The sequence below is a fragment of the Hypanus sabinus genome, chromosome 26, assembly GCF_030144855.1.
Source record: "Hypanus sabinus isolate sHypSab1 chromosome 26, sHypSab1.hap1, whole genome shotgun sequence".
Lineage (NCBI taxonomy): Eukaryota > Metazoa > Chordata > Chondrichthyes > Myliobatiformes > Dasyatidae > Hypanus > Hypanus sabinus.
In genome coordinates this window covers 4,636,598-4,708,686 of record NC_082731.1, presented here as the reverse complement: position 1 = coordinate 4,708,686, position 72,089 = coordinate 4,636,598, and the positions used below count along the sequence as shown (strand labels likewise).

The following is a 72,089-nucleotide window of genomic DNA, read 5'->3' as shown; positions in this document are numbered from 1 at the left end:
CCTGTTACTATTGGGTGCTCTATAAAAAACATCCATAGAGTTATTGACCGCTTCCTATTCCTAACTTCCTCCCACAGAGACTCCGCAGACAACACCTCCATGACTTCCTCCTTTTCCGCCATCCTTTCCCTACCCTTCTGAGCCACAGGGCCAGACTCTGTGCCAGAAGCATGGCTACTGTTCCTTTCCCCAGGTAGCCACGCTCCCCCCTCCCCAACAGTACTCAAGTAGGAATATTTATTGTTATGTGTGTCAGCCACAGGGGTACTCTCTAGTACCTGCTTCTTGTCCTTCCCTCTCCTCACTGTCACCCACCTCTCTGTCTCCTGTGGTCCCAGGGTGACTACATGCCTATAGCTCCTCTCTATCACCTCCTCACTCTCCCTGACCAGACAAAGGTCATCTAGCCGCAGCTCCAGTTCATTAACACGGTCTCTAAGGAGCCGCAGCTCGATGCACCTAGTGCAGATGTGGTCGTCTGGGAGGCTGGGAGTCTCCAGGACCTCCCACATCTGACACCGAGCACAGAAAACCGGCTTCACACACATACTTTCTGTCTTTATTTTAAATAGATAATCTACCTGGCCTCGACCCCTTATCGCCTAAGCCCTGTTGAGCCAAAGCCTTCCTGCTCTGTCTCCCGCTCGTCTGATGCCCACTCTGTAAATCTGACTTCTTTTTAAACTCTTCCCGCTGTTCTCACTGGCCGACTTCTATGCACTTGCGTAGTCGTGCCCCATTCAAACCGCTGAAGTAGAAGTTCGATATGTGCTTGATTAGTCAGACTGTCAAAAGTTATGAGGAGAATGGGGATGAGAGGGTTAATAAATCTGCTATGTTGGAATGGTGGAGCAGACTCAATGGGCTGAATGGCCTCATTCTGCTCCTATGTTTAATGTTCTTCTGGGTTTTAAACCAGAAATATCCAACAATTTTTCTTCCCTGACAGTCATTCTGAATTTCTCCAGGAGGTTGCTTGCTGCTCGAGATTTCAGCATCTGCTGTCTCCTGATAGAGTGGAGGGCAGGAATTCAGCATCTGCTGTCTCCTGATCGAGTGGAGGGCAGGATTTCAGCATCTGCTGTCTCCTGATAGAGTGGAGGGCAGGATTTCAGCATCTGCTGATAGAGTGGAGGGCAGGATTTCAGCATCTGCTGTCTCCTGATAGAATGGAGGGCAGGGTTTCAGGGTGCTGTCTCCTGATAGAGTGGAGCGCAGGATTTCAGCATCTGCTGTCTCCTGATAGAATGGAGGGCAGGGTTTCAGGGTGCTGTCTCCTGATAGAGTGGAGGGCAGGATTTCAGTATCTGCTGTCTCCTGATAGAGTGAAGGGCAGGATTTCTGCATCTGCTGTCTCCTGATAGAGTGGAGGGCAGGATTTCAGCATCTGCTGTCTCCTGATAGAGTGGAGCGCAGGATTTCAGTATCTGGTGTCTCCTGATCGAGTGGAATGCAGGATTTCAGCATCTGCTGTCTCCTGATAGAGTGGAGGGCAGGATTTCAGTATCTGCTGTCTCCTGATAGAGTGAAGGGCAGGATTTCTGCATCTGCTGTCTCCTGATAGAGTGGAGGGCAGGATTTCAGCATCTGCTGTCTCCTGATAGAGTGGAGGGCAGGATTTCAGCATCTGCTGTCTCCTGATAGAGTGGAGGGCAGGATTTCAGCATCTGCTGTCTCCTGTTAGAGTGGAGGGCAGGATTTCAGCATCTGCTGTCTCCTGATAGAGTGGAGGGCAGGGTTTCAGGGTGCTGTCTCCTGATAGAGTGGAGGGCAGAGTTTCAGGGTGCTGTCTCCTGATAGAGTGGAGGGCAGAGTTTCAGGGTGCTGTCTCCTGATAGAGTGGAGGGCAGGGTTTCAGGGTGCTGTCTCCTGATAGAGTGGAGGGCAGGATTTCAGCATCTGCTGTCTCCTGATAGAGTGGAGGGCAGAGTTTCAGGGTGCTGTCTCCTGATAGAGTGGAGGGCAGAGTTTCAGGGTGCTGTCTCCTGATAGAGTGGAGGGCAGAGTTTCAGGGTGCTGTCTCCTGATAGAGTGGAGGGCAGGGTTTCAGGGTGCTGTCTCCTGATAGAGTGGAGGGCAGGGTTTGAGGGTGCTGTCTCCTGATAGAGTGGAGGGCAGAGTTTCAGGGTGCTGTCTCCTGATAGAGTGGAGGGCAGGGTTTCAGGGTGCTGTCTCCTGATAGAGTGGAGGGCAGGGTTTCAGGGTGCTGTCTCCTGATAGAGTGGAGGGCAGGGTTTCAGGGTGCTGCGGCCAGGGAGAGGTCAGAGCAGCTCCAGGGTGGGCGGGTCAGTGTCCCAGTGTTCACCTCACTTCTGCTTGGCTGCTCAGGACAATAGCGTCTATTACTGTTTATTCTGGCTCCCACACCATCCTTTCTCCAGTGGGGAGGTGGACCTGTAGCCACTAGAGTATAAATAGTTCAGGAAATGCCAGTGTTTGTCTCCCCTCCCCTGGAACCGAACGCGACCGGCTTACCTGCTGCAGGCACGAATCCTCGCTTACCTCCTGGCGCTCTGCAGTCAGTGACGCTGGAACATTACCGTTGCTAAAATCAGCACATTGTTCCGAAATTGAATGGACCATAATTATTGGTTTGATGGCACAATAAATACAAAGATAGATACGTGCTGACTGCATTGTATTTCCTGTGTATATTTTTATATAAAGATATTTTTGAAACAGAACTGTGTAACCCATGGAGAGGTACAGCTTGGAATGAGGCCCTACGGCCCATTGCATCGTGCTGACCACTAACAGTCCAATCCCATTTTTATTCTCACAGCTCTGAGATTCCGCCACTCACCCACACACCAGGGGCAACTAAACTGTTGACCCGTGCTCCTTTGGGACGTGGGAACAGGGAGAAGGTGCAAACTCCTCACAGACAGCACCGGAGGTCAGGACTGAACCTCATTCTCCAGCTGTGCCTTGCGATCTCGGCACGGCTGAATCCTGGTGGTTATGCCTCCCTGTTGCTACCTGGTGCTGTGAAGGACGAGACATGGACAGTGGGCTTCCAGGTCTCCGCAGTTCCAAAGCACAAGCTCACGGAAATCTGATCAGTTAGCGCTGGGAAGACTAGGCGTAAGAAATACGGAGGCACACAGTGCTCAAAGACTCCACCCAATGTGTTGGGTACAAAACTGGGAACCCAAGGTCATAACTCAAGCCTCTCTGCCACTCCCTCACACCTAGAAACCTCTCCTCCTGCCCCCTTTATAAACAGGAGGTTCCCTTTCCATTCAGGAGTGTCTCCTTCCCCTCTTCGCACACAAAGGAGCCTCCTCTCTGCTTCTCTCACACACAGGAGGTTCATAGCCAGCTGCTCCACCACAACCCCTCCACTCCCTCTGCATGCAGGGGTCATGTCTCATCACTACCACCCCAAACCCTCACTCAGCACTGCTGCTCCCTGCTGCAGAGGTCAAACCCATCTCAATGTTCAGAGTCTCCTCCAGACTCTGATCTCATCCCATAGAAATGGGATCCCTGTAGCCACCTGGAATGGCGAGATTTCAAACCACAGGTTTCAGGAGAGGGGGAGCCCTCCCCTCCCGCCCACTATCTGTCCCCGGTGTTGTCTCGGTTTGATTAATTGGCACTTCCTTTGCAGTTTAACAATTAATTATCTGCTTGCATTTTAAGTAGCCAGCAGTTTGGTATGCCTCTGATAGATATACATGTATAATTCTGGAAACATATGGAAGCTTTGTTCTTCATTTTATAACTTTTTCCAATCTTGTCACTTAAACTCAGCTGGCTCCATCATTAGCACTAACTTCCCAGCGTCGAGGACTCCATCGAAAGACAATGTGTCAATAAGGCAGCATCCATCATTAAGGACCCCTGTCACCGAGGACAGGCCCATCAAGGAGGATGTGCAGGAACCTGAAGACACACACTCAGCACTTCAGGAACAGCTTCTTCCCCTCCACCATCAGATTTCTGAATGGACATTGAACCCATGAACACTACCTCAGTATTTTCCTCTCTTTCTCCACTATGTATTGAACTTATATAGTACTTATTATGCGTAGTGGGTAATGGCTCCATATGTCACTACTACAGGGCGTGATGACCTTGCCTTACGCGAGTCCCGGGCTCAGCTGGCTCCGGCTCACAGTACCCGGTGCGGGCCCCGTATCCAGGGTTACGGATCCCACTGCCTTGTGGGTATCTTTGGGAGAAGAGAAGGCGAAGGAGTAAACCCTACATAAGTCAGGAGTGGAGCCCCTAAGGCGGTCGGAATACGTATCACGTCATCTCCTGGCTGCTCCTGCAGCCAAGCTGATGCTAAATGTGCTGCTTCGCATTCCTTTGGACCACATCCGCGAGGCTGAGAGGGGGATCTCAATTACCAGAGGTCACTGAGATGGGAGAGGTCATTGCGTCTCACTGATCAGCTAGCACCCGCCTCAATCTGGGCAGGGTGCTGATCCACCACTGTCTGCCTGATCAATGGGTGCTTGGAGTTTAGATATGCATCGAAAAGCAGACAGCCATCACCGCACCAGGCGAGCCACAGAGAACCCATGGAATCCTAAACCATTGTCTACCTAGACAGACGGAGCCACTAATTTAATTAATTAATTGTAACATAGTTTTTTATTATTAGGTATTACAATGTACAGATGCAACAAAATTAACAGATTTTATGACAGATGCCAGTGATGTTAAACTTGATTCTGATTCTGAGAATGGCCAGGCTGGTTTAAACCGACAGGAAGGCAACAGTAACTCAAATAGCCACACATTACAATGGTGGTGTGCAGAAGAGCATCTCTGAGCGGACAACAGGGAGAACCTGGAAGTGGAAAGGCAGCAGCAGAAGGGCATGAACGTACACTCAGTGGCCCCTTTATTGGGTATGGGGGTATATAATAAACTGGCCACTGACTGTACGTTAGAGATAAGGCGAAGCATACAGAAGCAGGAGACAGCAGAGATAAATTAAGAGTCTCTGGGTTGGTTGGTCAGTAAGGAAAGCAGGAAGCTGGGAGACAAACAGAAGTTGAGATGAACTTTTGATATAAATAGTCTCTTCCTGTTACTAAAATCTCCCACAGTCGAATTCTATTGTTTTGGAATGTGGAGATGTGACTGGACTGGGCAGACAGCTCTGAGGCCAGAAGCTGAAGGACAGGAAGTGGCTGTTCGACGCCGTGACCCACTGATCGTCACGGCAGCCACAGGGAACCAGGGGCGCCAGTAGGTCACTCAGCCCTCCACTCGATACAATCAGTGATGGTCCACCCCTAGCTTTCTTTGCCACAGCTCTGTGATCTTTCAAAGATGGAGCTACCTCCTCCTTAAATACCCCTCTAATGGTCGGGCCTCTACTGGAATGGAGGAGTTCACTCTCGGTGAGAAGTAATTTCTCTGCACTTCCATTTTTAATTGCCAGCCTTTTATCTTGTTACTCAAGTCTCTCCCTCTAGTGGAAACATCTGCCCCAGGATTTACGTCTCACTAAACCCCCATGAATACCGATTTAGCTTCTTTAACCTCCATTGGTGGGGTCATCATGAGAATTAGCTTGATGAATCTATTTTGCGGCACCTCCAATATCACTAGACTGTGCTTTTAAGATATGGGAACCATGCAGACATGGTGAATACTGTTGCTGAGGTTTGGGTTGAACAGGGGACAATCTAGGAAAACCCAGAATTCTGCAATAATTACATCTCTGTGGTCAAATCTCTCCACACCTCAACCTTTGCTTTCTCTGTAACCTTCATCAGTCCCACTTGCATAGAACACAGAACACTACAGCACAGTATGGGTCCTTCAGACCACAACATTGTGCCAACTGATACAAAACCTACTCCGTAATCTTCCCTCCTACACTGCCCATAGCCCTCATTTCTCTTATATCCATGTGTCAAGCTAGAGTCTTTTATAAATCTGTCTTGTATCAGCCTCTACCACCACACCTGGCAGAGCACACCATTGCATTTACACTCCTTTTCAGCACTGACACAATTTAACCCTTAAACCACCTGCAGCTGTACATTAAGCTCCAGAATTTCAATCAAGAAGTTCTCAAACTCCCCACCTCATCTTTAAAACATCCAGAAAACTGATAGTCACCTTGTGTCAGGTGACAATCTAGCAAAGGACTTTTACCACATTGAAGAGACTCTAGATCAGAGATTAGTTGTCATGCTTTAATCCCACCAGGAGACTGAAAATTTAAAAACAAGGCAGACATCGACAATCTAAGATATACATGGAAAATGTGAGCAATACCGCAGTGCCTGGGGAGAGAGAAGCAGAGTTAACCTTTCTGGGAAAGGGGGAAAGCGCGAAGATGGGGGAGGGATGGATATTTCTTGTAGGACAACACCAAGCTTACGATGGAGGTAAGTTGTACAGGTCATCCAGTTGATGGGTTGTTGAACATTATTGGAGCTGTTCTCAGCCAGTCAAGTGAAGAGTACTACACCAGACTGGTGACGCGTGCCTTATTGATAGTGAAGCATATTGGGTCGATTATGAGAATATGGCAAGTGTGCATACAGCCATTGATTGGAACCAAGTGGGATAAACGTATCATTAGTTTCCTGGTTTACCTCACTTGTGCCCCTCCTATGACACCACTGTTGTCATTGTGATATGGTCAGTGTGAATAGTGTAGAGGCTACAGAATTCTTAACTAACACCCAGAAGGACGTGACTCTGTAAGGAGCAAGCCCAACAAGACCCTTCGAGAAGTAAGCTGGACAGGGGAAGAGACAGATCTGCCACCAGCAGTTCCAACACAGTGATTAGGTAGATATTGTCACAGGAAAAGATGGATTCCAGAGACATTGAGAGATCCAACACTGAATTCATACAGACCAACCCTGAGGATGTAATACCTATGCTTTATAAGGCGTTGGTCTGACCGCACTTGGAGTATTGTGAGCAGATTTGGACCCCATCTGTAAGAAAAGGTGTGCAAGGTCCCCAGGTTTGCAAGATTAATCAAGAGAGATAAAGCTTTTAACACATGAATGTTTGACGGCTGAGTTTGTGTTCGCTGGAGTTTCGAAAGATGAGTGAGGACCTTGCTGAAACCTATCAAATACTGAAAGGTGTGGATGGAGTGGATGTGGAGAGGATGTTTCCAGTAGCAAGACAGCCTCAGAATACAAGGACATCTCATTAGAACTGAGATGAGGAGGAATTTCTTTAGCCAGAGGGTGCTGGAATTCATTGCTACAGACAGCTGTGGAGGCCAAGTCACTGGGTCTATTTAAAGCGGAGGTTGATAGGTTCTTAATGGTGAAAGGTGTCAAAGTTTATGACGAGAAGGCAGGGGAATGGGTTCAGAGTGAAAAATAAATCGGTCACAATGGAACGATAGAACAGAATTGATGGGCCCAATGGCCTAATTCTTTCCTATGGTCAGTGAAAGGGAGAATGTGTAAACTTCACACGTACAGCTGCAGAGATCTAGGGCCCCTGGAGTTGTAAGGTTGCAGCACCATTGTGTTGCATTGGAGTAGGACCGAACCTTTCAAGGGGTTAGTGTTTCCTTGGCAATGCAGTCCTGAGCCAGGGGTCATAGTCTCAGAGCAGGAGGTTACCTGTTCAGGATGGGGATTAATGTGCAATCTCTAGAACTCTTGGCCCATGAAGACAGTCACTAAGTACATTTAAGGCAGTGATTGATGCATATTTATCCATTTGTGAAATTGTGGATTAAAAGGTCAGCGCGGTAAACCAGCACCAGGATAAAAGGCACCGTGGTGCTATTGAATGAGATAGGAGGAATGATGGGCAGAATGGCTTACTCCTGCTTTCGTTCGTCATGTTTTCTGAAAGTTCTTGCTCCTTCGGGCTTGAACACAGACTTTGGGAGATTAATGCACCCACAAAGAGCAAATTGGGAGGTGCAGCAGTGGCCCAGAATGGTCCTGAGGCTAAGAAGCGGAGAGTGGTCATGTCCCTGACCAGCTAAGGTTGTATTTGGGGTCATAGATCTCAGGGAGGGACAGAGATGCAACTTGACTGTTCCCCATGAAAATAGCATAGAAAACAAAATTAATTAAACTATAAGATAAATTCTTGCCCTCACGATCTACCTCATCATAAACTTGCACCTTATATGTTTGCCTGCACTGCACTTTCTCTCTTGCTGTAATATTCTGCATTCTGTTATTGTTTTCCTTTGTACTGCCTCTAGAGCACAAGACATAGGAGCAGAATTAGCCATTTGGCCCATTGAGTCTGCTCTGTCATTCAATCATAGCCAATCCTTTTTTTTCTCCTTCTCAACCCCAGTTCCCAGCCTTCTCCCTGTAACTTTTGATGCCATGTCCAATCAAGAACCTATCAATCTCTGCCTTAAATACACCCAACAACCTGGCCTCCACAGCTGGATGTGGCAACAAGTTTCACAAATTCACCTCCCTCTGGTTAAAGAAATTTCTCTGCATCAGTTTTGAAAGGGCACCCCTCTATCTTGAGGCTGTGCCCTCTTGTCCTAGACTCTCCCACCATGGGAAACATCCTTTCCAATATCTACTCTGTCTAGGCCTTTCAACATTTGAAAGGTTTCAATGAGATCCCCCAGCCCATCCTTCTAAGTTCTAGTGAGTACAGACCCAGAGCCAGCAAACGTTCCTCATATGATAACCCTTTCATTCCTGGAATCATCCTCGTGAACCTCCTCTGGACTCTCTCCAATGCCAGCACATCTTTTTTAAAATGAGACAGACAGACATACTTTATTGATCCCGAGGGAAATTGGGTTTCATTACAGCCACGCCATCCAAGAATAGTGCAGAAATATAGGAATATAAAACCATAAATAATTAAATAATAATAAGTTAATCATGCCAAGTGGAAATAAGTCCAGGACCAGCCTATTGGCTCAGGGTTTCTGACACTCCAAGGGAGGAGCTGTGAAGTTCGATGGCCACAGGTAGGAATGACTTCCTATGACACTCAGTGTTACATCTCGGTGGAATGAGTCTCTGGCTGAATGTACTCCTGTGCCTAACCAGTACATTATAGAGTGGATGGGAGACATTGTCCAAGATGGCATGCAACTTGGACAGCATCCTCTTTTCAGACACCACCGTCAGAGAGTCCAGTTCCACCCCAACAACATCACTGGCCTTACGAATGAGTTTGTTGATTCTGTTGGTGTCTGCTACCCTGTGAGGATATGAGGATACGTATGAGGAGCCCAAAACCGTTCACAACACTCGAGGTGAGGGCTCACCAGTGCCTTATAAAGCATCACATCCCTACTCTTGTACTCTAGACCTCTTGAAATGAATGCTAACATTGCATTTGCCTTCCTCATCACTGACTCAACCTGCAAGTTAACATTTAGAGTGTTCTGCACAAGGACTCCCAAGTCCCATTGCATCTCAGATTTTTGGATTTTCTCCCAAGTTAGAAAATAGTCCACACATTTATTTCTACTATCAAAGTGTGTGACCATGCATTTTCCAACATTATATTTTATTTGCCACTTTCTTGTCTATTATCCTAATCTGCCTAGGTCATTCTGTATCCTACCTGTTTCCTCAACACTACCTGCCCCTCCACCAATCTTCGTATCATCTGCAAACTCGGCAACAAAGCCATCTGTTCCATCATCTAAATCATTGATAAACAGCATAAAAAGAAGTCGACCCCTTTGGAACACCATTAATCACCGGTAGCCAACCGGCAAAGGATCCTTTTGTTCCCACTCGCTGCCTCCTTCCAATCAGCCAATGCTCTAACCATGTTGGTAATTTTCCTGTAATACCATGAGCTCTTATCTTGGTGAGCAGTCTCATGTGTGGCACCTTGTCAAAAGCCTTCTGAAAGTCCAAATACACATTCCCTTTATCTATCCTACTTGTAATTTCCTCAAAGAATTCCAACAGGTTTGTCAGGCAGGATTTTCCCTGAACCATGTTGACTTTGTCCTATTTTGTCCTGTGTCACCAAGTACTCCATGGCTTCATCCTTAACGATTGACTTCAACATCCTCCCAAACACTGAGGTCAGGCCAACTGGTCTATGGTTTTCTTTCTGCTGCCTTCCTCCTTTCTTGAAGAGTGGAGTGACATTTGCAATTTTCCAGTCCTCTGGCACCAGACCAGAGTCCAATGATTTTTAAAAGATCATTGCTAATGTCACCAGAAACTCTATTGCTAGCTCTTTCAGAACCAGTGCATCTGGTCCAAGTGACTTTTAGCTTTTTGAGCACCTTCTCCCTTGTAACTGCACCCTCTTCTCTTCCTTCATGCACTACAACATTGCACACTGCTAGTGTCGTCCACAGTGAATGATGCAAAATACTCATTTACTTCATCTGCCACCTCCTTGTCCCCTGTTATTACTTCCCCTGCCTCATTTTCTAGCGGCCCCATATCCACTCTCATCTTTCGTTTAGTTCTTAAATATTTGAAAAAGCTCTTACTATCCACTTTGATATTATTTACTAGGTTGCTTTCATATTTCATCTTTTTCCTTCTAATGATTGTATTAGTTGCTCTCTGTAGGTTTTTTAAAAACTTCCCTATTCTCTATCCCTTATCACTAATTTTTACTTTGTTACGTGTCCACTCTTCTGTTTTTACATTAGCTTTGACTTCCCTTGACAGCCACAGTTGTACTATTTTGCCATTTGAGTATTTCTTCATTTTTGGAATACACACGTCCTGCACCTTCCTCATTTTTCCCAGAAACCCATGCCATTGCTGCTCTGCTGACATCTCTGCCAGCAGCTCCTTCCAATTTACTTTGGCCAGCTCCTCTCTCATACCACTGTAATTCCCCTTACTCCACGGAAATACTGCTACGTCAGACATTACTTTCTCCCTATCAGATTTCAAGTTGAACTCAATCATATTGTGATCACTTGTTCCTAAGAGGACTTCAAATGTTTCAAAGGTACATTTAATGTCAGAAAAATGTATACAATATACATCCTGAAATGTTTTTTATTCGCAACCATCCATGAGAAACAGAGGAGTTTTCCCCCAAAGAATGAATGACAGTCAAATGTTAGAATCTCGAAGTCTTCCCCAGCTTCCCTCCCTCTCACACGTAAGCGGCAGCAAGCAACAATCTCCCCCCCACCAACAAAAAAAAGCATCAGCACCCACCACCGAGCACTCAAGCGTGCAGCAAAACAACAGCAAAGACACAGGCTTGCAGTACCCCAAAGACTACTTGTTCTCCCATCATTCGACATACCACAGGCTCTCTCTCTCCCTAATAAGGGAGAAAGGTGTTTCTGTTTCACAGAAAGAGGGGAGACATAACAAACAACTCGCTGATTGACAATGTTAAAAGTCTGTTGCATTGCTTTTTCTGAGCTCTGTGCCAAAAGATCTCGCATCTCTGGGCACACAGCCAGAGATCTTCTGTCTCCCACGACACACCAATTTTCTGCTGTCTCCAGAGCCACAAGGGCTCAGCCCTCCAAAGGAAAGCCCTTGGCGTGTCGAATTTTACCTTAAGCTCCTTAATCGCCTCTGGTTCATTAAATAACACCCAATCCAGTATAGCTGACCTCCTAGTGGGCTCAGTGACAAACTCTCCAAAAAGCCATCTCGTAAGCATTCAACAAACTCACTTTCTTGAGATCCTTTACCAACCTGATTTTCCCAATCTACCTGCATGTTAAAATCTCGCATGACTATCATAACATTACTCTTTTGACACGGCTTTACTATTTCCTGTCGTGACCTATGGTCCGCCTCCCGTGAAGGCCTGTACACAACTGCTATTGGTCCTTTTACCCTTGCAGTTTCTTAACTCAACCCATAAGAACATCTTCTGATCCTATGTCACATCTTTCTAATGATTTGATGCCATTCTTTATCAGCAGAACCATGCCACCTCCTCTGCCTACCTTCCTACCCTCCGATACAACTTGTAACCTTGGACTTTCAGCTCCCAACTGCAACCAACCTTCAGCCATGATTCAGTGATGGCCACAACATCATACCTGGCAATCTGTAATATTGCAACAAGATCATCCACCTTGTTTCTTATGCTCCGCGCATCGAGATACAACACCTTGAGTACCGTATTTGCTACCCCTTTTGATTCTGCGTCCCTAATGTATTGTTGCTCACCCTGTTGGCTGCAACTATGTCCCATCACTTGCTTGCTCTCCCTGACAGTCTGACTGCATGCTATCTTTACTTTTTTTTAACCATCTGTCCTATCCTGAATCCCTTCACTCTGGTTCCCAACCCCCTGCCAAATTAGTTTAAACCCTGCCCAACAGCACCAACAAACCTGCCCGCGAGAATATTGGCCCCTCTCGGGTTCAGGTACAACCTATTACTTTTGAACAAGTCACACCTCCCCCAGAAGAGATCACAATGATCAAGAACCTTTATGCATTGCTGTTGTGATATGTATGTGTGTTATGCAAATGAAGGTTTTCGCTGTACCTCTGTACATGTGACAAGAATAAAAATGCAGCCAAAAGCAGCATTGTGGATCAATGAACGCTTCCTCCACTCTAACGAACCACATATCTCCTCAGTCATCATATTTCTGAGCAGAAAATGTAATACTACCCCAATGTTTTTGCTCTCTATTTGCAGTACTTATTTAATTTAGTTTTAAATATATATTTCTTATTGTAATTTTTAGCTTGTTTTTGTGTAATGCACTGTACTGCTGCCACATAACAACAAATTTCATGTTGTGTCAGTGATATTAAATGTTTATTCATCTGTGAAAATAAATAAACAGTGAACATTTTGGGTTAAGACCCTTCATCAGGACTGGAAAGAGGGTTGGGGGAGGAGGGAGAGATCCCCATTCTACCATATTCCTGCTTTACCTGGTAGCCTTGTAAGTTATTTTCTAACAAGTATCTATCTATTTCCATTTAGAAAGCCTTATCCAATGTTCATCTATTGGGGGATTTGCAAGTCCTGGGTATCTCTCTCATTGCAAGTAACTGGGCAACTTAAGAACAGCAAGCAATGTCAGAAGTTGTTGGTCTTTCAACAAAATCTGTTGGAATAAGTTGATCAAAGCTCTTACCTCAGATAAAGCATTCCCACTATCTTTTTTGGCCTTGCTTGGTAGTGATGCAGCAACCTGGAAGCACAGCAGAGATGTACGATCATGTCTATTCAATATTTAAGAAGGATGCAAGTATTTTAAGCTGAAGTGAGAGCTTATTCTGCTAAAGGAGATTAAATTGCCACATTGGGGCTGCTCCCTATGTAAGTATTCCTCAAGCTCTGAGATTCTTAGACAGCTACCCCAGAGCCTGGTTTGGTAACAATGAACCCCCCATTGTTACACCCTAAAGCTTCTATTTTGGATACCAGTTGGTTAATCTTCCACTCCAGGCAGAGGGTGAAGGCCAGAAGATCCTTGAAGATGTCTGTCATCCATTCTGAAACAGACACCTATGATATTATTCAAATCTTGGGCAAGGGGACTTTTGGTGAGGTGGCAAAGTGCTGGAAGAGGAGCACTGGCCATTTTGTAGCAATTAAGATCCTCAAAAGTGATTCATACCGTGCTCGAATCATCAAAAATGAGTTAAAGATGTTGAAAGTTTTAGGAACAGTGGATCCGGACCAATACCACATCATACGGTTCTTTGAATGTTTCCATGATGATATCAAGTCATACTTGGTGTTTGAGCTTCTAGAGCAGAACATTTTTGAGTTTCAGAAGGAGAACAACTTTGCCCTGCTCCCAGCCAGGCACATTCGGACTGTTACCACTCAAGTCCTGAGGGCTCTCCAAAAGCTGAAGGACCTGTCAATCATTCATGCTGATCTCAAGCCTGAGAACATCATGATCATTGATCAGAAGCGGTTCCCCTTCCGTGTGAAAGTGATTGATTTTGGATCTGCAAGCATATTTCACGAGGTGCGGTATGTCAAAGGTAGGAAGGTGTGTTTTGTCTGTATTATTGACCTCAATTTAAATAGAAAAATGGCCAGACTACCAACCTGAGCAATGCCAACTGTTCACAGAACCAAGAAAGGATTTCTGCATGCTTTCTCTCAAAACCAACTTGCCCTCAGATAGTGCCATTAACAGAGTGAAAGGTCAAAAGATATTTCACAGGAACCTCATCAGATATAACAATAAGCAAGCAATGTAAAAAAATATTCGCACATTGAGAAAACCTAGTCACTGATGTAGGTTTGAAGGAAAATATTACTAGATCATAGAAAAGGGAGTTGGCAAGGCTAAGAGAGGTGATTCCAGAGCTCAGGGCCATGGTTATTACAGCCATGGCCATAAGCGATGGAATAATCTAATTTGAGGACAGAATAGGAGGAAAACAGAGGTCTCTGTGAATTGCAGGGCCCCTAGAGATGGGAAGGATGCAGGCACTAGGTGATGAGAAAACTCCAATGAGAGCAGTAAATATTAGACGAGCACCTTCATCCATCCTCAGAGTCAAAATCAGCCTACTTCATTTCCCTATCTCCCTCAGCAGATCCCTCTATCCCAGTCTCTCCTTCCTCGATCAATAAAACTAATAGAGATAACGTGATTCAGCACAGAAATGGGTCATTTGGACCACCATGTTGACACTGGCCATCAAGTACCCATCTATACTAAACCCAAGTACATGTACTTGGTTGGTAGCTTGGTGATTCAAGTTCTTGTTTAGATGTTTTTCAAATGTAGAATTACACTTTGAGTTACAACTCTACCTATTGAAAGTCAAGGTAACTTGTAAGTTAGACCTTGCCCAGGAAGTGGTCCAATGGGATTATGCAGGATTTTTACCCAAGTGAAATTGAGAAGTGTGTTGGCTCGGGATGGGTCTGAGCTGTCGGTCATATGCTCAGAGTGAGCAGAGGAGATGTTTCTTTACCAGTGGGAAAAGTTTGTAACTGAGTCAGAAGAATGGGAAGAGAGAAAAATGGGATGTTTTACAAAAGAGCTTTGCTGGCGAATTGATAACTATGGAAAGATGAGGGAGTGGGAAGAGTTTCATAGTGATTTCATAACATGAGAAGGTCAAGGGAGGAATAGTTTGGGATTGAGGCAAGACTGTGGAGGTGGTGTACGAGTATTTTTTAGATTGTTGTAACAGAGGAAAGTGGATGCAGTGGCCCTTCTTCCTCCACCAAGGGAGGGAAGGAGGCTACTATACCCACCACTGGTTTAAAATTCAGCTTGTCAGGGAATTTAGACGAAGGGTATGTTCACAGACCTTTCCTAGTGGACACTGCCCTGAGTGTTTGCATCATGGTCTGCTATGGAAATGCTCAGGAACAGAAAAGTATGTGGAGAGTGGTTGTCCAACACAGACGAAGCCTTCCCCACTATTGAGGACACTTACGGGAGATGGGGGGATGGGACCCGGAGTGACAGAGCAGTGAAAGAAGTGCCAGATCTAGCATATAGAGAGGCTTTGATGAAAGAGCAGCAGAATAAAGGGTGTAAAGGTAGTAAGGTAGAAGGGCTAAAGTGTGTGTACTTCAATGCAAGAAGCATCAGGAACAAAGGTGATGAACTGAGAGCTTGGATACATACATGGAATTATGATGTAGTGGCCATTACAGAGACTTGGCTGGCACCAGGGCAGGAATGGATTCTCAATATTCCTCAATTTCAGTGCTTTAAAAGGGATAGAGAGGGGGGAAAAGGGGAGGAGGGGTGGCATTACTGGTCAGGGATACCAATACAGCTGCAGAAATGGTGGGTAATGTAGCAGGATCCTCTTTTGAGTCAGTATGGGTGGAAGTCAGGAACAGGAAGGGAGCAGTTACTCTACTGGGGGGTAGTCTATAGGCCCCCTGGTAGCAGCAGAGATACCGAGGAACAGATTGGGAGGCAGATTTTGAAAAGGTGCAAAAATAACAGGGCTGTTATCATGGGTGACTTTAACTTCCCTAATGTTGATTGGCACTTGATTAGTTCCAAGGGTTTAGATGGGGCAGAGTTTGTTAAGTGTGTCCAGGATGGATTCCTGTCACAGTATGTTGACAGGCCGACTAGGGGGAATGCCATACTAGATCTAGTATTAGGTAATGAACCGGGTCAGGTCACAGATCTCTCAGTGGGTGAGCATCTAGGGGACAGTGATCACCGCTCCCTAACCTTTAGCATTATCATGGAAAAGGATAGAATCAGAGAGAACAGGAAAATTTTTAATTGGGGAATGGCAAATTATGAGGCTATAAAGCTAGAACTTGTGGGTGTGAATTGGGATGATGTTTTTGCAGGGAAATGTACTATGGACATGTGGTCGATGTTTAAGGATCTCTTGCAGGATGTTAGGGATAAATTTGTCTCGGTGAGGAAGATAAAGAATGGTAGGGTGAAGGAACTATGGATGACAAGTGAAGTGGAAAATCTAGTCAGGTGGAAGAAGGCAGCATACATGAGGTTTAGGAAGCAAGGATCAGGAGTCTATTGAGGAATACAGGGTAGCAAGAAAGGAGCTTAAGAAGGGGCTGAGAAGAGCAAGAAGAGGGCATGAGAAGGCCTTGGCGAGTAGGGTAAAGGAAAACCCCAAGGTATTCTTCAATTATGTGAAGAACAAAAGGATGACAGGAGTGAAGGTAGGACTGATTAGAGGTAAAAGTGGGAAAATGTGCCTGGAGGCTGTGGAAGTGAGCGAGGTCCTCGATGAATACTTGTCTTCGGTATTCACCAATGAGAGGGAACTTGATGACGGTGAGGACAATATGAGTGAGGTTGATGCTCTGGAGCATGTTGATATTAAGGGAAAGGAGGTGTTGAAGTTGTTAAAATACATTAGGATGGATAAATCCCCAGGTCCTGATGGAATATTCCCCAGGCTGCTCCACGAGGCAAGGGAAGAGATTGCTGAACCTCTGGCTAGGATATTTATGTCCTCGTTGTCCACGGGAATGGTACCGGAGGATTGGAGGGAGGCGAATGTTGTCCCCTTGTTCAAAAAAGGTAGTAGGGATAGCCTGGGTAATTATAGACCAGTGAGCCTTACGTCTGTGGTGGGAAAGCTGTTGGAAAAGATTCATAGAGATAGGATCTATGGGCACTTAGAGAATCATGGTCTGATCAGGGACAGTCAGCATGGCTTTGTGAAGGGCAGATCATGCCTAACAAGCCTGATAGAGTTCTTTGAGGAGGTGACTAGGCATATAGATGAGGGTAGTGCAGTTGATGTGATCTACATGGATTTTAGTAAGGCATTTGACAAGGTTCCACACGGTAGGCTTATTCAGAAAGTCAGAAGGCATGGGATCCAGGGAAGTTTGGCCAAGTGGATTCAGAATTGGCTTGCCTGCAGAAGGCAGAGGGTCGTGGTGGAGGGAGTACATTCAGATTGGAGGGTTGTGACTAGTGGTGTTCCACAAGGATCTGTTCTGGGACCTCTACTTTTTGTGATTTTTATTAATGACCTGTATGTAGGGGAAGAAGAGTTGGTTGGCAAGTTTGCAGACGACACAAAGGTTGGTGGTGTTGTAGATAGTGTAGAGGATTGTCGAAGATTTCAGAGAGACATTGATAGGATGCAGAAGTGGGCTGAGAAGTGGCAGATGGAGTTCAATTCTGGAGCCCAGCTTTGAGAGATTGAGCCCACCGTGTGCTTATTTGTGGCCACCAGGCAGCTGACTGTGCAAGAGAAAATCTGCAGATGCTGGAAATCTGGAGCAACGCTCACAAAATGCTGCAGGAACTCAGCAGTTCAGGCAGTATCTATGGAGGGGAATAAACAGTCGATGTTTTGAGTCAATACTCTTGATCAGATCTTGATTTCAACATTTAAGAGAAGCTTGGATAGACACATGGATAGGCGGGGTATGGAGGGCTGTGGTCTGGGAGCAGGTTGATGGGAATAAGTGGTTTCAGCATGGACTAGATGGGCTGAAGGGCCTGTTTCTGTACTGTACTCCTCTATGACTCCCAGCGAACCATGTACATGAGGAGCGTGAGAGGTTGCAGCTGCAAGTTGAACACCTGAAGGAGCTATTTTTCAAGTCCTGGCTGCACTACAGCCCATGTTTCTGATCTTCGATCATCTGGTGCAGCAATGGCGGTATCTCCTTCCTGGTCCATCTGCTCCTGGGCCTGGCCAGGTTGCCCATCAATGGCTTCAGTGGTGGGCAACCAAGGGTTCTGCCTGAAACGATTGTATTCTCCTCTTCTGGGGTTACACGTCCAGGGCTAGAGTTGGGAAATTCTGGGACTGCTGGGTGCCTCAGAAGCTCAAGTGCTTTCTGGATAGAGATGACTGTGTTGGAATTTGGAACTATTATAGAATAAACTTTGAATACTGCAGGAAGCACAGGAGCCTGAAACCCACACTCAATGTCTTTGGAGCTGCTTCTTCTCCTTCACCATCAGATTACATTTCCACCAACATCAGCCCACTGTCTTAAAATAAATTAATTTATTTTAAGTTTTATTGTAACTCATAGTAGTTTTTCACGTCTTGCACTACATTGCTGCCACAAGAACAAAAAATGTCATGACATTTCAGTGATTTTGATTACTGCTATAATGTGACACTTTGGGGGGCAGGGGAAAGAAAGATTTTGAGGTGTTTCACTTTGGTCTGTATAGTTTTCAGAGTCTGTGCACTGTGGGCAAGGCCAGCGTGTATTGAGCGTCCCTAACTGCCCCTGAAGAGGCAGGATTGGGCTGTGTCCCTGAACCACCACAGCCCTTCTGGTGAAGGTGGTCCAGGGGGAGTTGCAGGATTTAGACCAGGGAATGGCAGAAGAAAAGTTGTATACGGTACTTCCAAACTGGGATGGTGTGCGACCTGGTTCTTTTCTTGTGGCTGCCATTGGGCAGGAGGTACAGGAGCCTCGAGAGTCACACCACCAGGTTCAGGAACTGTTATTACCCCTCAACCATCAAGCTCTTAAGCCAGTGTGGATAACTTCACTCACCCCAACTCTGAACTGATTCCACACATCAGGCTCCTGAACCAGTGTGGATAACTTCACTCACCCAACACTGAACCAATTCCACACATCAGGCTCCTGAATCAGTGTGGATAACTTCACTCACCCAACACTGAACCGATTCCACACATCAGTCTCCTGAATCAGTGTGGATAACTTCACTCACCCCAACTCTGAACTGATTCCACACATCAGGCTCCTGAACCAGTGTGGATAACTTCACCCACCTCAACATTGAACTGATTCCACACATCAGGCTCCTGAACCAGTGTGGATAACTTCACTCACCCCAACTCTGAACTGATTCCACACATCAGGCTCCTGAACCAGTGTGGATAACTTCACTCACCCCAACACTGAACTGATTCCACACATCAGGCTCCTGAACCAGTGTGGATAACTTCACTCACCTCAACACTGAACTGATTCCGCACATCAGGCTCCTGAACCAGTGTGGATAACTTCACTCACCCCAACTCTGAACTGATTCCACTACCTATGGATTCAATTTCAAAGACTCTGTAACTCATGTTCTCAGTATTATTTACTAATTTATTATTATTTACTAATTTATTATTATCAGTTTTTTTTTTGTATTTGCTGTTTGCCTCTTTTGCACTCTGGTCAGACTTCGTAAATTTCCATTGTGTTTCTTTATTCTACTGTAAATGCTTGTTTGAAGATGAATCTCAAGGTAATGCATGGTGATATTTATCTGCAATTTGATAATAAGTTTACTTTGGACTTTGGCTGGAAAGGGGCATGTTCCAGCAATTCCTTGCACCTGTTGTCTTTGTCCTTGGAGGTTTGGGAATGGCCAGTCTGCAGCTGGTACACACTACACAAGTGTTGGAGGGATGAATGTTTAGGATAGTTGATATGGTGCCAACCAAGTAGGTGGCATTGTTTTGGTTGGCGTCAAGCTTGCTGAGAGTTGCTGGAGCTGCACATATACAGAACAATGTAAAGCATTCCATCACATTCCTGACGTGCCTTGTAAATGGGGGTGGTAGGAGGTGAGTCCCTCACTGCAGGATACCCAGTCTCCGTCCAGCTCTCGTGGAGGTGCCACTGCTGTGATTGTTTCTGTCGATGTTGCGGTCAGTGGGGTTTCCCAGTTTATTCATGGTGGCAGTCTTACAGAGTGTGTACAAAGCCACGATGGCTTTTTCCCCTCAGGTTGGGACAGACTGGAACCAGAGAATCGGAAACAGGTTTAATATCACAGGCGTATGTCATGAATTTGTTAACTTTGTAGCAGCAGTACTGATAAATGCAGAAAAAACAATATATGAAATAGCTAAAATAAGTAGTGCAAAAATAAAAATGAGATAAGTAGTGAGGTAGTGTTCGTGGGTTCAATGTACATTTAGGAATCGGATGGCAGAGGGGAAGAAGCTGTTCCTGAATCGCTGAGTGTGTGCCTTCAGGCTTCTGTACCTCCTCCCTGATGGTAACAGTGAGAAAAGGGCATGGCCTGGGTGGCGAGGGTCTATATAATGGACACCACCTTTCTGAGGCATCGCTCCTTGGATACTGACGAGGCCAGTTTCCATGACAAAGCTAACTAATTGTGCCACTGTGCAGTGACACCCCCCCACTCCCAACTGCCTCCATAAGTAGCCAGTCTCAATGCTCTCCGTGATACATCTGCAGAAGCTTTCCAGTGTTTTAGGTGATAAATCAAATCTATTCAAACTTCTAATGAAATTTAGCTGCTGTTTTACCTTCTTTATAGTTGCATCATTATGTTGGGACCAGGTTGGGTCCTCAGAGGTATCGACTCCCAGGAACCAGAAACTGCTCTTTTCTGAGATCTCTGTGAGAATCGTCTTTTCCTCCCTGATATCCACAATCATCTGTTTGGTCTTATTGACATTGAGTACAAGGTTGTTGCTGTGACACCACTCAACTAGCTGGTATATCTCGCTCCATAGGGTTAGGGTAAAAGATGGAATAAGGGGAATCTAGAGGGGAATGTCTTCATGCAGAAGAGAGTGATGTGAGTGTGGAACAAACTGTCAGCACAAGTGATAGACGTGGGTTGAATTGTGGATGGGAGTGTTTGGAACAATATGATCTGTGTGCACGTAGATGAGACTGGGCAGAAAATTGAGCCAACATTGTGTAGATGGGCCAAAGGATCTGGTTCTGCACTGTAATGCTCTAAGACTAATTCTGTGATGGCACTGCCACTGAGCTACTGGAAGATGGTTGGACTCCTGTTGGAGATGGTCATCATGAGGTGCATTTGTGCACCTCCAGCTTTCCAGCCTATTTTCTTTGCCAGAATTCTGTCTCAGACTTGGCACGTTGGCTCCATTCTCTGTGGAAGTGCAGAACTGTGATAAATACCCCAGTTCTGACTGGTGAAGATGTTGGGCCAAAGTCCCTGTCCTGAGGAACAGAGGCAGGGTGCTGGCAGCCAGCAAGAACCAGTTTATTATCGTTACATGTACAGTGAAATGCTTTGATCTGCACACCAGTGGGACAGACCATTACATAGATTGAGGTGACCCACAGAAAGTGCAGGGATCACAGTATGGATAATCTTATAACAGCCAAATAGAAGCTGTACTTGAGCCTGGTGTTGTATGTTGTCAATCTTTTGTCATTTGAAGGTTTCGAGGGGTGCAGGGGCCCAGGATTGGAAGCGTCCTTAAATGCATCTTAAATGTTTCTTAAATGCATCTATTTTAATGCTAGGAGCATTGTAAGAAAGGTGGATGAGCTTAGAGCATGGATTGATACCTAGAAATATAATTAGTGAAACATGGTTGCAGGAGGGGTGTGATTGGCAACTAAAGACTCCTGGATTTCATTGCTTCAGATGTGACAGAATCAGAGGGACAAGAGGGGGAGGTGTTGCATTGCTTGCCTGAGAAAATATTACAGCGGTGCTCTGACAGGATAGATTAAAGGGCTCGTCTAGGGAGACTATTTGGGTGGAATTGAGGAATGGGAAAGGTGTAGTTACACTTATAGGGGTGTATTATAGACCACCTAATGGGGAGCAAGAATTGGAGGAGCAAATTTGTAAGGAGATAGCAGATATTTGTAATAAGCACAGGGTTGTGATTGTGAGAGATTTTAATTTTCTACACATAGACTGGGAAGCCCATTCTGTAAAAGGGTTGAATGATTTGGAGTTTGTAAAATGTGTGCAGGATAGTTTTTTGCAACACTACATAGAGGTACCAACTAGAGAAGGGGCAGTGTTGGATCTCCTGTAAGGGAATGAGATCGATCAGGTGACAGAAGTATGTGCTGGGGAGCAATTTGGGTCCAGTGATCACAATACCATTAGTTTCAATATAATTATGGAGAAGGATAGGACTGGACCCAGGGTTGAGATTTTTGATTGGAGAAAGGCTAACTTTGAGGAGATGCGAAAGAACTTAGAAGGAGTGGATTGGGACAATTTGTTTTATGGGAAGGATGTAATAGAGAAATGGAGGTCATTTAAAGGTGAAATTTTGAGGATACGGAATCTTTATGTTCCTGTTAGGTTGAAAGGAAAGGTTAAAAGTTTGAGAGAGCCATGGTTTTCAAGGGATATTGGAAACTTGATTCGGAAAAAGAGAGATATCTACAATAAATATAGGCAGCATGGAGTAAATGAGGTGCTCGAGGAATATAAAGAATGTCAAAAGAATCTTAAGAAAGAAATTAGAAAAGCTAAAAGAAGATATGAGGTTGCTTTGGCAAGTAAGGTGAAAATAAATCCAAAGTGTTTTTACAGTTATATTAATAGCAAAAGGATAGTGAGGGATAAAATTGGTCCCTTAGAGAATCAGAGCGGACAGCTATGTGTGGAGCCAAAAGAGATGGGGGAGATTTTGAACAATTTATTTTCTTCAGTATTCACTAAGGAGAAGGATATTGAATTGTGTAAAGTAAGGGAAATGAGTAGGGTAGTTATGGAAACTATGATGATTAAAGAAGAGGAAGTAATGGAACTTTTAAAGAATATAAAAGTGGTTAAGTCTCCAGGTCCTGACAGGATATTCCCTAAACCTGGAGGGAAATCAATGTAGCAATAGCAGAGACTCTGACAGAAATATTTCAAATGTCATTAGAAACGGGGATGGTGCCGGAGGACTGGCGTATGGCTCATGTGGTTCCATTGTTTAAAAAGGGTTCCAAGAGTAAACCTAGCAATTATAGGCCTGTAAGTTTGACGTCAGTGGTGGGAAAATTAATTGAAAGTATTCTTAGAGATGGTATATATAATTATCTGGATAGACAGGGTCTGATTAGGAATAGTCAGCACGGATTTGCGCGTGGAAGGTCATGTTTGACAAATCTTATTGAATTTTTTGAAGAGGTTACTAGGAAAGTTGACAAGGGTAAAGCAGTGGATGTTGTCTATATGGACTTCAGTAAGGCCTTTGACAAGGTTCCACACGGAAGGTTAGTTAGGAAGGTTCAATTGTTAGGTATTAATATTGAAGTATTGAAATGGATTCAACAGTGGCTGGATGGGAGATGCCAGAGAGTAGTGGTGGATAGCTGTTTGTCAGGTTGGAGGCCAGTGACTAGTGGTGTGCCTCAGGGATCTGTACTGGGTCCAATGTTGTTTGTCATATACATTAATGATCTGGATGATGGGGTGGTAAATTGGATTAGTAAGTATGCAGATGATACTAAGATAGGTGCAGTTGTGGATAATGAAGTAGGTTTTCAAAGCTTGCAGAGTTCAGGGTTAAGGGGCAAAAGTTTAGGGGTAACATGAGGGGGAACTTCTTTACTCGGAGAGTGGTAGCTGTGTAGAATGAGCTTCCAGTAGAGGCAGGTTCGATTTTGTCATTTAAAAAAAAAATTGGATGGGTATATGGACAGGAGAGGAATGGAGGGTTATGGGCTGAGTGCAGGTTGGTGGGATTAGGTGAGAGTAAATGTTTGGCATGGACTAGAAGGGCCGAGATGGCCTGTTACTATGCTGTAATTGTTATATGGTCTTTGACTACATTGGCTGAGGCAGTGGGAAGACTATTCAGGGTTATCGAAGGATAGACAGGCTTGAGTGATGGACTGAGCTACAGTCACAGTTTGTAGTCCTGCGCAGAGTTGTTGCCATACTAATCAGAAGCATTGTCTGCTCAAGAGTGTCTGTTTTTACCTCTGACAGGGACGATGATCCTGTGCCTTTTTCATTAGATTGTTTAGTGTGATGCCTCTCCTTACTGCCCTGGCTTCTGTATCGACTTCGACAGCTAGATCTCAACATCCATGTTTGACGGCGACCAACAGAGGCCATCATGCTGAAAGTTCTCAACACAAGTTGCTGTTTAAACAATTCAAAACACAGACACAGGTTCGGAATCAGGCCCATGTCACAGAGCATTTCTACATTTTGGCTGTCACGGTGTTTTCGTTTTCTAAGATTAGTTCCCTTGAACAAAACCAGGACTTATGAATAGGCAAGACAGATGCTGGAAAGGCTCAGGAAATCTCACGGACACAATCTGGCAACAAACAGGTGAAAACACAGGACTGAAACACACTGAGCAATAAACAGAGAGGTAGGTGATAGGTGGAGCACAATGAGACACAGGTAATAATGAGAAACAGATGAGAGACGGACTACTCAGTGATACAGGGGCCGGGGTAGAGCAGGAGCATGGCAATACAAACCCACAGACTGACGGAAAACACGCAAAAAGATGAATTTCAGCGAAAGTACTGACATGGCAACTAATCCCAGAAAATAAAATACCCAGACAATGAAAATGCAGAAATGGTATTTAATTGTTTTTGGTTAAGTTTACAAGACATTAATATGGTGATCATGAAACTTGAAGCCAACAGGAAAATAGAATGATTAAAGATACAAAAGTTTGAAACAATTCATTCACTGACCCGGTTTGGAGTGGATAAAACTTCATCAAGATGGACAGACAGACAGACAGACAGACAGACAGACAGACAGACAGACAAACATACTTTATTGATCCTGAGGGAAAATGGGTTTCATTACAGTTACACCAACCAAGAATAGTGTAGAAATATAGCAATATAAAACCATAAATAATTAAATAATATTAAGTAAATTATGCCAGTGGAAATAAGTCCAGGACCAGCCTATTGGCTCAGGGTGTCTGACACTCTGAGGGAGGAGCTATAAAGTTTGATGGCCACAGGCAGGAATGATTTTCTATGCTGCTCAGTGTTACACCTTGCTGGAATGAGTCTCTGGCTGAATGTACTCCTGTGCCTAACCAGTACATTATGGAGTGGATGGGAGACATTGTCCAAGATGGCGTGCAACTTGGACAGCATCCTCTTTTCAGACACCACCGTCAGAGAGTCCAGTTCCACCCCAACAACATCACTGGCCTTACGAATGAGTTTGTTGATTCTGTTGGTGTCTGCTACCCTCAGCCTGCTACCCCAGCACACAACAGCAAACAAGATAGCACAGACTCGTGGGGAGGTATTTGTGAGCATTAAGTGAAAGTCACAGATTGAGTGGGAAGTACTAGTGACAGAGGGTGGTGTGTGGCTCCACCATTTAAAAAGAGAGTGGGTCTAGTCCAACTAACCGTGCGCTTCACTTTCTCTAGTGTAGTCACGTCCACCCTGTGGAGACACAAGTGACTGCTGATGGAGGCACACACACCCTCCATCCACTGGGTCCCTCCAGTGTAGAGTGCCCTCCTGCTTCAAAACATCCATCATTGTCCCTGTACCTAAAAAGACCAGGGTAACATGTCTGAACAACTGGTGTCCTGTCGCACTCCCCTCAATAATAAGCAAATGCTTTGAGAGGCTGGTCAAGGATTACATCGGCAGCACACTACCACCCACACTACAATTCGCCTACCAACACAACCAATTGACAGATGAAGCAATAGCCACAGCTCCACACACTGTCTTTATACACCTGGAAAAGAAGGATGCTAACGTGAGAATGCTGCTTTTGGGCCACAGTCCAGCATTCAACATCGTAGTTCCATCCAGGCTCAACAAGAAGCTCAGAGACCTCGGCCTTCACCCTGCCTTGTGCAGATGGATCCTGGATGATTGCAGCATGTGGTAAGAGTGGGCTCCCTCACCTCTGCCCCTCCACACAGGAGATCCTAGATCTCTCTACACCCATGACTGTGTTTCCACCCACAGCTCCAATCTGCTAATTAAATTTGCAGATGATACTACACTGATTGGCCTTACCTCATATAATAACGATGTGGCTTACAGAGAAGAAATCATCACCCTGACACAATGGATTACAGGATGTGGATTACAGGAGGAATGGAGACAGGCTGACATCAATGGATTTGGGGTTGAGGGGGTAAACAGCTTTAAGATCCTTGGTATACACATCACTGAGGACCTCACGTCATCTGTACATACCAGCTGTGTGGTGTAAAAAGCACAACAGCTCCTCTTTCACCCAGATGGTTGAAGAAGCTTGGCATGAGTCCCCAAATCCTAAGAACTTTCTCCAGGGGCACAATTGAGAGCATCCTGACTGGCTGCAACACTGCCTGGTATGGGAACTGGGCCTCCCTCAATTGCAGGACTCTGTGGAGAGTGGTGCGGACAGCCCAGCACATCTGTAGATGTGAACTTTCCATGATTCAGGACATTTACAGCAACAGGTGTGTAAAAAGGGTCCAAAGGAGCATTGGGGACCTGAGTCACCCCAATCTCAAACTGTTCCAGCTGCTACCATCCAGGAAGTGGTACTGCAGCATAAAAGCCAGGACCAGCAGGCTCCTGGACAACTTCTTCCACCAGACTGATAAATTCATGTGACACAATTGTATTTCTAAGCTATATTGCCTGTTCTGTTGTAGATCTTACTGTACGTACTATTTATTACAAATTACTATAATTTGCACATTCAGACGGAGATATAACGTGAAGATTTTTACTCCTGGTGCGTGTGAAGGATGCAAGAAATAAAGTCAATTCACTTCGACCCTCTCACTCTGCCCATCTCCACTCCCCATCTCCATCCTTTGGTTCCAAGCTCCCCATTCGTCTCCCAGCAGACCCCATCCTCTGTAGCTCCTTGCTACCTCCACCCATCACTTCCTGGCCTGTGTCACTTCCTCTGCTCTTCCCATCACCTCATTTGGATCCTTGTAATCTCTTCCTTTAATCACAACTCCTCTCTGTCATGACGAAGGGTTTAACTGTCCAGTTGCTGCCCGACCTGCTGAGCTCCCTCTCATTCCTACATTGTGCTGGATGAATCTTCTAACCCTGCAATATTTTCCATAACTACTCCCGGCAGTGGTCAGAAATCTATTGAGGTCTGGGTTGAATGAGCCTCCACAGACCCCGGTCACCGAATCTCAGAGTCAGCACCTCAGAGAGAAGAAATTGTTCCTCATCCAAGTCCAAGACTGTCTCTTTCATGGGTACAGCTCTCCACACTACTGAGGGCATCTACAAGAGACGATTTTTCAGGAAGGTAACACTCGTCATCAGAGACCACCGCAGTCCAGGCCATGCCCTCTTCTTGGTGCTGCCATTAGGCAGGAGGTACAGAAGCCTAAAGACCCACACCTCAAGGTTCAACAATAGCTCCTGTACGTCTTGAACCAGCCTGAAAAACTCTAACTTTACTTGGACCATGTCCAAAGTTCAAAGTAAATTTATTATTGAAGTACATATACAAACCTAAGATTCATTTTCTTGTGGGCGTACTCAGTAAACCCGATAACTATAATAGAATCAATGAAAGACTGACCAACTGGGCCAACAGTGTGCAAAAGCCACAAATGTATAAATACAAAGAGAAAGAAAAAAGTTATAACCATAAATAAATAAAATCAAGAACATCAGATAAAGGGTCATTGAAAGTGAATCTGTAGGAACATGAATCCATGGGAACACTTGAGTCGTGGGACAAGTGAATTTGAGTGAGGTAATCCCGTCTGGTTCAGGAGCCTGATGGTTGAACTGGGTGGTGTGAGTCCTGAGGCTCCTGTACTGTCTTCTTGATGGAGGCAATGAGAAGAGAGCAGGACGTGGGTGGTGAGGGTCCTTGATGATGGATGCTGCTTTCCTGTGACACACTCTGTGTAGGGCTCAATGGTGGGGAGGGCTTTACCTGTGATGGACTGGGCCATTTCCATCATTTTGTGTAGGATTTTTCATTCAAGGGCATTGGTGTTTCCATACCAGGCTGCGATGCAACCTGTCAATGTACTCTCCCCTACACATCTATAGAAGTTTATCAAAGTTTTAGATGTCATGCCGAATCTCTGCAAACTCCTAAGGAAGTAGAGGTTCTGCCGTGCTTTCTTCATAATTGCACTTACGGCTGGGCCCAGGACAGGTCTCTGAAATGATAACACCGAGGAATTTGAAGTTGCCGACCCTCTCCACATCTGATCCCACAATGAGGACTGGCTTGTGGTCCTCTGGCTTCCTCCTCCTGGAGTCAACGATCAGCTCCTTGGTCCTGCTGACATTGAGTGAGAGGCTGTTGTTGTGGCACCTCTCAGCCAGGTTTTCAATCTCCCTCCTTTGATTCTGTCTACAAAGTGGTGTCGCTAGTTAAATATGGCAGTGGAGCTGTGGTCAGCCACACAGTATAAAGCAAGCGGAGCAGGGGCTAAGCACACACCCTTGTGGTGTACCTGTACTCATGGAGATGTTCCCAATTTGAACTGACTAGGCTCTGCAAGGGAGGAAGCTGAGAATTCAATTCCACAAGGAGGTATTGAGGTCAACGTTCTGAAGGTTATTGATTAGATTGGAGAGAGGATAGTATTAAATATCGAGTTGTAGTTGATAGACAGCATCCTGATGCATGCACTTTGCTGTCAAGATGACCCATGGAAGAGCCAATGAAACAACTTCCTTTTTTCTCTCTCAACTTGCACTGATACTGTTGTTTATTCTGTTGTCTAAGTATTGCATAACTTAGTAATAGGCCTCTCCGATCAGATCCCTTCTACCTCTTCCACATATCACTTCCCAAATTCTTATTTCATTTCTCTCCCCTGAAACCCACCCACCCTTCCCCTCAACTGGCTTAGCCTGCCAGTTTGCACTCCTTCCCCTCCCCCCGAGAAGGGGGGGCCCTGCTCCTTTCCTCTCCAGTCCACATGAAGGGTCTCGGCCCGAAACCTTGATTGTGTATTCCTCTTCATAAGAGTTCCTCCAGCATTTTGTGTGAATTGCATGATTTATGTTACCTCAGCTTTACATGACCTTACATTAATCGTGTTGTACCAGAGTGTGCTAATAGTCATGGCATTTATACCTTGTGCATTAGGGTTTTGAAAATAAAACTTTTTTCTCACCTGGGCAGTCCTGACCAGGGACAACACCCTCAGGACTCGGTCTGTGAGAAGTTTGTTGGGAGGTCCCCCTTTTCCTCGTCACTGACCTGTTCTTTCCGCCTTCCCGCAGAGCCTTACATCCAGTCCAGGTTCTACCGATCTCCCGAGATTCTCCTTGGCCTTCCCTTCTGTGAGAAGGTGGACATGTGGTCTCTGGGCTGCGTCATGGCAGAGCTACACCTGGGCTGGCCCCTCTACCCCGGCAACAGTGAGTACGACCAGATCCGCTACATCGTGGAAACGCAGGGGCTGCCGAAGGACCAGCTCCTCAACGCTGCCACCAAGGCGTGCCAGTTCTTCTGCCACTGCCCGTGCCAGCACGCTGGCTCCCAGTGGCAGCTCAAGTGTGCCTCAGACTACCAGGCAGAGACCATGGTTCAGCCTATGGAGAGGAGGAAGTACATGCTCAAATCGCTGGACCAGCTGGAGACCGTCCACGTCACCAAGAACACCTTCCCGGATGATGAGGTCATCGCCGAGTTCCACGACCGCAAGAACATGGTGGAGCTCATCAAGAGGATGCTAACCCTGGACTCCCACGAGAGGATCACCCCCAGCGCCGCCCTCAAGCATCCCTTTGTCACCATCCAGCAGCTCAAAATGACCCACGAGCACACCGAGTACTACGACCTGTCTGTGCAGGCGCTCAACGCGGCCCTCAATGGTGACAGGCTGGTCCTGGCCGAACAACATTATTACAACACGGCCGACAATACCTACTGCACCGGCTCCGATTACTACGCGTGTAGGCAGGCCCACCACGTCCCTAGCGTTGCCTCGATGCAGAGGGCAATCGACAAGATGGATAGCTTGACTATCGAGGAACCGGGACAGGAGTTTGCCGTCGGCATGTGGGCCGAGGGAGCAGGTAACGTGGGGTATCTGCCTTCTACCTCTAGGGCGGGCAATCCCAGCTGCCTGTCCCATTCGTACCACCACGCAGCCTGCTTCAGGGCCAAACACTCCACGCAGCGGCCCAGGAACGAGTCGGCCTCGGGTTACTACGGCAGCCTGTGCAGGCTGAAACAGCAGAAGGCTCCTCACCACTCCATGTCAGATCCGACATTTAGCAATGTGATCCTGCTTGGACAGGAGCCTGATCCGGAGATCTCCGGCTGGCAGGGGGAAGACGTGGAGGCCATCTTCCCGGCTCCTCCTTCCTTCGCACATGAGGTGAAGAGAGTTGAGGAGGTCATGCTCCACAAAGAACCTTTAGATCCTGAGGTAAGGTCCTTGTCATACTAAGACAACAAACTGTTAACTGACACTCTGATTGTCTTCATCAACTCATTTGGTCTCACCCTGTCTAAGATATTCCCTTCATTCTATCCATTCCTCGTTCTCACCTACTGAAAACTCTTTCCCAGTCCTGACAATGGATACCAGAACTGAAACGCTGACTCCGTTTCTCTCTCTGCAGATGGTGCCTGGCCTGCCAGGTGTTCTGGCACTATCTGATTTGATTCCTGTTTCTAGAGCCATCGTAGCACTCGGACTCCATGGGGTGAAACGCCTGTTTCTGTGCTCAGTAACAATTTCAGTTTTAGAGATACAGTGTGAAACAGGCCTTTCCCACCCAGCAACCCACCTATTTAACACTAGTCTAAACACAGGACAATTTACAATGACCAGTTAACCTACTAACCCGTACGTTCTTGGACTGTGGGAGGGAACCGGAGCACCTGGAGGAAACACACACAGTCACGGGGAGAACATCCTTACAGATGGAACTGGAATTTAACTCTAAACACCAGAATGCCCCGAGAATTAATAGTGTCGCACTAACCGCCATGCTACAGCGGTATTGAATACTTACATAAACATATGTTATCAATGCCTCTCTTTTAAATGAATCCCAAACCAATTCCATTTTTCAGAGTCTCCCCAATCCCTTTCACCAGTTTTGATGTTGAATGTGCTTTTAGACCTCTTGGCTTTGGATTTGCATTCAAAGCCTTCTCCGTTTCTTCACCAGACCTTGGAACAAAAACAGAAAAATGTTGTAAGCACTCAGCACCTGTGGAAAGAAATACGGAGCTGATGTTTCATGTTGAAGACCCCTTGTTATTATCATTGCCAGCATTACTTCCCTCTCTACGGACACTGCCTGACCTGCTGAGTGCTTCCAGCAGTTACCGTTTTATTCCACATTTCCAGCATCTACAGGCTTTGATTCTCATTGTTTAGATTTAGGACTTTCTGCCCTGGATCCAGCTCTGACATAACTTCATGATCCATACGCAGATTTGAAATCACTGCTGTTTGAGAGATCCTTAATTACTCCGACCTCTCAGCCAGTCTGGATGTTATGAAGCATGAGAATACAACCCTGATTTATGAGGTTTGCAGTCAGAGCAGATAGAAATGGGGGTGAAAGCAAATCTTTCAGATAAACAGAATCAGAATCAGGTTTAATATCATCGGCATGTGTCATGAAATGTGTTGTTCTGCAGCAGCAGTACATTGCAATACAGAATAATAAAAATTAAATCACAGTAAGATATATAAAAGTTAAATAAGTAGTGTGTAAAGAGAGAAAAAGAGTAGTAAGGTGGTATTTGTAGGTTTAGTGCCCATTCAGAAATCAGGAGGCAGTGGGGGAGAAGCTGTTACTGAATCACTGAGTGTGTGCCTTCAGGCTTCTGTACCTCCTCCCTGATGGTGGCAGTGAGATCAAGGCATGCCCTGGGTGATGGTGGTCCTTAATGATGGACGGCACTTCTCTCTGATTTCACTCTATCCTGGATAATGGGAAGGCTAGTGCCCATGATGGAACTAACTCCGACCCCATCGCTGACCTCGTTTACTCTGGAGAATACCCATCTACTGTCACCAAACTCGTAGTCCCCTTACCTACATGGCTCGCTTCTACCTTCTACCCAAGATCCATAAACCAGGCAGTCAGGGTAGGCCCACTATTTCTCCCTGCTCCTGCCCCACTGTACCCCACAGTGTTCTCACATATCAATTGCATTCTGTACCGCTTGACTCAGTCTCTTCCCACCTACACCTGCGACACTTTTCATGCCCTCAGTCTCTGCAGTAACATTTCAATTCCCTGTCACCAGGGATGTCCAGTCTCAATACACATGTATTGCCCCATTAGGAAGGCCTCAAAGTTCTCCGTTTCTTTCCAATTAATCCCCTTCCACCACCACCCTCCTTCTGCTGACAGAACTGGTCCTCACCCTGAACAGCTTTTCCTGCAGCTCCTCCCATTTCCCCAAATTGGAGGGGTAGCCATAGGCACTCGCATGGGCCCCAGCTATGCCGGCTTCTTCATTGGCTTCATAGAACCGTCCCATTCGACACCTTCCCTGATTACTCTTCCTCCGCCACACTGACGATTGCACTGGTGCCACTTCACACACCCGTGATGAGATAAGCAATTTTATCAACTTCCACCCTGCACTTAAATTCACTCAACTTAGGCTGAGCTCGTCAACTTCATCAACTTTGCCTCCAACTTTCACCCAGCCCTCAAATTTACCTGGTCCATTTCCAACACCTCCCTCCCCTTTCTTGATCTTTCTGTCTCCATCTCTGGAGACGGCCTATCTACTGATATCTACTATAAACCTACAGACTCTCACAGCTACCTGGACTATTCCTCTTCCCACCCTGTCTCTTGCAAAAAGGCTATCCCCTTCTCACAATTCCTCCATCTCCGCTGCATCTGCTCTCAGGATGAGGCTTTTCTTTCCAGGACGAAGGAGATGTCTTCCTTTTTTAAGCAAAGGAGCTTCCCTTCGTCCACCAACAACTCTGCTCTCAAATGCATCTCTCCCATTTCCTGCACATCTGCCCTCACCCCATCCACCGTCCACCCCACTCGGGATAGGGTTCCCCTTGTCCTTACCTACCACCCCACCAGCCTCCAGGTCCAACGTATAAGTCTCCGTAACTTCCGCCACCTCCAACGGGATCCCACTACCAAACACATTTTTCCCTCCCCCTCCTTTCTGCTTTTTGCAGGGATCGCTCCCTACGCGACTCCCTTGTCCACTCGTCCCCCCCATCCCTTCCCACCGATCTCCTTCCTGGCACTTATCCTTGTAAACGGAACAAGTGCTACACCTGCCCTTACACTTCCTCCCTCACCACCATTCAGGGTCCCAGACAGTCCTTCCAGGTGAGGTGACACTTCACCTGTGAGTCGGCTGGTGTGGTATACTGTGTCCGGTGCTCCCGACGTGGCCTTTTATATATTGGTGAGACCCGACGCAGACTGGGAGGCCGTTTCGTGGAACACCTACGCTCGGTCCGCCAGAGAAAGCAGGATCTCCCAATGGCCACACATTTTAATTCCATGTCCCATTCCCATTCTGATATGTCTATCCATGGCCTCCTCCACTGTCAGAATGAATCCAAACTCAGGTTGGAGGAACAACACCTTATATACCAGCTGGGTAGCCTCCAACCTGATGGCATGAACATTGACTATTCTAACTTCTGTTAATGCCCCTGCTCCCCTTCTTACTCCATCCCTGACATATTTAGTTGTTTGCCTGTTCTCCATCTCCCTCTGGTGCTCCCACCCCCTCCTTTATTTCTCCTGAGGCCTCCTGTCCCATGATCCTTTCCCTTCTCCAGCTCTGTATCACTTTCGCCAATCACCTTTCCAGCTCTTAGCTTCATTCCACCCCCTCCGGTCTTCTCCTATCATTTCGCATTTCCCCCTCCCCCCTCGACTTTCAAATCTCTTACTATCTTTCCTTTCGGTTAGTCCTGACGAAGGGTCTCGGCCCGAAACGTCGACATCACTTCTCCCTATAGATGCTGCCTGGCCTGCTGTGTTCCACCAGCATTTTGTGTGTGTTGCTTGAATTTCCAGCATCTGCAGATTTCCTCGTGTTTGCTCTTAAATTCAGTTGGCCTATTTCTGATACCTCCTTCCCCTTCTTGCTCTCTGTATCCATCTCTAGAGACAAACTGTCAACTGACAACTTTTATAAGCCTACTGATTTCCACATTTATCTTGACAATACCTCTTCCCACCATCTCCTGTAAAAACGCTATTCACTTTTCTCAATTTCTTCACCTCTGCTGCATCTGCTATTAGGACATGACTTTCTGTTCAGAGATATCGTCCTTTTTCAAAGATCAGTTTTGTGTGTAGTTTTGGGCTCCTTATTTTAGAAAGGATATACTGACATTGGAGAGGGTTCAGAGAAGATTCACGAGAATGATTCCAGGAATGAAAGGGTTACCGTATGAGGAACATCTGGAAGCTCTTCGGCTGTATTCCCTGGAGTTCAGGAGAATGAGGCGGGGGATCTCATAGAAACATTCCGAATGTTAAAAGGCCTGAACAGACGAGATATGGCAAAGTTATTTCCCATGGCAGGGGAGTCTAGGACAAAAGAGGGCATGATTTCAGGACTGAAGAACATTCAATTAGAACTGAGATGTGGAGAAATTACTTTAGTCAGAGGGTGGCAAACCTGTGGAATTTGCTGTCCCGAGAGGCCAAGTCATTGGGTGTAACTAAGACAGAGATAAATGGGTTCTTGATTAGCCAGGGCATCAAAAGGTATGTGCAGAAGGCAGTAGAGTGGGGATGACTGAAAGAATTGGATCAGCCATGATTGAATGGTGGAACAGACTCGATGGGCTGAATGACCTACTTCTGCTCCTATAACTTATGGTCTAACATAACTTTTCTCACCAATGATTCTGTCCTCACCCACATCTCCACTGTTCCCCAAACATCCGTGTCCACAGTTTCCTGCTGCCTTAACAGTGATAGAGTTCCATTTGTCCCAACCTTTACCACCCTGTGAACCTCCTCAACCAACACATCCACCTCCACAATCTTCACCACCCTCTGAACTTCCTCATCCAACACATCAGCATCCAGAACCATCACCACCCTAAACACCTCATCCAACACATCAACCTCCTCAATCCTCACAACCCTGTGAACCTTCTCATCCAACACATCAACCTCCAACATCTTCACCACCATGTGAACCTACTCATCCAACACATCAGCCTCCACAACCCTCACCAAACTGTGAATCTCCTCATCGAACACATCCTCCACAATCTTCATCACCCTGTGAACCTCCTCATCCAACACATCAACCTCCAGAACCTTCATCACCCTGTGAACCATCTCTTCCAACAAATCAACCTCCACATCCTTCACCACCCCATGAACCTCCTCTTCCAACACATCAACCTCCACAACCTTAACCACCCTGTGAACCTTCTCATCTAACACATCAACCTCCACAATCTTCAACACCCTGTGAACCTCCTCATCCAACACATCAACACCCAGAACCATCACCACCCTGTGAACCTCCTCATACAACACATCAATCTCCAGAACATTCACCACCCTGTGAACCTCCTCTTCCAAAACATCAACCTCCAGAATCTTCACCACGCAGTTAAACTCCTCATCCCACACATCAATCTCCACAACCTTCATCACCCTGCGAACCTGCTCATCCAGCACATCAACCTATACATACTTCACCATGCTGTGAACCTACTCATTCAACACATCAACCTCCACAATCTTCAACACCCTGTGACCCTCCGCATCCAACATATCAAACTCTACAATCTTCACCACCTTGTGAATCTGCTCATCCAACACAACAGTCTAAAGAACCTTCACCACCCTGTGAACCTCCGCATCCAACACATCAACCTCCACAACCCTCACCAACCTGTGAAACTCCTCATCCAACACATCAACCTCCACAATCTTCACAACCCTGTGAAGCTTCTCATCCAACACATCAACCTCCACAACCCTCACCACCCTGTGAACCTCCGCATCCAACACATCAACCTCCACAACCCTCACCACGCTGTGAAACTCTTCATCCAACACAGCAACCTCCAAAAACTTCACCACTCTGTGAACCTCCTCTTCCAACACAGCAACCTCCAGAACCTTCACCACCCTGTGAACCTCCTAATCCAACACATCAATTTCAAGAACATTCACCACCCTGAGAACCTCGTCATACAACACATCAACCTCCACAACCCTCACCATGCTGCGAAACTCTTCATCCAACACAATAACCTCCAAAACCTTAACCACCCTGTTAATCTCCTCTTCCAACACATCAACCTCCACAATCTTCACCACCCTGAGATGCTCCCAATCGAACACATCAACCTCCACAACCTTCACCACCCTGTTAAACTCCTCATCCCACACATCAGCCTCCACAACCTTCACCACCTTGTGAACCTCCGCATTCAACACATCAAACTCCACAATCATTACCACCTTGTGAACCTCCTCATCCAACTCATCAGTCTAAAGTATCTTCATCACACTGTGAACCTCGTCATTCAACAGATCAACCTCCAAAACCTTCACCACCCTGTGAACCTACTCACCCAACACATCAACCTCTACAAACCTCACCACCCTGTGAACATCCGTATCCAACACAGCAAACTCCACAACCTTCACCAACCTGCAAAACTCCTCATCCAACATATCAACCTCAACAACCTTCAGCACCCTGTGTACCTCCGCATCCAACATATGAAACTCTACAATCTTCACCACCCTGTGAAACTTCTCATCCAACATATCAACATTCAGAATCTTCACCACCCTTGAACCTCCTCATCCAACACATAAACCTTCGCATCCTTCACCACACCGTGAATCTCCTCAGCCAGCTTATCAACCTCAAAATACTTCACCACCCTCTGTACCTCCTCATCCAACTCATCAACCTCCACAATCGTCACCACCCTGTGAACCTCCTCATGCAACAATTCAGCCTCCACAACCTTCACCACCCTGTGAACCTACTCATCCAACACATCATCCACCACAACATACACAACCCTGAGAACCCCCTCACTGAACACATCAACCTCCAGAATCTTCACCACACTTTGAAACTCCTCATCCAACACATGATCCTCCTCAACCTTCACCACCCTGTGAACCTCCTCATACAACATATCAGCCTCCACAACCCTCACCACCCTATGAAACTCCACATCCAACACATCAACCTCCACAACCATCACCACCCAGTGAAGCCCCTCATCCAACACATTAACCTCCAGAATCGTCACCACCTGTGAACCTCCTCATCTAACACATCAATGTCCACAACCTTCACCACCCTGTGAAACTCCTCATCCAACACCTTGGCCTCCACAACCCTCACTACCCTTTTAACCTCCTCATCCAACACACCACCCTCCACAACCTTCACCACCCTGTGAACCACGTCACTGAACAAATCAACCTCTCCAACCTTCACCACCTTGTGAACCTCCTCATCCAATACATCAACCTCCAAAACCTTCACAACCCTGTGAACCTCCTCATCCAACACATTAACCTATACATACTTAACCACGCTGTGAACCTACTCATTCAACACACCAACACAACCTCCACAATTTTCACCTCCCTGTGAACATCCTCATCCAACAGATCAACTCCACAATCTTCACTACACTGTGAACCTGCTCATCCAACACGTCATCCTCCTCAACCTTAACCACCCTGTGAACCTCCTCACTCAACACATCAACCTCCACAATCTTCACAACCCTGTGAACCTCATCACTCAACAGCTCAACCTCCACTATCTTCACCACCCTGTGAACAATCTTCACTACCCAGGGAAACCCCTCATCCAACATATCAACCTCCAGAATCGTCACCACCCTGTGAGCCTCCTCATCCAACATATCAACCTCAGCAACCTTCACCACCCTGAGAACCTCGGCATCCAACACATCAAACACGTCAATCTTAACCCCCTGTGAATCTCCTCATCCAACAAATCAGCCTCCACAATCTTCACCACCATGTGAACTTCCTCATTCAACTCATCAAACTCCACAATCATTACCACCTTGTGAACCTCCTCATCCAACACATGAACCTCCATTATCTTCAACACCCTGTGAGCCTCCTCATCCAACACATCAGTCTACAGAATCTTCACCACACTGTGAACCTCCTCATTCAACAGATCAACCTCCAAAACCTTCACCACCTTGTGAGCCTCCTCATCCAACAAATCATCCTCCACAATCGTCACAACCTTGTGAACCTCCTCATCCAACACATCATCCTCCTCAACCTTCACCACCCTGTGAAACTTCTCATCCAACATATCAACATCCAGAATCTTCACCAACCTTGAACCTCCTCATCCAACACATAAACCTTCACATCCTTCACCAGCCTGTGAACCTCCTCATCCAACACATCAACCTCCAGAACCTTCACCACCCTGTGAACCTACTCATCCAACACATCATCCACCACAACATACACAACCCTGAGAACCCCCTCACTGAACACATCAACCTCCAGAATCTTCACCACACTTTGAAACTCCTCATCCAACACATGAACCTCCACTACCTTCAGCACCTCTTGAACCTCCTCATACTACACATCAATGTCCACAACCTTTACCACCCAGTGAAACTCCTCATCCAACATATTGGCCTCCACAACCCTCACCACCCTGTTAACCTCCTTATCCAACACACCACCCTCCACAACCTTCACCACCCTGTGAACCACGTCACCCAACATATCAACCTCTACAACCTTCACCACCCTGTGAACCACCTCATCCAATATATCAACCTCCAAAACCTTCACAACCCTGTGAACCTCCTCTTCCAACACATCAACCTCCAGAACCTTCACCACCCTGTGAACCTCCTCATCCAGCACATCAACCTATACATACTTCACCATGCTGTGAACCTACTCATTCAACATATCAACCTCCACAATCTTCACCACCCAGTGAACCACCTCATCCAATACATCAATCTCCAAAACCTTCAAAAACCCTGTGAACATCCTCATACAACATATCTACCTCCACAACCTTCACAACCCTGTGAACCTCATCACTCAACAGCTCAACCTCCACTATCTTCACCACCCTGTGAACAATCTTCACTACCCAGGGAAACTCCTCATCCAACATATCTACCTCCAGAATCGTTACCACCCTGTGAGCCTCCTCATCCAACACATCATTCTAGAGAACATTCACCACCCTGTGAACCTCCTCATACAACAGATCAACCTCCACAATCTTCACAACCTTGTGAACCTCCTCATCAAACACATCATCCTCCACAACCTTCACCACCCTGTGAAACTCCTCATCCAACATATCAACATCCAGAATCTTCACCACCCTTGAACCCCTTCATCCAACACATAAACCTACGCATCCTTCACCAGCCTGTGAATCTCCTCAGCCAGCATATCAACCTCAAAATCCTTCACCACCCTCTGTACCTCCTCATACAACTCATCAACCTCCACAATCGTCACCACCCTGTGAACCTCCTCATGCAACAATTCAACCTCCACAACCTTCACCACCCTGTGAACCCCCTCATCCCACACATCAGCCTCCACAACATTCAGCACCCTGTGAACCTCCTCATACAACATATCAGCCTCCACAACCCTCACCACCCTATGAAACTCCACATCCAACACATCAACCTCCACAACCATCACCACCCAGTGAAGCCCCTCATCCAACACATTAACCTCCAGAATCGTCACCACCTGTGAACCTCCTCATCTAACACATCAATGTCCACAACCTTCACCACCCTGTGAAACTCCTCATCCAACACCTTGGCCTCCACAACCCTCACTACCCTTTTAACCTCCTCATCCAACACACCACCCTCCACAACCTTCACCACCCTGTGAACCACGTCACTGAACAAATCAACCTCTCCAACCTTCACCACCTTGTGAACCTCCTCATCCAATACATCAACCTCCAAAACCTTCACAACCCTGTGAACCTCCTCATCCAACACATTAACCTATACATACTTAACCACGCTGTGAACCTACTCATTCAACACACCAACACAACCTCCACAATTTTCACCTCCCTGTGAACATCCTCATCCAACAGATCAACTCCACAATCTTCACTACACTGTGAACCTGCTCATCCAACACGTCATCCTCCTCAACCTTAACCACCCTGTGAACCTCCTCACTCAACACATCAACCTCCACAATCTTCACAACCCTGTGAACCTCATCACTCAACAGCTCAACCTCCACTATCTTCACCACCCTGTGAACAATCTTCACTACCCAGGGAAACCCCTCATCCAACATATCAACCTCCAGAATCGTCACCACCCTGTGAGCCTCCTCATCCAACATATCAACCTCAGCAACCTTCACCACCCTGAGAACCTCGGCATCCAACACATCAAACACGTCAATCTTAACCCCCTGTGAATCTCCTCATCCAACAAATCAGCCTCCACAATCTTCACCACCATGTGAACTTCCTCATTCAACTCATCAAACTCCACAATCATTACCACCTTGTGAACCTCCTCATCCAACACATGAACCTCCATTATCTTCAACACCCTGTGAGCCTCCTCATCCAACACATCAGTCTACAGAATCTTCACCACACTGTGAACCTCCTCATTCAACAGATCAACCTCCAAAACCTTCACCACCTTGTGAGCCTCCTCATCCAACAAATCATCCTCCACAATCGTCACAACCTTGTGAACCTCCTCATCCAACACATCATCCTCCTCAACCTTCACCACCCTGTGAAACTTCTCATCCAACATATCAACATCCAGAATCTTCACCAACCTTGAACCTCCTCATCCAACACATAAACCTTCACATCCTTCACCAGCCTGTGAACCTCCTCATCCAACACATCAACCTCCAGAACCTTCACCACCCTGTGAACCTACTCATCCAACACATCATCCACCACAACATACACAACCCTGAGAACCCCCTCACTGAACACATCAACCTCCAGAATCTTCACCACACTTTGAAACTCCTCATCCAACACATGAACCTCCACTACCTTCAGCACCTCTTGAACCTCCTCATACTACACATCAATGTCCACAACCTTTACCACCCAGTGAAACTCCTCATCCAACATATTGGCCTCCACAACCCTCACCACCCTGTTAACCTCCTTATCCAACACACCACCCTCCACAACCTTCACCACCCTGTGAACCACGTCACCCAACATATCAACCTCTACAACCTTCACCACCCTGTGAACCACCTCATCCAATATATCAACCTCCAAAACCTTCACAACCCTGTGAACCTCCTCTTCCAACACATCAACCTCCAGAACCTTCACCACCCTGTGAACCTCCTCATCCAGCACATCAACCTATACATACTTCACCATGCTGTGAACCTACTCATTCAACATATCAACCTCCACAATCTTCACCACCCAGTGAACCACCTCATCCAATACATCAATCTCCAAAACCTTCAAAAACCCTGTGAACATCCTCATACAACATATCTACCTCCACAACCTTCACAACCCTGTGAACCTCATCACTCAACAGCTCAACCTCCACTATCTTCACCACCCTGTGAACAATCTTCACTACCCAGGGAAACTCCTCATCCAACATATCTACCTCCAGAATCGTTACCACCCTGTGAGCCTCCTCATCCAACACATCATTCTAGAGAACATTCACCACCCTGTGAACCTCCTCATACAACAGATCAACCTCCACAATCTTCACAACCTTGTGAACCTCCTCATCAAACACATCATCCTCCACAACCTTCACCACCCTGTGAAACTCCTCATCCAACATATCAACATCCAGAATCTTCACCACCCTTGAACCCCTTCATCCAACACATAAACCTACGCATCCTTCACCAGCCTGTGAATCTCCTCAGCCAGCATATCAACCTCAAAATCCTTCACCACCCTCTGTACCTCCTCATACAACTCATCAACCTCCACAATCGTCACCACCCTGTGAACCTCCTCATGCAACAATTCAACCTCCACAACCTTCACCACCCTGTGAACCCCCTCATCCCACACATCAGCCTCCACAACATTCAGCACCCTGTGAACCTCCTCATCCAACACATCATCCACCACAACATACACAACCCTGTGAACCTCCTCACCGAACACATCATCCTCCAGAACCTTCAACACACTTTGAAACTCCTCATCCACCACATGAACCTCCACAACCTACACCACCCTGTGAACCTCCGCATACAACACATCAGCCTCCACAACCCTCACCACCCTATGAACCTCCACATCCAACACATTAACCTCTACAACCATCACCACCCAGTGAAGCTCCTCATCCAACACATCAACCTCCAGAATCGTCACCACCTGTGAACCTCCACACGTAACACATCAATGTCCACAAGCTTCACCACCCTGTGAACCACCTCTTCCAATACATCAACCTCCAAAACCTTCACAACCCTGTGAAACTCCTCATACAACACATCAACCTCCACAATCTTCACAACCCTGTGAACCTCATCACTCAACAGCTCAACCTCTGCTATCTTCACCACCCTGTGAACAATCTTCACTATCCAGGGAAACCCCTCATCCAACATATCAACCTCCAGAATCGTCACCACCCTGTGAGCCTCCTCATCCAACATATCAACCTCAACAACCTTCACCACCCTGAGAACCTCGGCATCCAACACATCAAACACTACAATCTTAAACCCTGTGAACCTCCTCATCCCACAAATCAGCCTCCACAATCGTCACCACCATGTGAACCTCCTCATCTAACCCATCAGCCTCCACAACCTTCACCACCCTGTGAACCTCCTCATCCCATACATCAGCCTCAGAACATTCAGCACCCTGTGAACCTCCTCATCCAACACATTAACCTCCAGAATCGTCACCACCCTGTGAACCTCCTCATCTAACACATCAATGTCCACAACCTTCACCACCCTGTGAACCTCCTCACCCAACACACCACCCTCCACAACCTTCAGCACCCTGTGCACCTCCTCACCCAACACATCAACCTCTAGAACCTTCACCACTGTGTGAAGCTACTCACCCAACACATCAACCTCCACAACCCTCACCACCCTGTGAACCTCTTCATCCAACACATCATTCTAGAGAACATTCACCACCCTGTGATTCTCGTCATACAACAGATCAGCCTCCACAACCCTCACCATGCTGTGAAACACTTCATCCAACACATCAACCTCCACAACCTTCACCACCCTGTGAACCTCCTGTTCCAACACATCAACCTACACAATCTTCACCACCGTGTGAAGCTCCCAATCCAACACATCAACCTCCAGAACCTTCACCACCCTGTGAACCTCCTCACTCAACACATCAACCTCCACAATCTTCATCACTTGGCAAACCTGCTCATCCAGCACATCAACCTATACATACTTCACCACGCTGTGAACCTACTCATTCCACACATCAACCTCCACAATCTTCACCACCCAGTGAACCACCTCATCCAATACATCAATCTCCAAAACCTTCACAACCCTGTGAACATCCTCATACTACACATCTAGCTCCACAACCTTCACAACCCTGTGAACCTAATCACTCAACAGCTCAACTTCCACTATCTTCACCACCCTGTGAACAATCTTCACTACACAGGGAACGCCCTCATCCAACATATCTACCTCCAGAATCGTCACCATCCTGTGAGCCTCCTCATCCAACACATCATTCTAGGGAACATTCACCACCCTGTGAACCTCCTCATACAACAGATCAACCTCCACAATCTTCACAACCTTGTGAACCTCCTCATCAAACACATCATCCTCCACAACCTTCACCACCCTGTGAAACTCCTCATCCAACATATCAACATCCAGAATCTTCACCACCCTTGAACCCCTTCATCCAATACATAAACCTACGCATCCTTCACCAGCCTGTGAATCTCCTCAGCCAGCATATCAACCTCCAGAACCTTCACCACCTTGTGAACCTCCTCATCCAACACATCATCCACCACAACATACACAACCCTGTGAACCTCCTCACCGAACACATTATCCTCCAGAACCTTCAACACACTTTGAAACTCCTCATTCACCACATGAACCTCCACAACCCTCACCACCCTGTGAGTCTCTGCATCCAACACAGCAACCTACACAACTGTCACCAACCTGTGAAACTCGTCATCCAAAACATCAACCTCCACAACCTTCACCACCCTGTGAACCTCCTCATCCAACACATCAAACTCCACAACCCACACCACACTGTGAAACTCTTCATCCAACACATCAACCTCCACCAACTTCACCACCCTGTGAACCTCCTATTCCAACACATCAACCTCCAGAACCTTCATCACCCTGTGAACCTCCTCATCGAACACATCATTCTAGAGAACATTCGCCACCCTGTGAACCTCCTCATACAACAGATCAACCTCCACAACCCTCACCACACTGTGAAACTCTTCATCCAACACATCAACCTGCACAACTTTCACCAACCTGTGAACGTCCTGTTCCAACACATCAACCTCCCCAATCTTCACGACCCTGCGCACCTCCTCATCCAGCACATCAACCTACACATACTTCACCAGGCTGTGAACCTACTCATTCAACACATCAACCTCCAGAACCCTCACCACCCTGTGAACCTCCGCATCCAACACAGCAACCCCCACAACCTTCACCACCCTGTGTACCTCCACATCCAACACATGAAACTCTACAATCTTCACCACCCTGTGAAGCTTCTCATCCAACAGATCAGCCTCCAGAACCTTCACCACCTTGTGAACCTCCTCATCAAACATATCAACATCCAGAATTTTCACAACCCTTGAACCTCCTCATCCAACACATAAACCTTCGCATCCTTCATCAGCCAGTGAATCTCCTCAGCCAGCATATCAACCTCAAAATCCTTCACAACCCTCTGTACCTCCTCATCCAAATAATCCACCTCCACAAACTTCACCACATTGGGAACCTCCTCATCCCATACATCAGCCTCCAGAACCTTCACCACCCTGTGACCGTGCTCATCCAACACATCATCCACCACAACATACACAACCCTTGTTAACCTCCTCACCGAACACATCAACCTCCAGAACCTTCACCACACTTTGAAGCTCCTCATCCAACACATGAACCTCCACAACCTTCACCACCCTATGAACCTCCACATCCAACACATCAACCTCCACAAACATTACCACACAGTGAATCTCCTCATACAACACATTAACCTCCAGAATCGACACCACCCTGTGAACCTCCTCATCTAACACATCAAAGTCCACAACCATCACCAGCCTGTGAACCTCCTCATCCAACACATCAACCTCCAGAACCTTCACCACCCTGTGAACCTCCACACCCAACACATCAACCTCTACAAGCTTCACCACCCTGTGAAACTCCTCTCCAACACATCAAACCCCACAACCTTCACCACCTTGTGAACCTCCTCATCCAACAGATCAGTCTACAGAATCTTGAAAACCCTGTGAAGCTCCTCATCGAACACATCAACCTCCAAAACCTTCACCACCCTGTGAACCTACTCACCCAACACATCAACCTCCACAACCCTCACCACCCTGTGAGTCTCCGCATCCAACACAGCAACCTACACAACTGTCACCAACCTGTGAAACACGTCATCCAAAACATCAACCTCCACAACATTCACCACCCTGCTCACCTCCTCATCCAGCACATCAACCTACACATACTTCACCAGGCTGTGAACCTACTCATTCAACACATCAACCTCCAGAACCCTCACCACTCTGTGAACCTCTGCATCAAACACATCATTCTAGAGAACATTCACCACCCTGTGAACCTCCTCATACAACAGATCAACCTCCACAACCCTCACCATGCTGTGAAACACTTCATCCAACACATCAACCTCCACAACCATCACCACGCTTTGAAACTCTTCATCCACCACATCAACCTCCACAACCTTCACCACCCTGTGTACCTCCACATCCAACACATGAAACTCTACAATCTTCACCACCCTGTGAAACTTCTCATCCAACAGATCAGCCTCCAGAACCTTCACCACCTTGTGAACCTCCTCATCAAACATATCAACATCCAGAATTTTCACAACCCTTGAACCTCCTCATCCAACACATAAACCTTCGCATCCTTCATCAGCCAGTGAATCTCCTCAGCCAGCATATCAACCTCAAAATCCTTCACAACCCTCTGTACCTCCTCATCCAAATAATCCACCTCCACAAACTTCACCACATTGGGAACCTCCTCATCCAACAGATCAGTCTACAGAATCTTGAAAACCCTGTGAAGCTCCTCATCGAACACATCAACCTCCAAAACCTTCACCACCCTGTGAACCTACTCACCCAACACATCAACCTCCACAACCCTCACCACCCTGTGAGTCTCCGCATCCAACACAGCAACCTACACAACTGTCACCAACCTGTGAAACACGTCATCCAAAACATCAACCTCCACAACATTCACCACCCTGCTCACCTCCTCATCCAGCACATCAACCTACACATACTTCACCATGCTGTGAACCTACTCATTCAACACATCAACCTCCAGAACCCTCACCACTCTGTGAACCTCTGCATCAAACACATCATTCTAGAGAACATTCACCACCCTGTGAACCTCCTCATACAACAGATCAACCTCCACAACCCTCACCATGCTGTGAAACACTTCATCCAACACATCAACCTCCACAACCATCACCACGCTTTGAAACTCTTCATCCACCACATCAACCTCCACAACCTTCACCACCCTGTGTACCTCCACATCCAACACATGAAACTCTACAATCTTCACCACCCTGTGAAACTTCTCATCCAACTTCTCATCTTCTTCACCACCTTGTGAACCTCCTCATCAAACATATCAACATCCAGAATTTTCACAACCCTTGAACCTCCTCATCCAACACATAAACCTTCGCATCCTTCATCAGCCAGTGAATCTCCTCAGCCAGCATATCAACCTCAAAATCCTTCACAACCCTCTGTACCTCCTCATCCAAATAATCCACCTCCACAAACTTCACCACATTGGGAACCTCCTCATCCCATACATCAGCCTCCAGAACCTTCACCACCCTGTGACCGTGCTCATCCAACACATCATCCACCACAACATACACAACCCTTGTTAACCTCCTCACCGAACACATCAACCTCCAGAACCTTCACCACACTTTGAAGCTCCTCATCCAACACATCAACCTCCACAAACATTACCACACAGTGAATCTCCTCATACAACACATTAACCTCCAGAATCGACACCACCCTGTGAACCTCCTCATCTAACACATCAAAGTCCACAACCATCACCAGCCTGTGAACCTCCTCATCCAACACATCAACCTCCAGAACCTTCACCACCCTGTGAACCTCCACACCCAACACATCAACCTCTACAAGCTTCACCACCCTGTGAAACTCCTCTCCAACACATCAAACCCCACAACCTTCACCACCTTGTGAACCTCCTCATCCAACAGATCAGTCTACAGAATCTTGAAAACCCTGTGAAGCTCCTCATCGAACACATCAACCTCCAAAACCTTCACCACCCTGTGAACCTACTCACCCAACACATCAACCTCCACAACCCTCACCACCCTGTGAGTCTCCGCATCCAACACAGCAACCTACACAACTGTCACCAACCTGTGAAACACGTCATCCAAAACATCAACCTCCACAACATTCACCACCCTGCTCACCTCCTCATCCAGCACATCAACCTACACATACTTCACCATGCTGTGAACCTACTCATTCAACACATCAACCTCCAGAACCCTCACCACTCTGTGAACCTCTGCATCAAACACATCATTCTAGAGAACATTCACCACCCTGTGAACCTCCTCATACAACAGATCAACCTCCACAACCCTCACCATGCTGTGAAACACTTCATCCAACACATCAACCTCCACAACCATCACCACGCTTTGAAACTCTTCATCCACCACATCAACCTCCACAACCTTCACCACCCTGTGAACCTCCTGTTCCAACACTTCAACCTCCACAATCTTCACCACCGTGTGAAGCTCCCAATCCAACACATCAACCTCCAGAACCTTCACGACCCTGCGCACCTCCTCATCCAGCACATCAAACTCCAAAACCCTCACCACGCTGTGAAACTCTTCATCCAAAACATCAACCTCCACAATCTTCACCACCCTGTGGAGCTCCCAATCCAACACTTAAACCTCCACAACCTTCAACACCCCATGAACCTCCTCTTCCATAACATCAACCTCCAGAATCTTCACCATGCTGTTAAACTCCTCATCCCACACATCAACCTCCACAACCTTCACCACCCTGCGAACCTGCTCATCTAGCACCAACCTATGCATACTTCACCACGCTGTGAAGCGACTCATTCAACACATCAACACAACCTCCACAATGTTCACCGCCCTGTGAACATTCTCATCGAACAGATCAACCTCCACAATCCTCACTACACTGTGAAACTACTCATCCAACACATCATCCTCCACAACCTTAAACACCCTGTGAACCACCTCATTCAGCACATCAACCTCCAAAACCTTCACCACCCTGTGAAACTCCTCATCCAACACATCAACCTCCGCAACCTTCACCCCCCTGTGAACCTCCTCATCCAACACATCAACCTCCACTATCTTCACAACCCTGTGAACAATCTTCACCACCCAGGGAACCACCTCATCCAACACATCAACCTCCAGAATCATCACCAGCCTGTGAGCCTCCTCACCCAACACATCAACCCCCTCAACCTTCACAACCCTGTGAACCTCCTCGTCCAACACATCAACCTCCAATACCTTCACCACACTGTGAACCTCCTCATCCATCACATCAATCTCCAGAAGGATCACCACACTAAACTCCTCATCAAACTCATCAACATCCACAATCTTCACCACCCTGTGAATCTCCTCAACCGTCAGCTCCCTGCGATCAATCTTATCCAACACATCAAGCTCGAGAACCTTCACCATCCTGTGAACCTCCTCATCCAACAGATCAGCCTCCACAAAGTTCACAACCTTGTGAACCTGCTCATCAAACAAATCAACCCCCACAATCTTCACTACGTAGTGAACATCCTCATCCAACACATTAACCTCGACAACCTTCACCACCCTGTGAACCTACTCATCCAACACATGAACCTCCACAACCTTCACCACCCTGTGAGCACCCTCATCCCATACATCAGCCTCCACAACATTCACCACCCTGTGAATCTACTCATCCAACACATCATCCACCACAACATACACAACCCTGTGAACCTCCTCACCGAACACATCACCCTCCAGAACCTTCACCACACTTTGAAACTCCTCATCCAACACATGAACCTCCATAACCTACACCACCCTATGAACCTCCTCATACAACACATCAGCCTCCACAACCCTGACCACCCTATGAACCTCCACATCCAACACATCAACCTCTACAACCATCACAACCCAGTGAAGCTCCTCATCCAACACATTAACCTCCAGAATCGTCACCACCCTGTGAACCTCCTCATCTAACACATCAACTTCCACAATCTTCACCACCCTGTGAACCTCCTCATCCAAGACATCAACCCCCACAAACGTCAGCTCCCTGCGATCAACCTTATCCAAAACATCAAGCTCCAGAACCTTCACTATCTTGTGAACCTCCTGACCCAACACATCAACCTCCACAATTTTCACCACCCTGTGAACCTCCTCATCCAACAGATCAGCCTCCACAAAGTTCACAACCTTGTGAACCTGCTCATCAAACAAATCAACCCCCACAATCTTCACTACGTAGTGAACATCCTCATCCAACACATTAACCTCGACAACCTTCACCACCCTGTGAACCTACTCATCCAACACATGAACCTCCACAACCTTCACCACCCTGTGAGCACCCTCATCCCATACATCAGCCTCCACAACATTCACCACCCTGTGAACCTACTCATCCAACACATCAACCTCCCGAACCTTCAACATCCTGTCAACCTACTCATCCAACAAATCAAACTCTACAATCTACGCCACCCTGTGAAACTCCTCATAACACACATCAACCTCCACAACCTTCACGACTCTGTGAACATTCTCATCCAACAGATCAACCTCCACAATCCTCACTACACTGTGAACCTACTCATCCAACACATCATGCTCCAAAATCTTCAACACCCTGTGAACTCCGCATCCAACACATCATTCTAGAGAACATTCACCACCCTGTGAACCTCCTGTTCCAACACATCAACGTCCACAAACTTCACCAGGCTGTGAACCTACTCATCCTACACATCAACCTCCAGAACCTTCACCACCCTGTGAACCTCCTCTTTAGACACATCAGCCTCCATAACCTTCATCACCCTGTGAACCTCCTCATTCAACACATCATCCTCCAGAATCTTCACCACCCTAAACTCCTCATCCAACACATCAACCTCCACAGCTTCACCACCCTCTGAACCTCCGCATCAAACACAACAAACTCTAGAATCTTCACCACCCTGTGAAGCTCCACATCCAAGTCAACAACCTCCACAATCTACAGCACCCTGTTAACATCCTCATCCAACACATTCACCTCTACTAGCTTCACAACTCTGTGAACGTCCTCACCCAACACCTGAACCTCCAAATGCTTCACCACCCTGTTAACCAACTCATCCGACACATCAGCCTCCACAGTCTCACCACCCTGTGAATCTCCTCATCCAACACATCAAACTCCAGAACCTTCACCACCCAGTGAACCTACTCATCCAACACATCAGCCTCCACAACCTAAACCACCCTGTGAACCTCCTCACCCAACACATCAACATCCACAACCTTTACCACCCTGTAAACCTCCTCATCCAACACATCAACCTCCACAATCGTCATCACACTGTGAACGTCCTCATTCAGCACATCAACCTCCACAATCTTCATCACCCTGTGAACCTCCTCACCCAACACCTGAACCTCCAAATGCTTCACCACCCTGTTAACCTCCTCATCCTACACATCAGCCTGCACAACCTTCACCACCTTGTGAACCTCCTCATCCAACACATCAATCTCCACAATCTTCATCACCCTGTGAACCTCCTCACCCAACACCTGAACCTCCAAATGCTTCACCACCCTGTTAACCTCCTCATCCTACACATCAGCCTCCACAACCTTCACCACCCTGTGAACCTCCTCATCCAACACATCAGTCTCCACAACCTTCACCACCCTGTGAAACTTCTCATTCAACACATCAATCTCCACATCCTTCACCACCCTGTGAACATCCTCATCCAACACATCAACATCCACAACCTTCTCCACCCGTGAACCTCCTCATCAAACATATCAATCTCTACAATCTTCACCACCCTGTGAAACTCCTCATCCAACACATCAATCTCCAGAACCTTCACCACTCTGTGAACCTTCTCATCCAACACATCAATCTCCACATCCTTCACCACCCTGTGAACCTCCTCATCCAACACATCAACATCCACAACCTTCTCCACCCTGTGAACCTCCTCATCAAACACATCAATCTCCACAATCTTCACCACCCTGTGAACCCGCTCGTCAAACACATCAACCTCCACAACCTTAACCAGCCTGTGAACCTCCTCATCCAATACATCAACCTCCACAATCTTCATCACACTGTGAACCTCCTCAATGAACACATCAACCTTCACAATCTTCACCTCCCTGTGTAACTCCTCACCCAATAGATCAACGTTCAAAACCTTCACCACCCTGTGAACCTACTCATCCAAAGCATCAACTTCCACAATCTTCACCACCATGTGAACCTCCTCATCCAACACATCAACATCCACAACTTTCATCTCCCTGTGAAACTCCTCATCCAACACATCAACCTCCACAACTTTCATCTCCCTGTGAAACTCCTCATCCAACACATCAACCTCCTCAATCTTCTCCGCCCTGTGAACCTCCTCACACAACACATCACCTCCACAATCTTTACCACCCCGTGAACCTCCTCATCCAACACATCAACCTCCAGAACCTTCACCACCCTGTGTACCTCCTCATCCAACACATCAGCCTCCACCACCTTCACCACTCTGTGAACCTCCTCATCCAACACATCAACGTCCACAAACTTCACCAGCCTGTGAACCTACTCATCCTACACATCAACCTCCAGAACCTTCACCACCCTGTGAACCTCCTCTTTAGACACATCAGCCTCCAGAATCTTCACCACCCTAAACTCCTCATCCAACACATCAACCTCCACAGCTTCACCACCCTCTGAACCTCCGCATCAAACACAACAAACTCTAGAATCTTCACCACCCTGTGAAGCTCCACATTCAAGTCAAAAACCTCCACAATCTACAGCACCCTGTTAACATCCTCATCCAACACATTCACCTCTACTAGCTTCACAACTCTGTGAACGTCCTCACCCAACACCTGAACCTCCAAATGCTTCACCACCCTGTTAACCAACTCATCCGACACATCAGCCTCCACAATCGTCATCACACTGTGAACCTCCTCATTCAGCACATCAACCTCCACAATCTTCATCACCCTGTGAACCTCCTCACCCAACACCTGAACCTCCAAATGCTTCACCACCCTGTTAACCAACTCATCCGACACATCAGCCTCCACAGTCTCACCACCCTGTGAATCTCCTCATCCAACACATCAAACTCCAGAACCTTCACCATCCAGCGAACCTACTCATCCAACACATCAGCCTCCACAACCTAAACCACCCTGTGAACCTCCTCACCCAACACATCAACATCCACAACCTTTACCACCCTGTAAACCTCCTCATCCAACACATCAACCTCCACAATCGTCATCACACTGTGAACGTCCTCATTCAGCACATCAACCTCCACAATCTTCATCACCCTGTGAACCTCCTCACCCAACACCTGAACCTCCAAATGCTTCACCACCCTGTTAACCTCCTCATCCTACACATCAGCCTCCACAACCTTCACCACCCTGTAAACCTCCGCATCCAACACATCAACCTCCAGAACCTTCACCACATTGTGAACCTCCTCATCCAACACATCAACATCCACAACTTTCATCTCCCTGTGAAACTCCTCATCCAACACATCAACCTCCACAACTTTCATCTCCCTGTGAAACTCCTCATCCAACACATCAACCTCCTCAATCTTCTCCGCCCTGTGAACCTCCTCACACAACACATCACCTCCACAATCTTTACCACCCCGTGAACCACCTCATCCAACACATCAACCTCCAGAACCTTCACCACCCTGTGTACCTCCTCATCCAACACATCAGCCTCCACAACCTTCACCACCCTGTGAAACTCCTCATCCAACACATCAACTACCAGATCCTTCACCACCCTGTGTACCTCCTCATCCAACACATCAGCCTCCACCACCTTCACCACTCTGTGAACCTCCTCATCCAACACATCAACGTCCACAAACTTCACCAGCCTGTGAACCTACTCATCCTACACATCAACCTCCATAACCTTCACCACCCTGTGAACCTCCTCATTCAACACATCATCCACCAGAATCTTCACCACCCTAAACTCCTCATCCAACACATCAACCTCCACAGCTTCACCACCTTCTGAACCTCCGCATCAAACACAACAAACTCTAGAATCTTCACCACCCTGTGAAGCTCCACATCCAAGTCAACAACCTCCACAATCTACAGCACCCTGTTAACATCCTCATCCAACACATTCACCTCTACTAGCTTCACAACTCTGTGAACGTCCTCACCCAACACCTGAACCTCCAAATGCTTCACCACCCTGTTAACCAACTCATCCGACACATCAGCCTCCACAGACTCACCACCCTGTGAATCTCCTCATCCAACACATCAAACTCCAGAACCTTCACCACCCAGCGAACCTACTCATCCAACACATCAGCCTCCACAACCTAAACCACCCTGTGAACCTCCTCACCCAACACATCAACATCCACAACCTTTACCACCCTGTAAACCTCCTCATCCAACACATCAACCTCCACAATCGTCATCACACTGTGAACGTCCTCATTCAGCACATCAACCTCCACAATCTTCATCACCCTGTGAACCTCCTCACCCAACACCTGAACCTCCAAATGCTTCACCACCCTGTTAACCTCCTCATCCTACACATCAGCCTCCACAGTCTTCACCACCTTGTGAACCTCCTCATCCAACACATCAACCTACAGAACCTTCACCACACTGTGAACCACCTCAACCAACACATCAACCTCCACAAAGTACATCACATTGTGAACCTCCTCATCCAACACAACAACCTCCACAAGCTTCAACTCCCTGTGAACCTCTTCACCCAACACATCACCCTCCACAATCTTCACCACCCTGTGAACCTCCTCACCGAATACATCAACCTCCACAATCTTCATCACCCTGTGAGCCTCCTCAACCAGCACATCAACCACCACAATCTTCACCACACTGTGTACCTCCTCACCCAACAGATCAACCTTCAAAACTTTCACCTCCCTGTGAACCTCCTCATCCAACACATCAACCTCCACAACCTTCACCACCCTAAACTCCTCATCCAACACATCAACCGCCACAACCTTCACCACCTTGTGATCTTCTTCATCCAACACATCAGCCTTCACAACCTTAACCACCCTCTGAACCTCCGCGTCCAACTCATCAACCTGTAGAATCTTCAGCACCCTGTGAAGCTCCACATCCAACTCAACAATCTCCACAATCTACACCACCCTGTGAACTTGCTCATCCAACACATTCACCTCCACCAGCTTCACCACCGTGTGAACCTCGTCATCCAACACATCAATCACCACAACCTTCAACATCCTGTGATCCTCCTCATCCAACAGATCAACTTCCCCAACCCTTTCCATCCTGTGAACATCCTCATCCAACACATCAACATCCACAACCTTTTCCACCCTGTGAACCTCCTCATCAAACACATCAACCTCCACAATTTTCATCACCCGGTGAACCTCCGCATCCAACATATCAATCTCTACAATCTTCACCACCCTGTGAAACTCCTCATCCAACACATTAACCTCCACAACCTTCACCACCTTGTGAACATCCTCATCCAACACATCAATCTCCAGAACCTTCACCACTCTGTGAACCTTCTCATCCAACACATCAATCTCCAGAACCTTCACCACTCTGTGAACCTTTTCATCCAACAAATCAATCTGCACATCATTCACCACCCTGTGAGCTTCCTCAACCAACACATCAACGTCCACAATATTCACTATCCTGTGAACCTCCTCATCCAACACAACAACCTCCACAAGCTTCAACTCCCTGTGAACCTCCTCACCCAACACATCATCCTCCACAATCTTCACCACCCTGTGAACCTCCTCACCGAATACATCAACCTCCACAATCTTCATCACCCTGTGAACCTCCTCAACCAGCACATCAACCACCACAATCTTCACCACACTGTGTACCTGCTCACCCAACAGATCAACCTTCAAACCTTTCACCTCCCTGTGAGCCTCCTCATCCAACACATCAACCGCCACAACCTTCACCACCCTCTGAACCTCCACGTCCAACTCATCAAACTGTAGAATCTTCACCACCCTGTGAAGCTCCACATCCAACTCAACAACCTCCACAACCTTCACCATCCTGTGATCCTCCTCATCCAACAGATCAACCTCCCCAACCCTTTCCATCCTGTGAACCTCCTCCTCCAACACATAAACCTCCACAATCTTCACCACCCTGTGAACCTCTTCATCCAACACATCAACCTCCACAGTCTTCACCACCCTGTGAACTTCCTCATCCAACTCATCAACCTCCAAAACCTTCACTACCATGTGAACGTCCTCATCCAACACATCAACCTCTACAGTCTTCACCACCCTGTGATCCTCCTCATCCTACACATCAACCTCCTCCACTTTCACCACCCTGTGAACCTCTTCATCCAACAAATTAATCTCCACAACCTTCAGCACCCCGTGAACCTGCTCATCCAACACATCAATATCCACAATCTTCACCATCCTGTGAACCTCCTCATCGAACACATCAACATCCACAATCTTCACCACCCTGTGAACCTCCTCATGCAACACATCAACCTCCAGAACCTTCACCACCCTCTGAACCTCCGCGTCCAACTCATCAACCTGTAGAATCTTCACCACCCTGTGAAGCTCCACATCCAACTCAACAACCTCCACAATCTACAGCACCCTGTGACTTCCTCATCCAACACATCATCCTCCACAATCTTCACTACCATGTGAATCTCCTGATCCAACACATTAACCTCCACCACCTTCACCACCCTGTGATCCTCTTCATCCAACAAATTAATCTCCACAACCTTCACCACCCTGTGAACCTGCTCATCCAACACATCAACATCCACAATCTTCACCATCCAGTGAACCTCCTCATGCAACACATCAGCCTCCACAACTTTCACCACCCTGTTCAGCTCCTCATCCAACACATCAATCTCCAAAACCTTCACCACCCTGTGAACCTCCTCATCCAACACATCAACCTCCACAACCTTCACCTCCCTGTGAACCTCCTCATCGAACACATCAACCTCCACAACCTTCACCACCCTGTGAACCTCCTCATCCAACACATCAACCTCCACAACCACATCAACCTCCAGCTTCAACGATCTCCTACCACCAAACATATGTTTACTTCCTCTTCTCCACAGTAATTACTTGCTTCGCGATTCCCTTGGCCATTTGCCTTTTCCCACTACTCTTCCTCCCAGCTTTTACCCCATGCTAGTGGCCCAAGTGCTACACCTCCCCTCTCACCTCCATTCAGGGCTCTAAACAATCCTTCCTGGTGAAGCAACAACTGAGCTGTGAATCTGCTTGTGTTGTCTATTCCGCAGCCTTCTTTAGATTGGTGTGATCCATCATAAATTAATGAGACCATCGTCAAGCACCTCCACTGATTTGCCACAATCAGTTTTTCCCAGTTGCTCAATATTTTAATTCATTCCCATTCCTATTCGATTGTGTCTGTCCATGGCCTCCTCTGGTGCCAAGATAAGACACCTCAGGGTGGAGGGGGAAATCACTTATATTCCAACTGGGTTCTGGGGGATTGGAGTTTTGCAGATGTTGTGCCATTTTTGAGATAGTGATCACAATTCTATCTCTTTTACCACAACATTAGAGAGGGATAGGAACATACAAGTTAAGGAAATGTTTAATTGGAGCAAGGGGAACTATGAGGCTATGAGGCAGTAACTTGGAAGCATAAATTGGAAACGGATGTTCTCAGGGAAAGTACAGAAGAAATGTGGCAAATGTTCAGAGGGTATTTGTGTGGGTTCTGAGTAGGTACATTCCAATGATACATGGAAAGGATGGTAGGGTCGAGGAACTGTGGTGTACAAAGGTTGTGGTAAATCTAGTCAAGAAGAAATGAAGAGCTTATGAAAGGTTCAAAAAACTAGGAAATGATAGGAATCTAGAAGATATAAGGCGAGCAGGAAGGAGCACAAGAATGAAATTAGGAGAGCCAGAAGGGGCCATGAGAAGGCCTTGGCAGACAGGATTAAGGAAAACCCCAAGGCATTCTACAAGTATGCGCAGTGCAAGAAGATAGACGTGAGAAAATAGGAACAATCAAGTGTGACAATGGAAAAGTGTGTATGGAACCGCAGGAAATAGCAGAAGTACTTAATGAATAGTTAGCTTCAGCATTCTCTATGGAAAAGGATCTTGGCGATTGTAGGAATGACTTACAGTGAAGTGAAAAGCTTGAGAGTGTAGATATTAAGGTAGAGTATGTGCTGCAGCTTCTAGAAAGCATCAAGTTGGATAAGTCACCGGGACCGGACGGGATGTACCCCAGGCCACTGTGGGAAGCGAAGGAGGAGATTGCTGAGCCTCTGGCAATGATCTTTCCTTCATCAGTGAGGACGGGAGAGGTTCTGGAGGATTGGAGGGTTGCAGATGTTGTTCCCTTATTCAAGAAAGGGAGTAAGGATAGACTAGGAAATTATAGACCAATGAGTCTTACCTCAGTGGTTGGTAAGTTGATGGAAAAGATCCTGAGAAGCAGGATTTATGAACATTTGGAGAGGCATAATATGATTAGGAATGGTCAGCATGGCTTTGTCAAAGGCAGGTCGTGCCTTACAAGCTTGATTGAATTTTTTGAGGATGTGACTAAACACATTGATGAAGGAGGAGCAGTAGATGTAGTGAATATGGATTTCAGCAAAGTATTTGATAAGGTAGCCCATGCAAGGCTTATTGAGAAAATAAGGAGGCATGTGATCCAAGGGGACATTGCTTTGTGGATCCAGAACTGGCTTGGCCACAGAAGGCAAAGAGTGGTTATAGACGGGTCATATTCTACATGGAGGTCAGTGAGCAGTGATGTGCCTCAGGGATCTGTTCTGGAACCCCTACTCTTTGTGTTTATTTATAAATGACCTGGATGAGGAAGTGGAGGGATAGGTTAGTAAATTTGCTGATGGCACAAAGGTTGGGGGTGTTGTGGATAGTATGGAGGGCCGTCAGAGGTTACAGTAGAGCATTGATAGGATGCACTGAGAAGTGGCAGATGGATCAACCCAGATAAGAGTGAAGTGGTTCATTTTGGTAGGTCAAATATGATGGCAGAATATAGTATTAATGGCAAGACTCTTGGCAGTATGGAGGATCAGAGGGATCTTGGGGTCCGAGCCCATAGGACACTCAAAGCTGCTGTGCAGGTTGACTCTATGATCAAGAAGGCATATAGTGCATTGGCCTTCATCAATCGTGGGATTGAGTTTAGGAGCCGAGAGATAATATTGCAGCTATATAGGACCCTGGTCAGACCCCACTTGGTCACCTCACTATAGGAAGGATGTGGAAACCATAGAAAAGTTGCAGAAGAGATTTACAAGCATGTTGCCTGGATTGGGGAGCATGCCTGATGAGAATAGGTTGAGTGAACTCAGCCTTTTCTCCTTGGAGCAACAGAGGGTGAGAGGTGACCTGATAGAGGTGTACAAGAAAATGAGAGGCATTGATCGTGTGGCTAGACAGAGGCTTTTCCCCAGAGCTGAAATGGCTAGCACGAGTGGACACAGGTTTAAGGTGCTGGGGAGGAGGTACAGAGGAGATGCCCGGGGTAAGTGTTTTTTTAAGCAGAGAGTGATGAGTATGTGGAATGAGCTGCCGGTGCCGGTGGTGGAGGCGGAAATGATAGGGTCTTTTAAGAGACTCCTGGATGGGTGCATGGAGCTTTGAAAAATAGAGGGCTATGGGTATTTCTAAGGTAGGGACATGTCCGGCACAGCTTTGTGGGCTGAAGGGCCTGTATTGTGCTGTAGGTTTACTATGTTTCTATTCACTTCCATTGATACTGCCTAGCATGCTGAGTTCAACCAGCATTTTGTGTCTTTTACTTTGGACTTTCTCGTGTTTATGACTTGGAGCTGACTGAGTTCACTGCTTTCTGCAGCTTCTTTCAATTCTGTGCAGTAGTAAACATCCCCATACCAAATCTCCTCAAACTGCAATGAAGTATAGCTGTTGTTGTGCTTTCTTTGTAACTTAGAAACATAGAAAATAGGTGCAGGATTAGGCCATTCAGCCCTTTGAGCCTGCACCGCCATTCAGTATGATTATGGCTGATCATCCAACTCAGAACCCTGTACCTGCTTTCTCTCCATACCCCCTGATCCCTTTAGCCACAAGGGCCATATCTAACTACCTCTTAAATATAGCCAATGAACCAGCCTTAACTGTTTCCTGTGGCAGAGAATTCCACAGATTCACCATTCCCTGTGTGAAGAAGTTTTTCCTCATCTCGGTCCTAAAAGGCTTCCTCTTTATCCTTAAACTGTGACCCCTCGTTCTGGACTTCCCCAACATTGGAAACAATCTTCCTGCATCTAGCCTGTCCAATCCCTTTAGAATTTTATACTTTTCAATAAGATCCCCCCTCAATCTTCTAAATTCCAGTGAGTATAAGCCTAGTCGATCTAGTCTTTCTTCATATGAAAGTCCTGCCATCCCAGGAATCAATCTGGTGAACCTTCTTTGTATTCCCTCTATGGCAAGAATGTCTTTCCTCAGATTAGGGGACCAAAACTGCACACAATACTCTAGGTGCGGTCTCACCAACTGCACTGATATGTTGGGCCCAGGATAGATCCTCAGAGATATTGACACCCAGGAACTTGGAATTGCTCACTCTCTCCACTTCTGATCCTTCTACGAGGACTGGTGTGTGTTCCCTCATCTTACCCTTTCTGAAGTCCACAATCAGTTCTTTGGTCTTGAGTGCAAGGTTGTTGCTGTGACACCACTCAGCTAGCTGATATATCTCTCTCCTGTACACCTTCTCGACATCATTTGAAATTCTGCCAACAATAGTTGTGTCATCAGCAAACTTATAGATGGCATTTGAGATGTACCTAGTCAGAGAGCCAGGAGAGAGTAGAGCAGAGAGCTAAGCACTCACCCCTGAGGCGCACCAGGATTAATGTTATTTCCCATCCAGACGGATTGTGGTCTTCTGGTGAGGAGGTCAAGGATCCAGATGCAGATGGAGATACAGAGGACCAGCTTTTAGAGCTTGTAGGGACGATTTAACACAATGAACAGCAGTGTTCCTGATGTAAGCCATTTATATGCTTCTTACATGCAGCCATGATGAATATGGAAAGAATGCTTAATCAAACAATATGTTTACAGTATTATTCAAATATTACTGGGATGTTAAATACACTACATTGTGTGTGTGTGTGTTGCTCTGAATTCCAGCATCTTTAGTGTTTCAGCTCGACTTCAAGGCAGTACTGGGCTTCTTGCCAAAGAGCCTTGGTAAGACTGGAGTCAACGGGCATCAATGGGAAACACTCAGGTGATTGGATCAGTCCTCAAACAAGGTGCCTCAGGTTATAGGAGCTCCACTGTCCCAGACCCAGCTCACCATTGAGGAGTTCCTCAGGGCAGTGTCCTCAGCCCAGATATCTACAGCTGCTTCCTTGATGCCCTCCCATCAGAGGTTCAGAAGAGGGGCTATTCACTGACTGTGAAGCAGTCCAGGACTGTGTGCGGCTAGACCCAGGTAACATTCAGGAGCACCATGGCTCCATTACAGCTCAGAGTTCAATTCTGAAGTCATCTGTAAAGGATCTGCGCTCCTCCCTGTAAAATGTGTGTGTTTACTCCAGATGCTCCAGTTTCGTTGCACAATCCAAAGACTTACCAATTAGTCGGTTCAACCGTAAATTCCCTCGTGATTAGGCTAGGGTAAAACTGGGATCTTCCGGGTGACGTAGCTCGGAGCGCCTGACGGGCCTATTCTGTGCTACATGCAGTAAACGACAGAAGACAGTACACTGGCGTTCAGGCCACACGAGTGCCAGGGGGTTGACCCCTCCCAGTCCAGAGGGGGCATCACCTTCACCAGATACCTCACCAACAGGGGCAGGTCAGAGGATGGGTGTCCCATGTAGAGTGACTAATTCCTCAACCACCCCCTCACCCCCCAAACTCACACACTGACCCAGACACTAAACCCATCACCAGACACCTCACCTACAGGGGCAGGTCAGAGGATGGGTGTCCCATGTAGAGTGACTAATTCCTCAACCACTCCCTCACCCCCCAAACTCACACACTGACCCAGACACTAAACCCATCACCAGACACCTCACCTACAGGGGCAGGACAGAGGATGGGTCTCCCATATAGAGTGACTAATTCTTGAACCATCCCCTCCCCCAAAACTCATGGGCTCACAGAGACATTCCTAAACCCATCGCCAGAGCACAACGGTTACATATACAATGTGCGTAAAATGCACACCAGTTACTCTGCTCCAACAGCTTCTCACAAACCCATGACCTTCACCCTCAAGAAGGACAAAAGGCGGCAGGAACATGGGAACATCAGGACAACTTCTACCCCACTGCTATAGACTGTTGAATGGTTTCATTGATGGATTCTTGACCTCATAATGATCTTTCCCTCACTGCACTTTCCCTTAGCTGGAACACTTGATTCTGCATTATTACTGTTTTGCCTTGTTCCACCTCAATGCTCCGTGCAATGATTTGATCTGTTTGCTAAGACTATCTTTCTTTTAACATGTGACAATCATACACCAATTTCAATTTCCTTCCAAACCACCCACCTACCACCCAGACTTGGAAAACGTTGAGTCTCTGTTCCCTAATAGTCTGGGTCTAAATTGTAGCTATTTATTGAGATTCAGCACCACCAGCAACCCACTGATCTCACCCTAACCTAACGACAGGACAATTTACAATGACCAATCAACCTAGCAACCTCAGTCTTTGAACTGAGGGAGGAAACTGGAGCACCTGGAGAAATCCGACATGGTCACGGAGAGGATGTGCAGACTCTTGCAGCTGACGTCGGAATACTGGTGGCCCGAGCATGATAACAGCTGTGTTACCGTGGCGCCCAGAACTTCCTCCTCAATGGCATTGTGGGCACTCCCCATTGATGCACCATCAATAACTCACACTGAGACGTAAGGCGAGATATCGGCTTTTATTGACTGGAAGAAGGAACCAGGAGTGAGTGTCCATCATACCATGTCCTGGAGACTGAGGCCGAGCGTCTGGCCTCAGATCTCCTTTATACAGGGGCCTGTGGGAGGAGCCACAGGAGCAGTCAGCAGGGGGCGTGTCCCGACAGGCACATAGTTCACCACACCCATCACTTCCTCATGGAGAAGGGTGGCATGCCCAGGGTTTCGAACAATATATGATTGGACGGTAATATAAAGCACGAGGAAGATGGGGCTAGAGTGACAGGTGGGTAGTGGTCAGAGAGAGATGGAGCAGGAAAACAGGCCTGTCAGCCGCAGCCATTTGCACCTTCTATTAGGACATAGAACAGTACAGCACAGGTACAGGCCCTTCAGCCCACAGTGTTGTGCTGACCCAATTAAATTAGTGACCAAATGGCCAAACTGAGTTTTTCTGCTGACACAACGTCCCTATCCTTCCACTTTCCTCACAGTCATGGGCCTACCGAGACGTCTCTTCAGTCTCTAGTGTATCTGCCACTACCACCACTGTGCAAAAAACCTTGCCCTTCACATCTCCTTTGCAATTACCCCCTCACCTTAAATGCATGCTCTCGGGTATTCGCCATTTCAACCCCTGGGAAAAGATATTGTCTTTCTACTCTACCTGTGCATCTCTTAATCATATAAACCTCCATCAGGTCTCCACTCAGACTCTGATGGTCCAGAGCAAACAACCCAAGACTGGCCATGATAGCACATGCCCTTTCATCCAGGCAACATCCTGGTAAACCTCTTCTGCAGGCATGCCAAATGCCTTCTTCGCCAACCTATCAGGCTGCGTAGCCACCCTCAGGGACACCAAGATCCCCCTGCTCATCAACACTATCCAACATCGCTCTCCCCACAGGTTCCCCCTCTCACCTATACACTGCGGAATAATTTACAGTGGCCAATTCACCTACTAAGCTGCACACCTTTGGGAATGTGGTAGGGAACTGAAATCCCGTGGGTTCTTGTCTTGTTAAGCGTGCAGCACCTTGTCAAAGGCCTGCTGAGTAACCCAAGTACACAGCATCCACTGATTCTCCTTCAGCTCTCCCGCTTGTTATTTCCTTAAACTTGATTCTGATCAGAACTGCCTTCCACACATTGACCTCAGTCTATTTATTACCCGATCCAGAGATCTCAACCAAGCCAACAAGATTCCGAACGCTCTGACAGCTTCGACAACGAATGGTTAAACATCTGTAGCAAGACTTGGAGCCCTGATAGCACAGATTCGGAGTCTATTGAATACGAGGACATACAACCCCGAAGTAACAACTACCAGACTTACCTGCACATGGAAAACCATCATTAATTGCCTTGTTCTGTTAGTCTTGCAGTGAGCGCCCCCTGCTGACCAGACAAAAAACTTCAAAAGATTTTACAATGTGACAAATGCCTTGGATATTTGCCACATAATAAACCGTCTAAATCTTCAACTGTAAGCGTCATTTTATTTAGAATAAAGGAACGTGAAAATAGATCTCTCAGATCATATTGAAGGGAATTCAAAAATAGATATTGTGCTAGAACACGCCAGGACTGAATTCAAAACCATGGTCAGTCAGGAGATAAAGTAGAACGAAGAAGATGGTGGGAGGCCTTTATCAAGAAAAACAAAATGGCTGGTTTAGTGTATGCAGTCTATTTCTGCAAGTGACTCCGTCAGTACTCTGAAACCTGTGGAAAGAGAGTTTTGATTTGTTACGCAATTAATGCACTCTGTATTTTGTATTGTTAATAAAGCTGTTTGAAAATCAGCCGGTTTTGTTGAGTTGAATAAGGTACGAAGGTGTGCAGAACCCTTTTTGCCGGATGGCCACTGCCACCATAGGTACTGACGCTTGCCTGGCACATGGTACTTATGGTCAAAGCTAGCAAAATCTTAGCACACGATTGCATCTGAGCTGGGCCAAGGGTGGAGTGAGGGTGTGAGCTGGAGGGTGATTTGATCTTACCTCTACTCTGCAGAGGACATAGTCTCCTGAAAAACTCCTCGAACGCTCCTCCTGGGAGCACGAACCCAGCCCTGGACACTAGGCCATTATCTCCCAGACTGAGAGTGACCCCAAATCTCCCACCTGTGTCTAACCCACTTCTCTCTCCTCTCCGATGCCCCACAAGCAGGACTGTCCCAACAGACTCATCCTTTATATTGCCCAAGCCTGCCCATGATGTGCTCACATACAAACTCCCTGCTTTTATCCTCTACCTCCTGAAATGCTGAGGTATCAGCATCTGAGGAGAGAGAAAATAAGTTCACATTTCTGATTTATGTCGAGGCTGTTTATCTGAAATGGCAGATTCTTTAGAGCTGCAACGTGCCAAACCAATCAGAGCTTGCGTTAACCTTCTCCAAAGTCAAAGCAAACTTCCCTCCCCTTCCACCTGTATTTCTCTAAAGCCACTTACCCCCGGCGAAGGCTGGCCAGGTTACAATTCTGTCCCCTTCGTTTCCAGTCCTGAAGGGTCTCAGCCCAAGATGTTGACTCTTTATTCCTCTCCATAGATGCTGCCTGACGTGCTGAGTTCCTCCAACACTATGTGCACTACTCGAGGTTGCCGGCATCTGCAGGATCTCATGTACGCAGAATAGTCTCGTCAACGATGACTTCTTTTCCCCCTTCCCGCACTGTTACTCAGGCACTTGTCTCCTCTATTACTGGCCTTATCCCTCGGAAGCCCTTCCCAAAAACAACGCAATTCTCTGCAGCACGACAGCCCTCGACGTGCTCACCAATCTCGCTGCCCCAGAAGCTCGTCAGACTGCATATTCAACATTCAGCAATTACTTCCCAAATAAAGCCAAACCCGTTTCCTGCACTCTGTGGCATTCTGCTCCCTAGTCACTGGACCGTGTTGTGCCAAGACTGGAGCTGAAATTCTGCCGATGCACTGTGTACACCGGTTCAGCTCAATGCATCGTTCACCATTCAACCCTAATGCGGCGTCCTCTGTACATTCTCCCCATGGATGGGGTGGGGTTCCTCCCACAGTCCAAACACGCACCGGTTGTTAGGTTAATTAGTCATTGGAAATTGTCCCGTGATTAGGTGTGGGTTAAGCTGGGGGTTGGTGGGTGGTGTGGCTCAAAGGGCTGCGTCCATAAATAAATGACAAGCATCATGCCAGCAGAACCTCCAGTCCTGCGGCTTCGGCTGCTGCTCCCCATTCACAGCCTTGTTACCAACTTATGGCCACCCTCCCATCACACCAACAGAACCATCAGAACCACCACACCACACCACCAGAACCATCAGAACCACCACACCACACCACCAGAACCATCAGAACCACCACACCACACCACCAGAACCATCAGAACCACCACACCACACCACCAGAACCATCAGAACCACCACACCACACCACCAGAACCATCAGAACCACCACACCACACCACCAGAACCATCAGAACCACCACACCACACCACCAGAACCATCAGAACCACCACACCACACCACCAGAACCATCAGAACCACCACACCACACCACCAGAACCACCACACCATCAGAACCACCAGAACCATCAGAACCACCACACCACACCACCAGAACCATCAGAACCACCACACCACACCACCAGAACCACCACACCATCAGAACCACCAGAACCATCAGAACCACCACACCACCAGAACCATCAGAACCATCACACCACACCAAACCACACCACACCACCAGAATCACCAGAACCACCACACCACACCACCAGAACCATCAGAACCACCACACCACCAGAACCATCAGAACCATCACACCACACCAAACCACACCACACCACCAGAATCATCAGAACCACCACACCACACCACCAGAACCATCAGAAGCACCACACCACATCAAACCACATCACACCACCAGAACCACCATACCACAACACTAGAACCATCAGAACCACCACACCACACCACCAGAACCACCACACCACACCACCAGAACCATCAGAACCACCAGAACCATCAGAACCACCACACCACACCACCAGAACCACCACACCATCAGAACCACCAGAACCATCAGAACCACCACACCACAACCATCACACCACATCAAACCACACCACACCACCAGAATCACCAGAACCACCACACCACACCACCAGAACCACCACACCACACCACCAGAACCACCACACCATCAGAACCACCAGAACCACCACATCACACCACCAGAACCATCAGAACCATCAGAACCACCACACCACCAGAACCATCACACCACACCACCAGAACCACCACACCACACCACCAGAACCATCAGAAGCACCACACCACACCAAACCACATCACACCATCAGAACCACCATACCACACCACCAGAACCACCACAACACACCACCAGAACCATCAGAACCACCACACCACACCACCAGAACCTTCAGAACCACCACACCACATCACCAGAACCACCACACCACCAGAACCATCAGAACCATCAGAACCATCAGAACCTATAGTCCTGTAGCTTGTTACCTTGAGATTTGGCCACCACCCCATCACCTTCAATAAATGAGATTGGCAAGACCCTCGACAGTGTTCAGGTGCAGAGGGCTCTTGGGGTCGAAGTTCCTGTCTCCTCAAGAGTTGCTGTACAGGTAAAGTTGGCTTATTACCACCTGAATGAGCAAGAAATTGAATAATACAGGCACTGTATAGGCAGAAGGCATTAAAGTAGGGAATTTAATCACCAACATTATTGGATAAAGGGCCTGCTCCTGAACTGTACTGTTCTGTCTAATAAATCTGGAGTCTTTTAAAACTTGGTGGTCGCGTCTTTTAAAGGTAAGCTCCAAGCTGTTGAAATTTTGAAACTTCCCACCCTTTTTCCTTCCTTCAAGACATTTGTGAAAACTCACCTCTGCGATGATGCCTTTGGCCATCGCCCTTTAAATTGAATGCATTTGATCACAACTGAACACATTGATGGCAGGGCTGTCTTACATAGAGAGATTGGAGAGATTGGGCTTGTACACACTGGAATTGAGGAGATTGAGAGGGGATCTGATTGAAACGTTTAAGATAATTAAAGGATTTGATAGGATTGAGGCAGGAAATATGTTCCAGATGTTGGGAGAGAACAGTACCAGAGGGCATGGATTGAGAATAAGAGGTCAGTTATTTAAAACAGAGTTGAGGAAGAGCTTCTTCTCCCAGAGAGTTGTGGGGGTCTGGAATGCACTGCCTCGGAAGACGGTGGAGGTCAATTCTCTGGATGCTTTCAAGAAGGAGCTAGATAGATATCTGATGGATAGGGGAATCAAGGGAAATGGGGACAAGGCAGGGACTGGGTATTGATAGTGAATGATCAGCCATGATCTCAGAATGGCGGTGCAGACTCGAGGGGCCGAACGGTCTACTTCTGCACCTATTGTCTATTGTCTGTTGAATGCATTTGATCACTACTGAACACATTTGGTCACTACTGATCGCATTCGATCACTACTGAATGCATTTGGTCACTACTGAACACATTTGATCACTACTGAACACATTTGATCACTACTGAATGCATTTGGTCACTACTGAATGCATTTGATCACTACTGAACACATTTGATAATTACTGAATGCATTTGATCACTACTGATCGCATTCGATCACTACTGAACATATTTGATCACTACTGAATGCATTTGATCACTATTGAATGCATTTGATCATTGAGATACAGGCAGAGCAGTCTCTTTCATCCTCGCCACCCTAACAACTCTGATTTAACCCTAGCCTACTCATAGGACCAACTAACCAGCTAATCAGTACACCTTTAGACTGTGGGAGGAAACCAAAATATTCCACAGGGAGGACTCCTTTCAGATGACACTGGAATTGACTCTGATGCCCTGTGATCAATGACCAAATAAAGTTTAATTTGGGATGTTTCACAACATGAAAGGCATCGATCAGTGTTGGTGTTATGATCCCAGCCCCCTCCTTTGCGAGAATCACAAGAGCACTAGTTGGGGCAGTAGACCCAGGAAGTGGGAGAGAGAGAGAGAGAGACGTGCAGAGTACCACGTTCCACCGGGATGCAAAATAAGGCGACATTGACTATTGTCTCATGGAGACCACGTGTAAAGCCCTCGGGTAAAGTGGGCTGGTTGAGAGAGAGATTGCATCATCCCAACCTGATTGACACCTGCGACCCCGTGAGGAAGTATAAAGGAGGGTCTGGGGGGGGGACAACCCCTTCAGACGCACCAAGAAGACACGATAGCGATCCCGTCGTAGCGGGAAGCCATTTTGAAGGAAGCCACGTGCGTTAGATTCCGGGCCTGGAATCTGTGGCTGGAATCACGGACAACCGCTTTTAACTAACACTGGGGGAGCCCACTCCCCTGATTCAACGGATGCTTCATAAAGACCCGGCAAGTTTTTCCTTTTCTCACCAATCTCTCTCTCTCTCTGTCGCAACACGTGAAACCCAGCGATTCCCAAAAGGCTGAAGTCTGCAGACTTCTGAGTGACTTTTATATTTCCGACGGACAATATATTAACCCCTAGACAACAGTAGAGCTCATTTCTTGATGATGATTATTACTATACCCGCGCTTTAGATTGAGGATTGACGACGTGCGTTATCTGAATGTTTGTATTAACCTTACTTTTGTGCCCCTTTATAAATAAAAACGTTTGAAAATAGTGACACCAGACTCCAACTGACCTCTCTATCTTTGCTGGTAAGTTATCCAGTTACGGGATATGTAACATTGGGAATGTTTGCACAAACGAAGTCAGCCAATTCTCATCTTCAGGTACTGCCTTGTGTTTGATATCTCATCTAGTTGGGCACCTCTCACATTACATCTGCTGCAGACTGAAATGGCTGCCTGGACCTTTGTGCTTTGCTTTAGGAGGGACACATACACAAGGGGCACTTGGCGCACCCCTTTCCCTTGAGTATTGAAGCTGGTAGAAATGTCCCACAGACTCTGCATCCCAGGTTAGACGCGGCCTCAGAATAAGGTTTGCACATTCTGTGACATCATGGTTTCTCTTCCCTCCGAACCAATCAATTTCCATCCCCGTCCCAGAGAGACTGCCCCTAGTGTGTGTGCGAAGTAGAATCTCGGGGCAGTTAATGGGGCGAGGGGGTGGGAAGAGAGTGTGGGATTATAAATAGGTGTCCGGCGGTTGGCATGGACTCTGGTGTTCCTGCACCCCGTTCTCAGAATCGACCATTTACTTCATTATTTGTTGTTTTTGTATTAACAGAATTTGTCTTCTTTTGCACGTTGGCCGTCTAGTTTTTCACTGATTCACTGTGAGTGCACAGGAAGGTGTGTCTCGGGGGGACGTACATGTACATGGGAAAGGGATGTATTGGGTGTCTGTGCCCTGTGGAAGACACATCAAGCCGATGAACCAACAGTGGTGGGATTGACACCAGCATCGGGTGAACTGAACTAAATTCAGCCTGGGTGGAATGGGGTGGGGAGCAATGAGAAGCCTGCTTTACAGTCAAAGCTAACGATGTTCAAGATCTGCGGGCAAGGGGGATTAATGTCAGACTGAGGGAGACGCTCCCCAGACCTGACAGGGTCAGTGTGTGCTCTCTCTCTCTGTCCCAGAGATGGGTCAGGCCACAAGTGTGACGCAGGTAGGCCCCCCTACCCCAGCCTTGCAATGGAGTTATAATTTACCTCACAGCAGAACTAGGCTCCCTAAAATCAGGTTTAGCAACAGCAGAATACCCTGCCCCAATTCCACCCCTCTCCAAGAATTCTGGAGGCCCCCCCCCCCCCACTGCTAGCAGGTCTGTGTTTACAATCCACCCCCCCAGCTTTTCTGCTTCGAGGCTTCCTGAGTAAATGATATTTATTTGACCTATCTATGATCACAGCTGCTGTGAAGTTTTGGCAATTACCCGCTGCCTGACAGATTCACAAAGACAGCAGGACATGAGGCACTTAACCCTTTATTCAAATGCCAACGATTCTTGTACAAGTTTCATGAAGTAAACTAGCTGACAAACTTTCTCTCAAAGGGATTGAGAAAGAATAATTTTCTTCCACGTCAAAGCAGAATTGTTTCCTTTGGTGTGACATCCGACAGCGGGGTGTCAGTCACATTCCCCAGGTTTGTTAGGGTTATCCTGTGCCTGCATGACCCAGGCATCTGTTGGGTAAACAAACACCTCCCACCCACTGCCCAGAACTGGAATGGATCTCAGAGATCAGGGGGAGAGGGGCAGGAGTCTGATGAAGGGGAGAGTGGGAGAGACATATGCAGAGGGTGGGGGAAAGGTCAGGTTTGAGAGGGGGTGGTGGCCGGATGTAGAGACGACACGGAGAGGTGGGGGGGGGTCAGTTGTAGTATTGTGAGTGGGTGAGCCATCAGCAGAGGAGATTGGGACGACAAAGATCAGGTCAGATCATTAACGTCACAGCACATCGAACCTCCGGCTGAGACGTGAAAGGCCGTCTCCCAATAGAAGAAGGATAGGCAAAACTGTGTCAGAAAATCCGTCACACACTGAACCCGCGGGCACACAGTCAGCAAACACACACAGAACCCTCCGTCACACAGTCTCCACACACACACACACACACACATCGAACCCGCCGTCACCCACTCTCCACACACACACACACACACACCGAACCCTCCGTCACCCAGTCTCAACACACACCCACACACACACCGAACCCTCCGTCACCCAGTCTCCACACACACCGAACCTTCGGTCCCCAGTGTCCACACACACACACACACACCGAACCCTCCATCACCCAGTCTCCACACACACACACACACCGAACCCTCCGTCACCCAGTCTCAACACACACCCACACACACACCGAACCCTCCGTCACCCAGTCTCCACACACACACACACACACACACACACACACACACACACAAACACCGAACCCTCCGTCACACAGTCTCCACACACACACACACACACACACCGAACCCTCCGTCACCCAGTCTCCACACACATACCGAACCCTCCGTCACCCAGTCTCCACACACACACCGAACCCTCCGTCACACAGTCTCTACACACACACACACACCGAACCCTCCATCACCCAGTCTCCACACACACACACACACACACACACCGAACCCTCCGTCACCCAGTCTCCACACACACACAGAAACTGAACCCTCCATCAACCAGACTCCCCACACACACCGAACCCTCCGTCACCCAGTCTCCCCACACTCACCGAACCCTCCTTCACCCAGTCACCACACACTCACACAGAACCCTCTGTCACCCAGTCTCCACACACACACCGACCCTCCGTCACACAGTCTCCACACACACACCGACCCTCCGTCACACAGTCTCCACACACACACACAGAACCCTCTGTCACCCAGTCTCCACACACACACACACACACACACCGAACCCTCCATCACCCAGTCTCAACACACACACACACACACCGAACCCTCCGT

General features: G+C 47.1%; 1 protein-coding gene across 1 annotated transcript; it reads left to right on the top strand.

The window, feature by feature from the left end:
• The first annotated feature begins 13,350 nt into the window (after positions 1 to 13,350).
• On the top strand, positions 13,351 to 63,988 carry LOC132381763 (homeodomain-interacting protein kinase 4-like). Its single transcript, XM_059951335.1, has 3 exons — positions 13,351 to 13,867; positions 29,226 to 30,379; positions 63,809 to 63,988. Exons 1-3 carry the CDS (start codon positions 13,351 to 13,353, stop codon positions 63,986 to 63,988), a joined length of 1,851 nt encoding a protein of 616 aa, XP_059807318.1.
• The last annotated feature ends 8,101 nt before the right edge of the window (positions 63,989 to 72,089 follow it).

Bases quoted from the DNA above. Each gene is read 5' to 3' on its own strand.
- LOC132381763 (XM_059951335.1), top strand. From the start codon at position 13,351: ATGTCTGTCATCCATTCTGAAACAGACACCTATGATATTATTCAAATC. The intron at 13,868-29,225 runs GTAGGAAGGTGT...GCCTTCCCGCAG, and splicing joins CGAGGTGCGGTATGTCAAAG to AGCCTTACATCCAGTCCAGG. The intron at 30,380-63,808 runs GTAAGGTCCTTG...TACCCGATCCAG, and splicing joins AAGAACCTTTAGATCCTGAG to AGATCTCAACCAAGCCAACA.